The 72,089-nt window shown below is 41.2% G+C and overlaps 2 protein-coding genes across 2 annotated transcripts; one reads left to right on the top strand and one right to left on the bottom strand.

Moving 5' to 3' along the window:
- Positions 1 to 2,642: 2,642 nt before the first annotated feature.
- Positions 2,643 to 30,033, top strand: CSRP3 (cysteine and glycine rich protein 3). Its single transcript, XM_054026450.1, has 6 exons — positions 2,643 to 2,745; positions 13,171 to 13,302; positions 25,476 to 25,644; positions 27,078 to 27,210; positions 28,148 to 28,241; positions 29,293 to 30,033. Exons 2-6 carry the CDS (start codon positions 13,191 to 13,193, stop codon positions 29,364 to 29,366), a joined length of 582 nt encoding a protein of 193 aa, XP_053882425.1. The 5' UTR covers positions 2,643 to 2,745; positions 13,171 to 13,190; the 3' UTR covers positions 29,367 to 30,033.
- A 1,122-nt stretch (positions 30,034 to 31,155) lies between these two features.
- ZDHHC13 (zinc finger DHHC-type palmitoyltransferase 13) lies at positions 31,156 to 56,412 on the bottom strand. The gene is made up of 17 exons (XM_054026451.1): positions 56,321 to 56,412; positions 54,575 to 54,711; positions 54,000 to 54,122; positions 52,572 to 52,649; positions 50,786 to 50,930; positions 49,336 to 49,400; positions 47,293 to 47,455; positions 46,231 to 46,356; positions 43,738 to 43,871; positions 42,790 to 42,890; positions 39,652 to 39,776; positions 38,528 to 38,590; positions 38,045 to 38,138; positions 37,068 to 37,151; positions 33,852 to 34,009; positions 32,120 to 32,217; positions 31,156 to 31,356 (listed from the first exon to the last, which is right to left on the bottom strand). The coding sequence occupies exons 1-17, from the start codon at positions 56,348 to 56,350 to the stop codon at positions 31,218 to 31,220; spliced, it is 1,863 nt and encodes a 620-aa protein (XP_053882426.1). The 5' UTR covers positions 56,351 to 56,412; the 3' UTR covers positions 31,156 to 31,217.
- Positions 56,413 to 72,089: the final 15,677 nt, after the last annotated feature.

The following is a 72,089-nucleotide window of genomic DNA, read 5'->3' on the forward strand; positions in this document are numbered from 1 at the left end:
AAATCAATTGGAATATAATCTTGGGCTAACATTTCAGTGTATAGAGCAGTATAAGCAAGACATTGTATGAAATTTTAGTTTGTACTGACTTTGTCAGTGCTTTTTCTGTAGCCTGTTGTAAAACTAGGCAAATATCTAGATGAGCTGATGGACCCCCCCGCAAGACCTCTGAGTATCCCAGGGGTACATGTACCCCTGGTTGAGAACAACTGGTCTAGACAGCCAGTCTCTTTTTCTGGTCCCATGACTATATATACAAAGTGGTATAGCCTGTAACAGTTGTAAGGGGAAGGGTTTTTCTTGAAAAGAGTCACCAGAATTAGCCGCATAACTCCAGGAGAGGAAGGTTCATGGCTGTGAATCTCAGGTGGAGCTAGGCAGTGGGGGGGATAGCTCAATGGTTTGAGCCTTGGCCTGCTAAACCCAGCATTGTGAGCTCAATCCTTGAGGGGGCCACAGAGGGATCTGGGGCAAAATCAGTACTTGGTCCTGCTAGTGAAGGCAGAGGGCTGGACTCAATGACCTTTCAGGGTCCCTTCCAGTTCTATGAGATAGGTATATCTTCTTTAGCCTCAAGCCAAAATGCCTAATGCTCCTCAGCATGGCTAGCTTAGGCAGCTCCTAGCTCAGCATGCTGATTTTTGCAAACCCCATTCTGAGACACCTCCCCAGGCACTGTACATGGAGCCTGGTTGCCTAACTCATGCATTGTAGGATTTACAAAAGCACAGAAGGTGGTTCAGTACCTACCTCTCACTGAAAGCCAAGCAGGTTAGGTGCCTAACTCCCATTATGTCCCACTAGTGCTCTACCTACCTCTTTAGGCACCTAAATACCTAAAGATGGAAATCTGGCCCTCAGGCAAAGTATTCAAAAGTGGCCATTAACTATGTATACCTCCATTTTTGGGCACGCAGCCAGACAGGCCAAAGGGCTCATAACTTGGGTTGCCAACTTTCCAATAGCAGAAAACCAAACACCCTTCCCCCGCCCCATCCCCATGGCTCAGCTACTGCCACACCCCTTCTCCAAGGGCCGATACCCCATTCACTCCATTCCCCTTCCCTCCATCACTTGCTTTCCCCCACCCTGGCTCATCGGGCTGGGCAGGGGGTGGGGGTGCAGGCTCCAGCTGGGGGTGCGGGCTCCAGGGTGGGGCCAGAAATGTGGGGTTCAGAGTGCAGGAAGGGGCTCTGTGCTAGGGCACGGGGTGGGGGTGAGGGCTCTGGCTGCGAGTGTGGGCTCTGGGGTGGGGTCGGGGATGAGGGGTTTGGGGTGTAGGAGGAGGCTCCGGGCTGGAGCCGAGAGGTTTGGAGTGTGGGGGGCTGAGGGCTCCGGCTGCAGTTCCTGGTCAATGGGAGCTGTGGAGCTGGCGTTCAAGGCGGGGGCAGCGCGCACAGCCCCCATGATTGCTCCTAGGAGCTGGAGGGACATGTCACTGCTTCCTGGGAGCCACGCAGAGCTGGGTAGGGAACCTGCCAACCCCACTGCACCGCCAACCAGACTTTTAACAGCCCAGTCAGCGGTGCTGACCAGAGCCTCCAGGGTCCCTTTTCGACCAGGTGTTCTGACTGAAAACCGGACACTTGGCAACCCTACTCATAACTTTCCAGAGTGCTGAGGACATACAGTTCCCATTTATATAATGGTAAGTGGGTCAATCAAGGCAGAGCGAGATCTAGGGCAAAATTTTCAGACGTACTGAAGAAGACTAAATCTCATTTTAAAAAGTGACTTAGGCACTCAAGTCTGCAATTATCAAAGGAATTAGGCACCCAAACCCTACTGAATTTCAATGAGATTTAGACACCTAACTCACTTGGGCTGCTTTGAAAATTCCAGGTTAGAAGCTTAACTCCCAGAGACTTTCAATAAGACATTGGCTTCTAAGTGCCCAACTCCCTTTTGAAAATGGGACTTAGCTTTTAAATCACTTCCCCATGTTCAAAAGTTTTATCCTTAATCTCTTTGTGCTTCAGTTTACTCATTTGTAAAAAGGCTACAATAATACATATCACAGGGTTGTTGCAAGGCTTAGCAAATGTTTGTAAAAGCATTTGGGGATTCTTAGACTAAAAGGAGTGCACTAGAAAATAAAAATGAGTGAAAAGAACGGATCCCTGATCTTTTAAAAAATTTTATCAGGGACTAAAGGTTGTCTAGCTACTAGATTACTGAAATTCCATTTGGCTTAATGCTGTAACAGTAGAGTTTCAATCCACAGCTGTTCATTGTCCTCATGTTTAGTTCTAGTTATTTGGATAGATTCTTTTCACCAGTATGAATAGGTGTCTGACCATTCCTCCACCATTTCAGTGGCCTTTGCTTTATGACCTATATTTAAGGAGTTTGCTGATTTCAGTCTGATTTCAGTTTTATTTTTAAAGCCTGAATCATACTTCACTTTACTCCAGTTTCAGCTCAAGTGTCCCCTCAATGAATTTATTTGTGATCTATAAAACTGCATTTAGAAATGTTTTCTGGGTGTAATCTGAAGAGATGCATTGTTCTCCACCTTACTCACAACTGGTGTTAGGGGGAAAAAATCCAAGGCTTTTGTCAGAAGTTATTTTCAGCCTACTGATAGCAGTAGCATTGCTCCCTTCCCTTCCCCCTCTGTCCGTTTCCCTCCCCTCCCTTCTTATAGAGCCAACACTGGTGACCACTTAAGCATATTTAAAGAGTGCAGGAGCCCTCCAGTTCAGATTCTTCATCAAGCCAAAGAAGACAAGATAACCTAGTCCGGTAGGTATTGTCACAAAGGGTTCTGGTGGGTCTATTTGCTGATAGGGACCTACGGAATACATTTTTCTCTGCTGGGGATTATTTGTGGCCTACTGCTTTACTGAAAGGAATTTATAGGTATAGTGCAGAAGTGTGAGCTCTGTGGGGCTGACAGCTGTACTGGAGTCCATAGGAGTTTATTGACATAGTGGCGTTTAGTAGTTTAAGAGAACTGAAGATACAGGGTGTCACATTAAAAAGCAATGGAATCATATTTTCCACCAGGCACACTCAACATTTTAATATACAGGCTTAATAAGATAGCAGGACAAAAATGAATGGACTTTACTGGAAATTTCAAAAGACTCCAAACTCAGTTCAGCTGGTAATATTTACTGATTTTACACAATTTTTTAGATAAAAGGATTTTAAATAAAAAAAATCAGTCAGAACAAATATTTTTAATCTCTGGCAACAGCTGTTTATGTGTTGATTTGGAATCAAATTCAACACGTGCCCCCTTGATAGAACACTAAATAACACAGCATAGGTAGAAGATGAAGCAATTCACAGGATGCAGATGTGTCATTCTCTTCTGGAGTTGCTTTAAACATGCACATACAGGCTGTTTGATTAAACCAGCCTGTGGGGAACTCCAAACAGGAGGGGGGAAATAATTCTAGAAATGTGTGTGCATGTTTAAAAATTCAAGTGTAGAATTAAAATAATTTTAGTGAAGCCTGGCTCGTCCTGGAAAACAATAATTCTGTGTCCATATGTTGGTAAAACTCTACAATGAGAATTTTGCATAAGGCGTGAAGGACCAGGAACGGCTCCATTATTATGACAAAGATTTATAAGTAGACACTTGTGAACATAAAAGCAACAGCTGATATTGTGGCATTAGTGCTAGAGGAACATACTGCGTAAACCTGATTCATACAGATCACTTGTAATGTAGGGCACTGCTGCCAAGATGCAAGTGAATCAGATGGCTCTGATTTTCTAAAACCAGTTCCAAGTATTTGGTTCTAGTGTCAGTGGCAGGGGAGTTTGTTGGTGTTTTTAAAATATATGTAATGCAATAAAGGGGGTTTTGACAAAACTGTAATATTAGCATGCTAGAAAATGTCAGATCAGTAGGGAGGGGGTCTAATCAAGACTCCTGAGTAATTTTGCCAGCTTTAACTCTGGCTAACTCTTCAACAAGTCATTTGGGTGATTTTGAAAGAAAAGGCCCAAATGACTGAAAGCCAATGTAACTTGTGCGCTTGCATCTCTTAGGCCATTTTGAAAATCCTACCCTTAGGCGATATGCTTCAGTTTACCATTCTGGAAAATAAGAGATAATAATATTTGCCTATTGCAAAGATGTTGGGAGGCTAAATTAGTTACATTAATTAGTCAATCCTATGTAAGTGCAAAATATTATTCATATTCCATTTGAATGTGTGTGAATATAAAAGTCATTATGAAAGTGACACAATTCTGCCACACTCAGCTATGTGATTTCACTCTGCAAATATGAGTGTTTATTGTGTTGCAGTCTCATTTTGCCGACTAAATTTGGTTTCTGTGAAGGACTTGTTTTAGATTTTGATCAAAATACCTGCACACTTTTTGACATAAAACAGTGTCAATGTGGGACACTGCAGATCCTTAAATGTTCAACACAATTTACTCTAACAGTTGTGGCAGGAGAGAAATAAAATAAAGTGTTTTTTTTAACTTTCAGGTTTTAGTACAGTATTAATATGTTTAAAAATATTTTTATTAAATAAACAAATGTTGAGAGGCGCTAGGTGTTTATAACAAGAAATACCGTATTATAACTGATAGTTTAAAATATTAAATAAATTAGAAATTGCTACAGAACTAATATTTTGAAGAACAGTAGAGTTCCTAGTAATAATACCTAGCTCTTCTATAGCACACTTCATCTGAAGCTCTTGAAAGTTAGTCATAAAGGAACAAAAGTATCATTATTCCAATTTTACTGAGGAGAAACTGAGGCACAGGAAGGTTAAGGCCTGGATCCACAAAGGGATTTACGTACTGTGATGCTGAGCATCACACCACCTAACTTAGGCACCTGGGAGATCACAGGAACAACACTGTGATCTACAAAGCCTGAGTTAGGCAGCTAAACTCCCTATACAAAGAATGGTGAGAAATAGGAGTCTGAGGCCTGATCTACCTTGAAAATTTACGTTGGTATAACTACACTTCCCAGATGTGTGGGGAAAAAACCCACACCCTTGAGAGACATAGCTATGCTGATCCAACACACGGAGTAGATAGTGCTAGGTCAATGGAAGAACCCCTTCTGTCAGTGTATGTAGTGTCTACACTGAAGCACTACAGCAGCGCAGCTGTGCCGCTGTAGCATTTTAAGTGTAGACATACCGTTAGACTGTGATCCACAAAAGCCAGCACTCTAGGTGGCTCGATTTCACTAGATATGCCGATGAGAGGGGTGTGTCCTAAGTCCCACCCCACTCTCAGAGATAAGCGCCTAAGTGCACCCTCAGGGAGGTACCTATCTCCATGAACTGGAAGGGTGGGGAGGGGGAAGATAGACAGCCTCTGAGCAAACCTACCAGATTTGACCCCTCAGGTCAGATATGTGGCCTAACTTCACACAGAACAGCTGGGTGCAGGGGGCGGCCTGGTTTACTTATAACTTTTAGCCCACTGGCTTTGGTACTCACCTGGGATGTAGAAGACCCCAGGGTTCAAATTCCCCCTCCGCCTGAGGAGGAGAAGGGGTTTGAACAGGGAACTGCCACCTCTCAGGTCAGTGTATACAACGCTACAGAGTGATTCTCTCTAGCCCAATTAATATTTAATCAATGTGGAACAACTTCAAGCAGAGAGATGGAGGGAGCCCCACATCAGAATATCCCATAGCCTAGTGCAGAGGTTTCTAAAGTTTTTTTGCTGCGCCCCCCTTTGGAGATTCATGTCCCATGTGCACCCCCCTTTGTAAGGGGGCAGGAGATAGATACTCATCATGTGGCAGCAGAGGAAGACTTTGCTCCCCGCAGCAGTTGGGCAATCTCAGCTGCCGAGATCAGGCTTATTCCCGCCCTCCTCTCCCTCCCCGCATAGGGGAAGCAAACAGGGCCCATGCTGAAGGGCTGGGGTCAGGAGAGGAGTGGAAGGCTGCACCCTGTGAGTAGTGCCCCCCTTGGCTGACAGAGCCCCCTCCTGACTCTTCAGTGTGGCCTTATCTGCTTCCCCTGCACAGGCTCTGTCTGGCAGGGGAAACTGATGGGCCTCTGCGCCCTGGGGCTGCGCTGAAGGGCTGGAGTCAGGAGGGGGTACCTGCATGGTAAAGGGGTGAGTTACTACTGGTTTGCTGCCTTCCACTCCCTGCTCACAGCCTCAGCAGAGGAGGGTAACTGCTGCTTGATGGTGACTGCAGCTGTAGCAGTTGGGAAGCAAGAGAGGCAGAGAGCCTGGTCCTCGCCCAAACAGAGCCATATCCGCTTCCCCTGCCCGACAAAGTCCACTCCTGAACCCCACCGCTCAGTGCGGTCCTGTCAGGACTTCGCAAGCCCCTAATAATCTTGTCATGCATTCCTCACAGTTTGGAACTTCCAGCCTAGTGGTTCATGGCTCACACTGGGGAGTAAGCAGGAGATAGGCATCTGGATTCCTAGTGGGAGGCAGCAGTGTGCATGCCCACAGGCAGAACCTAGGGAACTTTTACTGCAAAAACAGGCACCTATAGAGTTAGGCAGCAGCTGAGCGGGAGTATTGTGGATTGTAGTGGCACCCATAAATGGGACTTAAGTGCCTAAATCTGGGGAACGGTGAACTGCGGCCACTGGGAGCTGCGCGGGGCCGTGCCTGCCAACGGTCAATATGAACAAAATGTCTTGCGGCCTGCCTTTGGATTACCCCGATGGGCTGTGTATCAAAGGTTGCCGACCCCGATCTAGACATTTCTACTGTGCCTATCACTGTACTATCCAGTCACCATAATACCTTACATTTCCTGCTCTGCTTATTCACTTTAAAGCTAATGTTCAACAACCCTGGTATTCTGATAGTAGACTTCCATAGTTGGACATCTTATGAGTTAGACCCGATAGTAAAGTGGTATTTGCACTTCAGACAGATATGATCAGGTCTGGACCATCAAATTCATATAGTGGTTACCCTAACCCATTGTGAATCCTGGTCTTAGAGGTGAAATGCTAAAGCCTTAAGTTTCTGGTAGCCCTGTCCAGTGCAGAGATGATATTCTTAGGGCCATATCATGTCATCAATTTTTAATACTGCTCCTTTATGAAATTGCATTGAGCAAGAAGGGAATCCTGACTATGGGTCAGATCCCATGCCCATGGAATTCAACAGAATGACTCCTGATTTCAATAGGTTTTGGATCCTGCCCTAAATCCTCGGGTCCGGCTGCCCTGACATTCTGAGAAGCCCTAAATAAAATGAATCATGTGTTTATGGCTGCATGCCTGACACGTGAAAGTTGTACTTCATATGATAGCAGAGCTCTGATATGGAACAAGGTGGGACACTGAGTGCTAGTTGGCATGTCCAGAACAAGAATGCTACTCCAGCTCAGTGATACTGTACAGAAATGCTCAGGTCTAATGCTGTTGCTGTCCAATGGCAGTTCAGTGGCTCATGTGAAACAAGTATGGTGGTCGCATTACATTCCCTATGGTCACAGAAATCTCTACAAACCACAGAAATCACCACCATGATTGGCAGTCACAGTTGGCTGACCACAGATTTAGTGGACCATAGAGACTAAGTCTGGGCTTTTCAATGGAGTTTAAAAGACTTAGTCATTTAAATATCACCGGAATTTGGGTGCTGGGCTCTAAATCCCTTGGGATCCTTGGAAAATCCCAGCCTAAGAGTTCAATTTTCAAAATCAATTTAGGAGACAAAATTGCCTTATTTTCAAATGTGCCTAAAACACTTGGGAACTCCTAACGCTTTTGAAAATGGGATGTAGGCTCCTAAGGCACTGAGTCATTTTTGAAAATTGTATCCCAAATTACTAATGCACATTACATGTTTTGATTTCAACTCAGGTTTGAGGCCCATTGGTTGTACAGTAGCACTGAGCTGGAATAGCATTGCCCTGTCATGGCCCATGTCATGGACCTGTTCTGTGAATACACAGACCATGTAAGGGGGAAACATAGCCAGGGTTTAACCTCCTTGAATAAGCAGAACTGAAGGTTTGGAGGCACGCAGGAGTGCACTATTTGCCAACAAGAGTTGTCTAAGGCTTATGTGGTTTCAGCTTCCATATCTGCACTGGATACCATGTTTAGGAATGGACTCAAACCTGAGGATGTACAAATCAAGATACAAAATTCACCCAGATAACTGTGGTGAACATTCTTAAAGAGCATTCTGGGAGCCTTAGCAAGAGAGATTCCGCCTTTTGAAGATATCATGGTTTGAAATGTGTGGACTCCCTGCATCTCCTGGTTTGAATCCTAGAAAAATCAACTCTGTCTTCATGGGAATAATACTACTTTGCATCTGTATAGTGTCTTTAATACAATGACCTCAGTGTGCTTTACAGACACTGACATAGAGGGTTCACTTCCCCCACTGGTGAAACACGTCTTCTTCTGGGGTGTAATGCAGCAGCTGTTTATTGCCTTAGAGCAACGTGACACAATGGTGTAGGACAAGAATATTGCAGTAAAATTTACTGTGTGATATCCATTTGGATTAAACCTGTAAACTGAGTCCTTCTCTGATCTGCCTGGACATGAAAGAGCTTGAGCTAACTTCTGCTACATGGTGCAACTCAACTTCCATGACTTGACTTCAGCAGGGAGAAAGAGCATTGCATTGCATTGCATTGCATTGCATTCATGTAACTGAGAGCAGAATTTGCTTCTCACACCTATGGCACTCTTGCCAGGATTCAAGATTAAGATAAAATATTTGTTTTAAGATTAAGTTAAAATATTTAAGATTCAGATAATAGCCATCCTACAAAACTAAAGGGTCAGATTTCCCATGGCCCTTCCATTGCACAGAGGTACATGTAGGAAGGGGATACCACAAGGCATAGTTAATGTACTTGGAGACAGGAAGGGGCTAGGGACCTGCCTCCTTACCCCACTTCTGCACCTGCCTGCAGAGCTGGCCAGGCCAGAGATCAGAGCATGTGGCACCATCACAAGATTCAGTGTTCTTTCGGAGATATTTTCTACCTTGACTCTTTTCCCCTCCATCAGGTGATGATGAAAAGCATGGAAAATGTGTAAGCTCATGCAGTAATGTACTAATGTTGCTATAATTAACATCAGTGTCAAGGGTTCCCTTCAGAGCTGTAACCACTGCCTGTAACAGTGAGAGGTTCATTATTGAATTTTATCAGACCTTCTCTGGGATGTTTGCTCCTTCACTCAGCTGATGACGTAATTTCAATCTGTTCCAACCAACTGCCCTCTTGACAGTTTGTCAGGGCCTGGGACCTGATCCTGCAAGGTGCTTTGTGCTTTCAATTACCATTGGGCTTCCACTGAATTCCTTAACTTCAACTGGTGCAGACTTGAGCCCCTTGATTCCAAAGGGAATTGAAGAATATCAGGAGTCACTCAGCACATTGCAGGATCAAGCACTGATAGCATTGTCATTGGATATTGCTCTGAATTCCGACTTTTTGATTTCCACACTTGAAAAGAGTGGAGATAATTGGACTGGTGTAAGAGGGTGTGAGATTCCATTCAGTTCAATGGAGTTGCAACCCCATTATGTGTTAAATGCCCCATTCTATTTCCATCGATACTAATTAGAAATGTATCACTAATGGTAATGGGAGCATGATAGAAGCATAGATCATTTATTAATTTCTCAATTGTGTCATAATACTGTTAATTTCTCTTTGTTTTCCATTATCTTAAAACCCAGGTTTGAAATATTATTTATTTTTTATTCCTGTTATAAGAACAATCTATCATATTTTCATTGTGCAGGGCTGAGTCATCTGATATATAAGTGACAGGGGAACAGAATATTACAAATTAAATTAGAATATCAGGGTTGGAAGGGACCTCAGGAGGTCATCTAGTCCAACCCCCTGCTCAAAGCAGGACCAGTCCCTAGACAGATTTTTGCCCCAGATCCCTAAATGCCCCCCTCAAGGATTGAATTCACAACCCTGGGTTTAGCAGGCCAGTGCGCAAATCACTGAGCTATCCTTCCCCCCCTTGATTTCTGTTCACGCAAAGACAAAACAACAAATCTAAATGAATGAGTTTGATACAAAGTACTTTTAAAAAAAAAATCAAAGAAAGTGTTGCGGACAGGAAAAAGTTTTCAAGTAGCGAATATGATGATTTTTGTTAAGTAAAAGAGTTACCAAACAAGGAAAATAATGGATTTTAAAGTCCAGTTCTACTCTGTAAAATATGGCCCTTTTTCCTCAATAGATCTGTTCTTACAATGTACTCATTAAAACAATAAGGAGTACGGTGGCACCTTAAAGACTAACAGATTTATTTGGGCATAAGCTTTCGTGGGTAAAAAACTTCACTTCTTCAGATGCATAGAGTGAAAGTTACAGATACAGGCATTATATAATGACACATGAAGAGAAGGAAATTACCTCACAGGTGGAGAACCAGTGTTGACAGGGCCAATTCAATCAGGGTGGATGTAGTCCACTCCCAATAATAGATGAGGAGGTGTCAATTCCAAGAGAGGCAAAGCTGCTTCTGTAATGGGCCAGCCACTCCGAGTCCCTATTCAAGCCCAAATGAATGCTGTTAAATTTGCAAATGAATTTTAGTTCTGCTGTTTCTCTTTGAAGTCTGTTTCTGAATTTTGTTTGTTCAAGAATAGTGACTTTTAAATCTGGTATAGAATCTTCAGGGAGATTGAAGTGTCCATCTACTGGCTTTTGTATGTTACCGTTCCTGATGTCTGATTTGTGTCCATTTATTCTTTTAAGTAGGGACTGTCCGGTTTGGCCAATGTACATGGCAGAGGGGCATTGCTGCCACATGATGGTATATATAACATTAGTAGATGTGCAGGTGAATGAGCCCTTGATGGTGTGGCTGATGTGATTGGGTCCTCTGATGGTGTCGCTAGAGTAGATATGGGGGTCAGAGTAGGCCACAAGGTTTGCTACAGGGTTGGTGTTTCTGTGGTGTGGTGTGGATAGGTGGTAGATCGTTGATAATGCGCTGGAGAGGTTTTAGCTGGGGGCTGTTCGTGGTGGTCAGTGGTGTTCTTTATTTTCCTTGTTGGGCCTGTCCTGCAGTAGGTGATTTCTAGGTAGCCATCTGGCTCTGTCAATCTGTTTCCTCACTTCCTCAGGTGGGTATTGTAATTTTAATTTTGTGGATATAGACTAACACGGCTACCCCCTGATACAATGTACTCATTATCACTTCTGCTTACTTCACCAACTAAATCATGTTTTTACTACTTTTTAATCCTGTTAACACCACAAAGCTAAAATAGGTATGGGAAATTGAGCAAAATTTTATTCCATCTCTTACATACATTCTTAACTATGTTTCAGTTGCAGAATCTTTAATATTAGTGATGTTCAAACCAGAAAGAGCCAGCTTGACTTTCAGGTTGAGTTTGCAGAGCTGGAAGTTATAGACAGCTTATTTTCACTCAGATACTTGAACTAGACATCACTGAGATTATAAACACGAAACTTCACAATGTCGTTTTTATAGTTGCTTTTCAAGGTGAAACTACACTTCAAAATGTGAACCAAACGACTATCAGCTGTTTGTGCTACACTGTTCTGAGAAATTCTCCTCTATCTCTTGTTCGACAGCTGAAGAGGAATTTTGGCATAGTAGATTTGATGAATCATTCAATGTTCAACTTCTTTTCCTTAGCTAAGTACCCGGTATATATCTCAGCTGTGAATTTATCAGAGCCAAATTGGAACAAGCTGACCCAAAGCTGCCTTTGAAAGAACAGTTAACTATAATAAGAAAGTGACTGGCTTTCCAAGAAGGATAAGAAAGGCCTGAGCCAGGAGCTCCAAACAGTCTGATAATGTGACGTGCAAATGACAAGATGACATTCCAGTCTTCCTAAAAACTATGACTCAGAAACATCAAGAAAGCCCCAGGGAAAACCAGATTTGCTCTAGTTGTTTTAGAATCTGATGTACAACATGGTCAGCAGAGAGGACACTGGGGTTGGAGTCAGGTGACCTGGGTTCTATTTCTGGCTCCGACACTGACCTCATGTGACCTGGGCAAGTCACTTCACTTCTCTGTATCCCCATCTGTACAAAGGGAATAAGAAGTTCACATTCCTTTGCAACCCCTGAGATCCCTGAGTGAAGTACCTCAGAAAAACTAAATATTATTATTCATTGTTGACTGGTTAGTAGGGCTGTTGCATCTGTTGTGTTTGCATAATTCAGAAGGATGAACAACCTGTATCCATGAAAAAGCCACCAAAAATAACGTAAAATGTAAGACTAAATTCTGTAGGTATTAATTCCTTAATCTAACTTCACAATCGATCATATCGTAAGTTTAAAGAAATATGGGTACAGGCGATTTCCTTTATACGTCTGTCAGTGAACACATGGTAGCCTTGAATAAAACAACAGTTGCTTTGGAGAGAAGTAATAAAACAGTAAAATATGGTATCCCTTGACAGATAAGCTTGGAATATTGATCCCTAGAAAATTTATAAGGCCAAATTCTGTCCTCGGATTCACTTGTAAAACTCCACTAAAGCTTTGAATTCTGTATAGGATCCAGATCCTCCATACTCTTTGCCACACAAAAGTTATATGAAAGTTAGTGACCAAGGAAAAGGCCAACGCTGCAGAAAAGCAGCAATGAAAGGAAAAGGTAATCTTTGGAAAATGCAGCCCTCAGATATCCTGGATATTTATATATGGCCCCCTACTACCATAGAATCTGAGCATACACAATCTTCAGAGTATCCCTGTGAGATAGGCATAGTACTGTAGTATTTTCCTGTTTTACAAATGGAGTGACTTGCCCAGGATCACACAGGAAGTCTGTGGCAGAAAAGGGAATTGAATGCAGGTGTCTAAGGCCCCAGCTAGAGCCTAACCACTGGAATATCCTTCCTCTTGATCATGGTCTATTGGACCATCACTCATCAGCTATTGACTAAAGGTTGACCACCAAGGGTCCCCAAGGGCCATGATAGTAGCCAAAGTTCTCAGGGGCATATGGAATGGCAATGCCTCTTCCCCCACCTCCCTCAGTGATGCCCATATGCCAGCCTCAGGGAGACAGAGTGGTATAGGAGTTAGTTCGCTGGTTCTTTGCCACCAGAGAATCTGCAAATATTGGGGTGGTATTCATGTGGGCAGCTATGCTGGCTTTGGGACCAAGAGAACAAAAAGAGGGAATCCAAGTTGCTCTAATTAAGTCTGGGCAATTTCTGCTGACAGTTCTTTTATTTGTTTGCTTTTTTTAGGTAACGCTTCAAACCTAAGGATGCCGAACTGGGGAGGTGGCGCCAAATGTGGTGCTTGTGACAAGTCAGTGTATCATGCTGAGGAAATCCAGTGCAATGGCAGGAGTTTTCACAAGACATGCTTCCACTGCAGTAAGCTGAGCTACATTGTTGTAACTTTGCAATATCTCCATGGCTCAGTATAACTCCCATTTTAACAATAACTTAGTGCTGCAGCAACAAGCTCCTTGAGTGTCAAATCTGCTCAGAACCAGAGAAGAGACTTGCTCTAATTTACTTTATTCATTTAGAATTTTTGTTAGTGGGTGTGAAACATAGCCCTAGACAGAGGCCCTTAACACCACTGAGGACTTAAATGGTATGGAGTAGACTAGAGGGCTGTAGCGATCCCCTGGCAGCAGGATACATTTCACCCTGAGCCAGCTTAATCAGAAATACACATCTCATTTTGGGGAGAACCTCAAGGGGGCAGCAGGCACAAGTTACCTGGTCACTCTACTTCCCTATACACTGCTCCAGCACTGTACAGAGGGCCTACCTGAGCCACAAGAAGCCTGGGGAGAACCTAGGGTGACCAGATGTCCCAATTTTATAGGAACAGTCCCCATTTTGGGGTCTTTTTCTTATATAGGGTCCTATTACCCATTACGCCCGTCCTGATTTTTCACACTTGCTATCTGGTCACCCTAGGAGAACCCCCACCGTCACTGCAGGAGCAGCATAAGGTAGGGTGACCAGATGTCCCATTTTTAAAGGGACAGTCCCATTATTTGGGACTTTTTCTTATATGGGCGTCTATTACCCCCCACTCCCTGCCATGTTTTTTCACAGTTGGTATCTGGTCACCCTACATAAAGCTCTAGACTGTCCCACATACTACTTCCAGTATAGGGAGCATCCCACATATGGGACTGAAGGGGGAATCCCCATTGCACTGAACGCTACAGAGGTTTTGGCTTTCTCCAGACTGCAGAACAAGACACAGGTAGCTCAGGTAAAGCTGCTGTAAATCAGAGCTGTTTGGTCAGTCTGAGGGTGAGTGGGAAGGGCCCTCCTTTGGAGAAGCAGTCAGTCTATTCTCAGAGCCAACACCCAGTAAGGTCTTTTCAGCAGGGTGCTCATGTGGGTGCTTACTCTAAAGACAAGGCTCCTACCAGAAAACAAATCACAACCAAACTTCTTACAGTTAGAAAGCCTTTGCATCAGGGAATGAAGGGCTGTGTCAGTTTACCTCTTAATAGCAGCTCCTAATAATTGGGTCCAGCTGCTCCAGCTTCCTACCTCTTCAGCCAGTGCTTAATTAGTAATGAGAGAGCTGCTGGGCTCAAGCAATTGTTTTACTTTCATAACTGACATGCCAACCCAGAGGTGTCAGGGCTATGAACTGTCAAGCCTAGAGGTGCTGGGGCTCAGCCTTGGCAAGCTAATTAAGTAATTAAGTACCACAAATTAAGTACTGCCTTCAGCCCAGGAGGGCAATACCCCGTAGGCTGTAGAGTCCCCCTTTCCACACAGGCATTGCATGTTTTTATAGGAAAACTGGGATGTGGGAGAACCATGACCCTGGGTGTCCCCAAGGGTCTTTAACACTCATCACAGACTACAATATAACTACAATATACAAAGGAGTAAGTTTCAAATGGAAAAATCAGGTCTATAACAACTGCAAACACCAATTCTTTTAAACTCACCCAGTCACACAAGAAGGCATTGCTTAATGGGAGATTGCAGAGGATGGCTGCCGTGAGAGTCCAGCGATTCCAACAGGAATTGGACCCCTTCTGTATAGACATCTTCAAAGTGCCACCTCCATTGCCATGTCCTCCTTCCTCCTGCTCCTTTCCCTATGCAATGCTCATCCCTATGCAATGCCTTTTCACTCCCTACAGCCAACTCTGTGAAATTGACTCTTCCTCTCCATGGACCTACCAATCTAAGAGCTGCAGGGGGAAAGTGGAGGAGCTGAGAATGCAGGGAGAGAAAACATCAGCTCAGCAGTAGCTGCCCCTACAGGAGGAAGGCAGTAGTGCCATAGCATTTACCTTGCAGTCAGGTTTTTTTCTTGACATGGGAGTGAAGAATAGGTTGGCCAAAAAATATCTGGCCTGATCTCCACCCACCAACTGTGTCAGCAGACAATTTTAGATTGGTAGTGGTTTGCACAAGTGTAAATGACAACACAAAGTGCATAGTAGTGGAGGATCAGGCACAAAGTGTATATTTGTGAGTCACATTTTTTTAATGCATAGACTTGGAATTTGGCCCACACTGAGGTAGCTAATTTAAATATTAATAAGTTAGATACCGCAGTAAACATCTGAGACAGAAGCAAAAAATCTGAATAAAAAAAAAGTATCAAAATCAGAGTCAGTCCTTATAACAATTGGCAGCTGAGAGGTATGCTAACTGCTGATTCTTTTTCCATGACAGTTAGTTCCAGGTAATACTGATCAGTCCTGGAGTAGGTGAGTCAGTATCATGTTTGTGCGCTATCATGCAATATTCTATGGCTGTACTGGGTGCTAGGACACACCTCATCGCTCAGGACAGGCATGGCAGGCTTTCCAAATAAAATAAGAGATTGCCCAGCCATGAAGAAAAGCAGTCTAGGTGCCTGAGCAGGAGATTTGGAGTCATGCACACCTGAGTTCTAATCCTGCCTCCAACAATGATTCCTTCTGAAGCTTTGGCCAAATCACTTAAGCCTAATTTTTCAAAAATGGCTGTTTGTGTGTGCCTCAGTTTTTGGGTGTCCAGCTTGAAACATCTCAAGGTTGATATTCAGAGGTCCTGAGCACTTGTAATTCTGATTGACTGCATCTGGAATTGTGGCTGCTGAGCAGACTCAAATTGGACAACCAAAATTATAAGGTACTTTTGAAAAAACTGACCTTAACTTCCCTGCTTGTATTTCTCCACATCCAATTCCAATGCTTACTTCCAGGCTAGGGTGAATAGTTTGTTTATAAAGTCCTTTGAAGATGATAAGCACCAAGTATAGAAAATGTAACCCAATCATGTAAAAGCTGGTACATTGTATTCTTCATACATGGTTAGTTGAAAAGAATAGAAGATATCCCTTATAGCAAATCTTTTCCCCTTTAAAACTTAAATCTCATTACTAAACCAATTTAAATGCTAGAAAAGGAAGCAGACGTTGTGTACACATCATTATTATAAACAAGTCATTATAGCAGGCAGTAGTAGCAACCAGTATAATTAAGGCTGCAAAGTAGTTTCCATTATTGCCCTGTTTTTAGAGGCCCATCACAATCTCCTTTGGAGTTGAAATTCTCCTGGCTTTGTCTCTTCACAACAGTAAATTTTTGGTTTTGCATTAGTCATAATAGTTACCTCATCACACCAATAGTGGTCTTTCTTAGGTTTGATGTAGCACCCAGATTGTAGTACATAAACATTGACAGGAACACTGATAACATGGCATTTTTTTCTTGACTGGAGATGTACAAGTATAGGGAAATAATTCAACCAATATATTACATCGTACATCCAAACAAAACCAATTATGTTAAACGAACACTACGGTTGCAAAATCAAGCATTCAAGAATTCGGCAATGCCAGAATTAAGGTGTCCTGTGGAACCTTCATTTAGCCTCCTTTTGAATATGTGTTATGATACAGTCTTTAATTACATGATCACATCCTGTTTTTTCCACAGAACCAGACCCAGTGGAAGCACTGAGAGCACAGGAGAAACTGCCTCTCTGCTCTCAGTTCTGATGCCCAGTGCCATAGCAGTCCTTCAGTAGCTGGAAGGAGCAACTTCAGGGAAAATCCTGCTCCATCCCTGCAGCCCTGGGCTGAAGCACACTCAGTTATTCTCTAGTGATGGTGCATGTTCAGTCCACAGGGAATCGTCAGAGAATTTAGCTGTCAAACTAACAAATCTCTACTGAGCATGCGCAAATGGAGTTTTCTCAGAGGCTTATAACTTGGCCAGGTTTGGGCACATTTTCACCAGGATGGCAAAAGGCACTCCCTTCCCCCACACCCATGTCAAATTTCAAGTCCCTGCTTCAAAACAGGGAGGCACAAGACCATCTCAATAAAACAACTGTAAAAAAAAAATTGAATATGGGAAAGACACTATTTCTCCCTAATTCATTATTGGAAACAGATGAACCGTTTTTGCTAAAACTGTAAACAATAAATAAATAAATCTGACGCAGAAACCCAGCATGGAAAATTTTAGCCCAAACTGTTAAAGTTTGGCAGCAACTGAAAATAAGGTCTTATAATGGGAAGTGTCCTGCAATCTTAATTATAGGTGGCACTTACCTGCACTGAGTATAATTTGTCCTATGAAGAATGTGAAATAACACTCCCTTGTGCAGACTGCTGTTTACCTACTTTGTTTCCCTCTTGGATTTTACTTAAAACACAGCTGTGGTGGATATTTGGCAGGATCTCGCTTTATAAACCTGAAACTACTTAGTGATGGTTTATGAACGGTCTCTGAGCAGATGACAGGTCTCAGAGCTATTTCAACAATAGCACTTCAAGGGCTTTTGCTCCATCTGTTGTGGTACATAGATACTCTATCCGTATGGTGCCAAAAATAGAACCATTTTATCTGTTGCTGGAGTTTCCATCATCCCTCAACTCCCACAGTAAACATAATTATCATTGCAGAACAGATGAGAATGCAGCAAAGAGTGATCAGGTTCACAAATTAACAGAAGCTTCTAGTTTTACTGGCATTAATTAAAAAAAATAATTGCAAATATGTTTCTTTTTCCTGGATAGCTTTGTCTATTTTTATCACTGTACTGCCTATTAGCAACTAGTGCCTGATCCAAAAGCCACTGAAGTTACAGGAAAGACTCCCACGGACTTCAATGAGTTTTAGATCAGGTCCCTAGTGACACAGTTTGATCCATAACTTTTTCTTTTCATGAAAAAAAAGTGTTTGAAAATAACCAACTAACCTTTCTGGAGTTTGAACTCCCAGCCCTTCTTTACTCACTACGCACTTTATTTTTGTGTGCTAGTCATGTGAGCTAATCTGCCTTTTTCTTCAAGTTGCATAGTCAGTGTGTAAATTAGATGCTAGTCTTGACAAACCTGCAGGCATATTAAGGTGGGGGGAGGAGGTGAAGTCCAAAGGGTATCTGAGAAAGGGCTTTGCACATAATGGCAGAGATTTTTCAAAAGTGGATGCCTCAATTTGCACATGCCACATTTGAGACATGAGGCGGGTTCTCAGTACTTTCTGAAAATCATGCCTTTCCAAGTATCAACTTGGGTTCCACTTCCCACTCACCCCCCAAGAAAAAAGTCTGATGCACCTAAAATTACAAGTCCCGTCTGAAAAAACATGACCACTATTTGCTAAACTGTATTGCTTCTTGTTTTTTATAGTATTAATGCTATTGAAAGGTTCTGGATTGACAGTGGAATTCAGTTTCCAGAACTATTTATCCATAGAACAGGGACAGCATAAGCAATTGCAGTGTAGCATTGCTCAAACTGTCTCACCAAAGCGCCTCACCTGGGGAGGTAACTTCTAGGATGAGAGAATAGTCTACTCTCAATGCCCATTCACTTTTTGGCTACTCTGCTGATACTGAATGGTGCTAATTAGTGGTAGTTGTGCTGTGGGCTTTTTATAACATAGACGCCTATTCACTGGGAACTGAACTGAGACCACTAACAGCTGTCAGCTCTTATTAACTTTTAGTCTCTTTCAGTCTGGGCTAGATTTAAACTGGTGACCTAGAGGATAAAACTTTGTATCCTATTACCAATGTCTGACATTTCTATGACACTTTCCATTCAAAGATCTCCAAGAGATTTAGCAGCGAGTTAAACCTTATAATATCCTTGCATAGAGAACAGAGCTGGTACCTAGCTCTCTTTGGTGCTTGGTTGTAGAACCTTATCTAAACCAACCCGAAGAAACTCTAGAATAGTTGAGATCACCAGATATTTGAGATTCTTGTTGTTTCTCTCACACCAGAGGTGAAATATGGCAAGATAAAGGAACAAAATTCCTGGTTGAGTTCTATCTGGGTGCTTTAAGCATATCAATGACTCTAGTGTTGCTCAAGTTATTGTGATGGGGAGACTGCATAATTTCCATCCTAGAATACTGAAAGAATTGGCATATGAAATTACAAGTCCAGTAACAAGGATTTTTAATAAATCTATTAAAATTGGCAGTTGTACCATACGCCTGGAGAATAGCAAACATGGTACCTATATTTAAGAAAGGGAGAAAAAGTGATCTGGACAACTATGGACCCATTATTTCAGGGGTGGGCAAACTTTCTGGCCCAAGAACCACATCTGGGTGGGGAAATTGCATGCAGGGCCATGAATGTACGGCTGGGGTAGGAGGGGGTGCGGTGTGCAGGAAGGGGCTTAGAGCAAGGGGTTGGGGCAGAGGAGGGGGGCAGGGTGTACAAGGGGGCTCAGGGAAGGGGGTTGGGGTGCAGGAGGGGGAGCACAATGTGGGAGGGGGCTCAGGGCAGTGGTGCAGGGAGGGGTGTGTCAGGGGGCTCAGGGCAAGAGGGTTGGGGTGTAGGAGGGGTGCGGCAGTGGGCTCAGGGCAGGGTTTTGGGGTGCAGGAGGGGTGCGAGGTGCAGCAGGGGGCTCAGGGCAGGGGGTTGGAGTGAGGGATGCAGTAGGGGTTTGGGGTGCAGCTTACCTGGAGCCGCTCCGGGACCACAGGGACGTGGTGCTGGCCACTTCCTGGAGTGGCACAGGGCCCGCGGCACCATGGGGGTGGCAATCCTGGGGGCTGTAGTTTCTCCACCCCTGCATTAGTTAGACCTCAATAGAATACAAGACTGTAGAACAAATTTTGAGGAAAGAATAATTAAAGATGTGGAGGTAAATGGAAAATGGGATAAAATGCAACATGGGTTTATCAAATGTAGATCATACCTAACTAACCTCATATCTTTCTTTGTCAAGATAACTGATGTTTTAGACAAGGGACATGCAGTAGATCTGGTTTTCAATAATACATTTGACATGGTATCACCTGCAAAATTATTAGTTAACCTGAAGAAGATGGGGATTTGTACAAGAACTGTAAGCTAGATAAGGAACTGGCTAGAGGGGAGATGACAACAAATTGTGTTGAAAGGAGAACTGTTGGGCTAGGCGGCTTGGTCTGGGGACCAATCTTTAGTTAATATTTTCATTAAGAACCAGGCACAAAAGTAGGAGTGTGCTAATGAAATTTACTGATGACACAACGTTGGAAGGCACTGTCAATACAGAGGGGGACAGGGATATTATACAGGAAAAACTGGATAACCTTGAGGACTGGAGAAACAGAAATGGGAATAAATTTAATACAAGAAAGTCATATATGTAGGGACCAATGAGAATCTCTACTGCATGCTGGGGGCTCATAAGTTGGAAATTATTGAGGAAGAGAAAGACCAAAGTGTAGTAGTTGATCACAGTGTATTAATCAATGTGATGCAGCTGTGAAATAGGCAAATGTGATCCTTGGCTATATCAGGCAATGCATTTCCAGTAAAGGTAGGCAAGTATTAAGGTAAGTACCTGAGGTAAAGCCTCATCTGGAATACTGTGTACAGTTCTGGTTGGCCATGTTCAAAAAAGATACATTCCAACTGGAACAGGGGCACAAAAGAGCTTCTAGGATGAACAGGGGAATGGAGAGCCTATCTTACGAGAGGAGACTAAAATAGCTTGTCTTGCTTAGCCTAGCAAAAAGAAAGCTGAGAGGAGATATGTTTGCTCTCTATAAATACATCAGGGGAGTAAACTCCAGAAGGGATCAGAGCTATTTAAGATAAAGGACAATGGTGTCACAAGAACAAATTGACCATGAACAAATTTAGGCTGGAAATTAGAAGAAGGTTTCTAATCATCAGAGGAGTGAGGTTCTGGAATAGCCTTCCAAATAGGCATAGAGGGGTCAAACTACCTAACTAGTTTTAAAATGGAACTTGATAAATTTATGAATGGGATTATACAATGGGTTGCCTGCATGCAGGGGATTGGACTTGATGACCCAGAAGCAGTGCTTAATTTGTAATGAAAGAGGTGTCTGGGCTCAAGCAATTAGCCAGTGCAATTTTTTAAATTTTCATAACTGACGTGGCAAGCCCAGAGGTGCTGGGGCTATGAACTGCCAAGCCCTGGCACAAATGAAGTACTGCTCAGGAGCTCCCCTCCAGTCCTTATATCCCTGCTGAACTACACTTCATGAGAAAGGACCCCTTATTCATGAGGTCTGGTGTTCTCTAATGGTGCATTAGAGGTTCAATGGCTAGCTCTATTAAGCCCCAGAACCAAGCCTCCTGGGCTGGTGGGAATCAGGAGGATGACCTCAGGTCTTATTTTCTGTTTCGGTGTACCCCTTATGTGACTTGCCTTGAAAGGCACCAGATTCTTCTCTGCCTAGAATATTACTTACACTGCTTCTGAGAGGAGCTTTCAATTTCTGGTTACTCTTTTCTTTCTATTCAGAAATGCCACTAGTGATGCAGTCAAAGTAAATCAGAAGGTGACAGCTGAGGAAATTTTAGAAAACTAAACAGCACAAGCTGTACACTCAAGAAGTTTCTTTTTTCTCAGCGTGGCCCATGGCCATCTTGTCTTCCAGATACAATGAAAATAAGTCTACGGGGTGGGAAGTGAGAGTATGTAAGGGTCATTCAGAGATGATTCATGTCTGATACTTTGCACTGAATCTGATGAGTGGTTCCTGGTCATCAGAAGGATTTTCCGGAGATACCTTGTGTGGAATCCCACCCAACACATGATACCAATGCATAGCACCAGCAATTCTAACTATCGCCAGGAAACCACAAATGTAATGAAGTTTTAGATCTTTGCAAATATTTTCTGTGGCGATACAATTTTGGCCAAAGCCATGCCTATTTCAACCACCAGGCAAGCAGTCTTCTGGGTTGGGCCCAGAAGCTCTTCTTGAAAGTTAATACCAACAAATGGGTTTGAAACATTTGGCAAAATCAGAGTGGGACTATTTCTCTGGACAGCACTTTGATTGGAATATGATTCATGGGTGGTTATAAATATGTAGCTTGCCAGCTGAGCCTCACTGTGATCAGCTCCCTTTTTGCATTACACAAGGGATCACCCAAATGTTTAGAGCCAGGGAGTAGATAGTTTAGAGGGGGTAATTTCTCTATCTTACTGCTCTATTTATCTATAGGACAGGTACACCAAATGTAGTGCATACTGCTCCAGCAGTAATGACATAAGAATGGCCATACTGGGTCAGACCAGAGCTCCATCTAGCTCAGTATCCTGTCTTCTGACAGTGGGTGGTGCCCGATGCTTCAGAGGGTGTGAACAGAACAGGGCAATTTATCAGCCAGTTCCAGCTTCTTGCAATCAGAGATTTAGGAACACTCAGAGCACAGAGTTGCATCCCTGACCATCTTGGCTAATAGCCATTGATGGACCTATCATCCATGAACTTATCTAATTCTTTTTAAAACCCAGTTACACTTCACCATGAGTTCCACAGGTTGACTACGCATTGTATGAAGAAGCACTTCCTTATGTTTGTTTTAAACCTGCTGCCTATTAATTTAATTGGGTGATCCCACGTTTGTGCATTATGCGAGGAGTAAATACTTCCTTCTTCACTTTCTCCTCACCATTCATTTTATAGACCTCGATCATATCAGTCATCTCTTTTCCAAGCTGAACAGTCCCAGTCTTTTTAATCTCTCCTCATATGGAAGCTGCTGAATACCCCTAATCATTTTTGTTGCCCTTCTCTGTACTTTTTCCAATTCTAAGGGCTTGTCTACACTTACCAGAGGATCGACACTGCGACGATCAATGAATTGGCAATCGATTTAGCGGGTCTAATGAAGACCCCGCCAACTCCTGTACTCCACCTGATCGCGAAGAGTAAGGGGAGTCAATGGGAGAGTGTCTTGTCAACGTCACGTAGTGTGGACCCCGCGGTAAATAGATCTAAGCTATGTCTATTTGAGTTACATTATTCACATAACTCAAATTGCATAGATTAGATCGACTTTTCCCTTTAGTGTAGACAAAGCCTAGGATATATTTTTTGAGATGGGGCAACCAGAACTTCATATAGTATTCAAGCTGTGGGCATAGCATGGATTTATTTAAAGGCATAATATTTTCTGTCTTATTATCTACTTCTTTCCTAATGGGTCCTAACATTCTGTTGGGTTTTTTGACTGCTGCTGCACCTTGATCTTGGCATTGGATAACTATCCATAACGATGCCAAGATCACTTTCTTGAATGGTAATAGCTAAATTACACCCCAACATTGAGCATTTATCAACTTTGACTGGTCAAGAAAATAGCAGATGAAAGTCACCCAGTTTTGTGAGATCTCTTTGTAACTCTCTGCAGTCAGCTTTGCACTTAACTCTCTTGAGTAATTTTGTATCATCTGCAAACTTTGCCACCTCACTACCCCTTTTTCCAGATAATTTATGAATATGATGGATGGTACTAGTCTCAGACAGATCCTTGGGGGACCCTGCTATTCAACTCTCTTCACTGTGAAAACTGACCATTTCTTTCTAACCCATTTAACCAGTTATTGATACATGAGAGAACCTTCCCTCTTATCCCATGACCCTTACTTTGCTTAAGAGCCTTTGGTGAGGGACCTTGCCAAAGGCTTTCTGAAAGTCCAAGAACACTATAGCTATTGGATTACCCTTGTCCACACATTTGTTGACATCTTCAAAGAATTCCAATGGATTGATGATGCATGATTTCTCTTTACAAAAGCCGTGTTGACTCTTCTCCAACATATGTTCATCTATGTGTCCGATAATTCTGTTCTTTACTATAGTTTCCACCAATTTGCCTGGTACTGAAGTGAGGCTTACTGGCCTGTAATTGCCAGGATCACTTCTGGAGCCTTTTATAAAAACCAGCATCACATTAGCTATCCATCAATCATCTGGTACAGGAGTTATTTAAGCAATAGGTTACATGCCACAGTTAGTATTTCTGCAATTTCATATCTGAGTTCCTTCAGAACTCTTGGGTGAATACCACTTGGTCATGGTGACCTATTACTGTTTAATGTATCAACTTGTTCAAAACCTCCTCTATCGACACCTCAATCTGGGACAGTTCCTCAGGATTTATCATCTAAAAAGAATGGCTCTGCGAGAATCTCCCTCTCACCCTCTGCAGTGAAGGCCAATGCAAAGAATTCATTTAACCTTCTCTGTGCTGGCCTTGATTTCCTGGAGGGACCTCTTCCAGTGTTAAGAGGGAGATCCATTCAATCTTTGGCCTCCATGCTCAGGCCTGGCAGGCCGGCTACTACTACAGTTGCTACTATACCAGTAACAAGGCTTAGGTCAACTCCTTTTTATAGGGCAATCAACAGACACTTCTGGTTAGTACCAAACTGGATTAGATTTACAGTGGTGACTAAGCTGGCTCTTTACTCCCTTTCATGACGCATTCTGTTCATCTTGGATATTTCAACAATAAATTAGATATACTTGGGAAATGATTTTTACTTATCAGGGACTCAAACATGACTTGAGTGGTATTTTTGCATCACAAACAAGAGCAGAGTCTCAGAATATTGGTAAATGCTGAATTTAAAATATATTAATATTTGTGCTTATAACAATGACAGCTGATTAACTTTTCTACAGTTTTAAAGGATGAGAAACTGGGGTGGGGGGAAGGAGGGGGCATGTACATTAGTAACCCATATCTTCGTCCCATCTAACAAAGGGAAATCAGGTTGCTCCAAAACTGAGATTTCACTTGAGTGGAATTCCCATATTTCAGTTCAATCATGAGCAATTAAGAGCTTCCAAGCAGATGTATGTGTTATAGGCTATCTGCCTTTTATGCGGGGAACTCCCATTAATGCTAAAGAGGTTTATGCACAAAGATCAAGGGTTAAATATAGCCCTTAATCTTCTGCTTCATGTCTTTCCAGGATGCAATGGCAAGCATATTAAGAGGGTTATAACCTTCCTTATTTATTTTTTTGCAGATACATGCTAATTACTTCAGTGAGAGACCACAGGGTAACTTTATCCTAGATCCAAATTTGTAAACATTTATTTACCCTACACTAGCTATACATCAGAACTCCTTTCTTCCTATTTCTGCTATATTCTTTTTTCAACAGGTTTATCAGAAATAAACTCAATATTCCAGATGAGGGCATAATATTGAGTTATATCAACCATTTTCAAGAACAAAATAACTGGTATTACAATAATTCTGAGGTATGTTAATACTCAGATTTGTAAATACAAATTTTTATATGCACTTTTGTTCTCTATTTTTAGTGGCTTGCAGAAAAGCTCTGGACAGTACTACAGTAGCAGCTCATGAATCTGAAATCTATTGCAAAACCTGTTATGGAAGAAAATATGGTCCCAAAGGTATTGGGTTTGGACAAGGGGCAGGGTGTCTCAGCACTGATACTGGCGAACATCTAGGCTTGGATCTGCAACAGTGAGTTAAATCCCATTGATTATACCTTTTTTTAAAAAATGTATATTCTCCATTTATTGGACACTTCATTAGGTTTCCATAACAACATCTAGCATAAGGGGCACAATAAATGCAATCATAGGTTTTTCTTCCATGAGTCTTGTCATTTCTGCCAATTTTTAATAACGTTCAGTCTCTTGAAAGCCTTTTAAAATATTTTCCCTATTCCAATAGGTAATTACGGTACAGGAAACCTTGCTTTACATATCACCACAGACCTAGATAGTCACTGCAGCTGAAATTTGCTAGTAGTTGCACAATCCCACAATCATGTTCACCATAGAACAATAGAATCAAATATCTTTCCCTCTGAGTGGCTGCACTGTACTTATATTTTACTAATATAGTAATAGTTACAGTACCCCATGCTGTTAACTTTTTTCTCTCTACAGGAAAATATCCATTATAAAACCTCTCTTATGGGTCACATACCATTTTGAGGATATAGGACTCAACAGAGGGATAGAATCCTGGCTGCAGATAACTGCCTATGTCACTATGCTTTTATAATAGTTTGTGATTTTCAAAGCTGCACATTTCTAAATGACTCCAACATTTTCCTCTGTAATGAAGCTAATATATCCATACTGAAGGTACAAGCTTAGAGAGCGTATTTATCAGTAATCCTTTGTCACAGGCACATTCATTATTGTGTGTGTCATACCAGGAATTTTAAACTTTCTGTAGGCTTAATGACATGTTGCAGTCTGACAATCCAGGAATTCAAAGGTCACTCCATGAATGACTAAGAGCTGACACTGGGTTGGGCTGATAGTTCAGAAATATAGGTTGAAACCATTTTTCTGCATCTGACCTTGACATAGTATAGGCCTTTTGAAGGCAACAAACAAAAACTACCTGCTGATACTTTACAATGAACGAAGAGGACAGCATTTCAGATTCCTGTCTCTTTTTATTAACCTCTCACTAACAAGTCCCAGCAGCTAGTTGATTAGAGAGAGAACACTTAAGTATTGCTGCTTTGTATTTTTCAGGGTATCTTTAATACAGATATTTTTTCTTAGACTCCCCACTTGCCTCTCCCTTTCTGTTAAATACAGTCTTTTTTGTGCATATGGCCATGGCCATGTGCACAGCCAATGTTATGGCTGGCTGTAACGTTAAGACCAGCAGCTATTCACTAAAACCAAGGCAAAGTCATCTGCTACCTTAGTCATAGCAATAGCTCCTTAGCACTATAAAATGCACTTACTTCTGTAGAATTTTTTTTATTTTCCTGTATTATAAATCAAGCTTCACGTCCTGTGAACCAATACTGTAATGTTGACTAACCCTTCCGAAAAAATACATTGAATTGGAAAGAAGATTTCGAGAATGGAAACATGATTTTTCAAGCGATGTTTAAATATACTGAAAATCTCTGTTTCCATCAGCTCACCAAAGCCTGCTCGCCCTTCTACGCCTACCAACCCTTCAAAGTTCACCAAAAAGTTTGGAGATGTGGATAAGTGTCCCCGCTGTGGCAAATCGGTGTATGCTGCAGAGAAAATAATGGGAGGAGGAAAAGTAAGGGATTGTTACATGATTTTTATTCTAGTATTTTAAAAGATCTTTTAAAACTGGTTTTAAATTTTGCTGAATTATACCAAATTGAGAGAGCTTCTCCCCCCCGACATTCGCCGAGGTGGTTTTATTATGCTGACGGGAGAGCTCTCTCTCATTGGCATAGAGCGTCTTCACCAGACACGCTGCAGCAATGCAGCTGCATCGGTACAGCTGTGCCGACTGCAGCGCTGTACATGTAGACATGCCCTAAGACACCATTCCCACCTCCGCCACAGCTGCTCCCCTTGAAGAAAGGGACTCTGAAGAAATCTGTTCACAAGCCTCAGGTTGCAAACTCATTCTTTGGGATAAGTGTTCTCAAACTTTTTCACTGTATGAACCATATCTTAATTGGGTTTGGTGGCCCCTCGTTACTGTTCACTATTGCAGGGGCCACCTCCTCTCCCTAACATCCCTGTGCCAGCCAGAGTAAATGCTTGTTTATCTTGTAAGCTTTTAATGATTGTGTAGCTGGAAAAAAAGAGAAGCCAGTGTCATGTAACCTGCTACCACTTTGCTGTTCTAGGATCATTCACTGAAAATTCTCTGCAATCTAAAAGTTTGAAGCAATGGCTAACATGCAATTGCTGTATAGCCGACGGGATCTGATTCAAGTTCTGACCACCATTTGAGACATCTCAGCTAGTAAGAAGGTCATTAGGAGTCATATATTAGGATAGGGTGCAATCACAAAAAAAATCAGCACAGTGACCTATAGTGACTAAAATGGAACATATTACTGAGATGAAATGAAAATTAATGAAACAATTTCAGTCTTTTCATCCGAAGAAAATATAAAACTATAACCCTTTATATGTTGCTTGTCAAAGTTTCATACTAGCTACTTGATATAATCTTTTTGTAATGTATAATGTGATGTCTCTGCCTTCTCTCTCAGCCTTGGCATAAGACTTGCTTCCGTTGTGCTATTTGTGGAAAGAGCCTAGAATCTACAAATGTTACAGACAAGGATGGAGAAATCTACTGTAAAGGTAAGTGCAATCTATTTATGAGATATTTCTGCTATATGGCTGAAGATATTCTTCTAAGTCTGCTCTACTCGGACAAAGTGTAGGCATCGCCACCTATCTTTGTTAGATACCTGAACTTGGGAAAGTATATTTAGTTCACCCCCTTTCTTTGCTTTAAAGAAAGATCTATAATTTGTACAATCCCATAGCAACACCACAGTCTCACCACTTATTGGGAGTGAATTTAAAAAGCAAATTAATCTATATCTTCTATCATCAATATTAAGTCTTCTCAAGTTTGGGATCTCTCTCCACTAAGAATCACATTGATCCTGCAAAATGATTTGTGTGGGGAAACCCCTGCATCTGAACTGGTCTTCACTCACTTCAGTAGGTTTCCACAAGGACACAGGTGTCTGCCCACAAGCTTCTCATTATAAGACCATGGTCTTAGTTGAGATTCTTTCCAAGGAATGTTACACTGGGAATCAAAGAGCTTCACAAATATGCTAACAGCATTGAAGATAAAGGATTTACTTTGGATTTCTCTCTCTCAGAGACAGAGTCAATTCACCTTTAAATAGTCTGAAAAGGGTATGAAGAATTGTATGTCAATGTTCTAGGCTGGGATTGTCAAAGACGCCTAAGGGAGAATTCAATAGGAATTCCCTTTGGCCCTTTTTAAAAATCCCAGCCCATATATTTATTCCACATGCTCTGCAAACGAAAAGCATTCACATGAGTTAGAATTGCCTCTAATACCTATAACCTAGATTTTTTCTGAGTATTTTACAGTACTGAAAGTTGTTCTTAGAGGAGCTTGACTTGACTTCAGACAAAGCTAACAAGTTTGTCTATCTCAAAAGCAACAAGAGTGAACAAGGTTGCATTGTTGGAATAGTAGATGTGCCTGAGAAAGAGAATCCATGTTTATTTTATTCTTACAGCCTTCCTAGCCATTGTATTTTATTTACTGTGATTTCCAATTATAAATGAGTTTTTTTAGTATTACTTACTACATAAAAATACTCAAAATATTAATTACTAACTTCTTTCTCCCTTTCTTTTGCAGTTTGCTATGCAAAGAATTTTGGTCCTAAAGGAATTGGGTTTGGTGGCCTCACTCAAGTGGAAAAGAAAGAGTGAAACTTTCTATATCAGACACATTTCACACTTCTGTTGATGCCACAGATTGATTGTTTGCTAAGTAAAACAATGATTCATTGAAAAGAACCTAGGGCATTTAAAAAAAACTTCTGCTTCTCCAACCTCACTGGAGAGATTTGTAAGCTTATTTCTTAAGAAATTATTGCAGTAGCTAGAAAATACATTTTGACAAATGGATTTAAGTTTATTCTACACTGAAAAAGAGCCTAATATTTTGCTAAATTCTAACTTGTTTGTGAACAATCGTATTTCTTACACTACTACTTATCTTGTTAAAAAATGAGGTTATAATAGCTTTGCCCCGAAGAGGTTATTATCCTAGGTAAGGGGGCATAGGAAGGTGTTTTGGATTTATTCCACTCCAACAGAGCAGAATCTTGCCCATTCCTTAGTGAAATACGTTCTGATGTTACGGTGGTGCTATGGTATAGGAGGAAAGTTTTTTTTTTGAAAGGCACATTCTAATCTGTCATAATAGCTAACAATTTCAGCTCCATCCTCTTGAGTAAAAGAGAAAGGGAGTAAAAAGACTTCTTGAACTGGAAGTCAAATTTTCATAAAACATGGTAAAATCAAAGTGGATGTTAAATCTAGTTTTGTCATTGTAGATTTCTCTAGATACAATAAACTGTAGATACTGCTTTTATGCTATGACTGGTTACGTTATTTTGCTCCTGTTTTGTACTCTAACACTCAATGCGCTCACCTAGTTCACCGGGCTAAACAAACTATACCTATATTGAAACTGATAATTCTCTGGTTTTATTTCATTCTATTTTACTACTAATCTACTAGTAATAGATCATATTTTGAATTTCCTCAGTTTATTGCTCTCAATCTGGGCTTTTTTCCCCGTCTCCATAAATGTCACTTTTGTTCTTCTCTACTGCAACATAAACCTCCCAGGAGGACACAGTGGGCTCATGCTGTGTGAAGAACATTTGACATTTCTGAAAAGTGACTCACATTAGACTATATATTCTCCAAATATACTATTAATCCCTTTAAATTTATCAAGGGCACAAGTATATTACTTGGGTCTATGGCAGCCCTATGCTTGTAGTCTGAAATAATGTGAAACAATCTTATGCCTGTACCATTAGGTTTTGGTCACATCCCTACTAGTGGTTGAGCTATCCATTTCCAAGTGACACTGGTATAAATGAGTGCAAGATTTAGTCTTCCGATCAATTCTTGTTAGATGTTTAAAGTAGCAAGATAAGTCTTTGCTGCTGTTACTTTTAATGGATTTGTAAATATGTAAGTTTCATACTTTCCCTTGAATATTTAAAAAAAAAATCAGTAAATATAAGCATGAAAGCTAATTTATTTAATGTGAAGGCAAGCAGTAAGTCTAAACAGTGATTCTGTACAGATTTACACAGTATAAAGACAAATAAGTTATCAAAAATACAAACTAGTGTTAAAAACTTTTTGAAATAGCCAATTCAAAGATGTTAAAAATATTTTATTTCCCTTAACAAATGTGTTCTTTGTAGACACATGAATCTGAAAAATTAATCAAAAGGTATTAAATAAAAATTCTGGAGTGCTGTATAAAAATCTCTCATAAAAATATATGTTGAGTGACACCTCATAGTTATATGAAATTTCAAGTTGTTTCAGTTGAAAGTACATACAAACCACCACAGCAATTCTTCCACATCTGTTTTGCTGTAATTTATGATCACTTAACTTTACTATTTAAACAATAGTAACAATATAAAAAATTAAGGCAAGAGAGTTTCAAAATAACTTGCAAACAATATAAACAATATCCAGTTTTATTTAGCTTTCAGATCAGCTCTAAGAATTCGATGTTGATTTTCTTCATACACAGTGAACGTTTTTACCTTTTGCTGGATGAAATGTTAGAGTATATTGTTTAGTCCAGTCGACTATGTTGGGCTTGAACATACCAAAGCAACTGCACTGAAAAAAGTCTGCAAGGTTCTGGAAACATCCGTGACTGGAAGTCAGAGAAATATCTATTAATAAACTTAACAAAAGAAGAGGGCCGACACAGCAAATATGGTATACTAAAGAGCATTTCAAGCACAAAACTGACAAGGAGAGCTCTTGCAGAAGAAATAGAAAAACAAACACATTTTCTTCCTAAATAGCCTTATCTATTATATTTTCATAGAGCCTTTCCAGTCCATATTACACTTAAATGTAACAAAAAAACAAAAACAAAAAAAAACCAGGAGAATTCAGTACGTGCTATCACAGCGACCAGCACAAAGATAGTGAGAAAGTAAAGATTTCTACTTCAACAGAAATCCTTGAGGGCCAGATTCTCTGTTATGCCAAGTTTTACAGTAGATGGTTATGTCACCCTGATTCTCTGCTTGGCCATGGGGTAAGTTAGAGCCCCCATGGGATTTCTCTAACCTATAAACAGTAGGCAACAATCCCCAAAGAGTGTCTGTCAACTGAGGAGAATCAGATACTTTGGCTATATCTCCTCCCTGCAGCCCTGTACAGAAGGGTTCCACAGTAGCTGATTATCCTGGCTCTTTACCCACTGGAATCACTCATCTCCCTTGCTGGAGAGTCCCCTGGTGTGGATCAGATTCCATCCTCTTTGCATAACTCAGAAGAAGAGGCATATTCAGCAAACACCTAGTAAACTAACTTTTCTTTGGCACATACCAAGTAGTTAAACATATTATTATTAAAATGATAAATTCCATTTCCTTACGAATAATTCTCTTACCAAAAATACTTACTTATATGGAGTTTTCCTGAGAGAAGCAGCATGCTTAGAACACTTGCTCTGTATCATGAGGTTTAGTCTCTCATGTGAGGTCAAGCCCAGAAATGCAATCTTCAAGGTGGGTGTGGTGGAGGGAAGGAGACAGTTGAAATGTGGATACGTTAAAGCAGTTAAAATAATGGAGACACCAAAGAATTTAATTAATTTTTTCTGCATATTTAACACAAAGAAACTACGGTATAAGTTATTTACAAACATGCCACTAATGCAGTGATAGAAACCAAGAAGTTGGGAGTGTCAATGCCAAAACCGAGAACTCATCCTTAATTGGTTCATTGTGCCTAGATATTTGCAGAGGTGAAAATGCATGACGTTACCACTCAGAATACAGAGATGGGAAAAGACCTATTACATCACTGAAGCCATCTCCTTGCAAGAACAATGTGCAGTAATACTTTGGCACAAGAGAGCAAGAAGAGGACAGAGTTTGAGCCTTAGTTTTCAAATTTCCTCAACTGCATTTTTACATTTAAGTATTTTTGCCTATGATTTCCCATTGCCTTTTCTGTTGTGTAACATTATATGTTAGGTCACAGAGATATTTTCGAATTATTGTCTGGCTGCTGGGCAACCTCAACGAATAGCTTGTTAGAAGTCATTAAGTAATATAGGTTGACAAGCTACTGTGTATACAGCAGAGAAGTTGACTGTAAATATTCTGGCTGTTTCCAAATATTTTTCCACAGTGTCAAAAATGTTTAATATCGTTTAAAAATAGATTAGACTATATTAAACACACACAGATCAGTGGTTTCTGAAGAAACCTAGGAAGCTGATTAAAAAATAATTTTAGCTCAATAAATTTCTTTAACATATGCAGATGTATATACAGCAGACCCTAGTTTTCTGAACACTGGTAAAGAAATCAGTTTTTTGGATAAAACTACCAGCCTGGAACAATTCTGTATAGGAAGCCAAGTTATGAATCTTTGAAAAGCAAAGTTTTTTTTTTAAATTGCTTGATACTGCTAATCAGGGTAGAGCCAGGGTCATATATTTTTATCTTAATTGGACTTTAAATGGATTAATGAAGCATTGCTGAGCTAAAACACACATTTCTCAGTTCAGCACTAATTACACTACTAGGCAAAATGATCAACCATATAATATTTTTAGAAATTGACACCAGTTCTATAGGTCACCTAGATTCTTTTCCTCTAAAAACTAATTTCTTAATTTCCCTAAATATTTTTGATTTGCATAAAAAAAAAAAGAGAGAGAGAGACAGACACTATGAACAGCAGACTTCTGTTACAAGGTTTGATTTTGAGAATCTCTTCAGACTGAATATCTGAAATGATCTCTGCACAAATAGCCATGGAACCAAAGCTCAGCACTGGGGGTTTAAGATGTGGGTCATCCTTGCACATCAGTGAAGCTTGATACTGATGGGCCAAGGAAGGCTGACTATGCACTCTCTCCTGCCATCTGGCAGCACTTTGTGTAAGAAATAAGGACATAAGAATGGCCGTACTGGGTCAGACCAAAGGTCCATCCAGCCCAGTATCCCGTCTGCTGACAGTGGCCAATGCCAGGTGCCCCAGAGGGAGTGAACCTAACAGGTAATAATCAAGCAATCTCTCTCCTGGTGCAACATAAGACCTTTGATAAGACAAGTCTGCCAAGGAAATTTTTAAAATGTCAAAGTCCTCAAGAAAAGCATATAAATGAAGCAAAAAAAGTACCTGATAAAGCTGAATAATTAGCATCAACGAAGACCACGAAGTATGAAAAGACACTAGTGTAAAGATGTACAAAACCCATGGAGAACAAGACACTATCTGTGTGAAGTAAGTCCACGCTCCATCTTGCCGGTAAGTTGTTGCACAATGTTCTGACCAATCTGAGAATGAGTAAAGTTAACCTTTACTAAAAAAATTAATAAACTACCTAAGAACAGATTAAGACATTCTAGCATGGAACCTGACATTACAAACTCTAGAAACAAGATTTCTAGTGTTACCACTTACAAAAACAATACAGATGCAGTTACTGAATGCATACTGCATGCAGCATACACATTTAACAAATTACAGTTGGTATCAGAAATCACAGCAAGTTAATTTATTACACACTATGCAATATACTACAGTAGTATGGTTCACTTATTCAGGATACCTCCCAGTGAGCCAATTTAAAATAAAGGTAAATGTGAATTGAAGCTCCTGTCCTACAAAGTCATCATAACGACCTGTGAAGATTAGTCTGCCAAGATGGGATAAACAGACCTTTATTGTATTATTATTAATGTGCATTTTTATTTCATGGAATGGGTACCCAGTGCACTGGATGGACTTAAGAGAGTTTTTATAAAATTAAATGAGGATACTTAGGGTTACCATTCGTCCAGATTCCCCCAGACATGTCCGGCTTTTTGAGCTGAAAATAGCGTCCGGGGGAATTTGTAAATGTCCGGACTCTCCCCGCCCCATGCAGAGCGCGCGCTGCTGACAGGGCAGCCGGCCGGCCGGATGGTGCCACTTACATGGGGCTCCGACAGCCAGAGAGAGCCCCTCCTCCGCTTCCCCTGCAGCAGAGATCACTCCCTCCCTCCCTGCATTCGCAGATCGCCTCCGGGAGTCTGGAGCTCCTCCCCCGCTTCCCCTCCACTGCTGCCCAGCGTGCCAGGACGAGCGGCTCAGGCAGTTGCTGAGCAAGCTCACAGAGACATTAGGCGAAGGCCAACAACAAGGGGGCCAGGGGGTCGGAGAAGGGGCAGGAAGGTTTTGGAGGGGGATGGATAAGGTTTTGGACAGTCAGGGTACAGGTAGGGTCCGGGGGGGGGGGGCAGTTAGGGTGGGAGGGGTCTTAGGAGGGGGCAAGGAACAGGGAGGCTTAGGTAGGGGGTGGGGTTCTGGAGGGCAGTTAGGAGCAGGGGTCCCAGGAGGACAAGGAGCGGGGGGGTGGGGGTTGGGAGTTCGGGGGGGGGGGGCTGTCAGGGTGCACGGGTGGGGAGAGGGATCGGAGCACTCAGGGGACAGGGAGCAGAGGGGTTTAGATGGGTCGGGAGTTCTGGGGGGGGCTGTCAGGGGGTGGGGAGTGGTTGGATGGGGCGTGGGAGTCCCAGGGGTCCGTCTGGGGGTGGGGGTGTGGATAAGGGTTGGAGCAGTCAGGGTACAGGTAGGGGGTAGGGTCCTAGGGGGCCAATTAGGATGGGGGGAGGGTCTCAGGAGGGGGCAGTCAGGGGACAAGAGGCAGGGAGGCTTAGGTAGGGGGTGGAGTCCTGGGGGGCAGTTAGGGGCCGGGGTCCCAAGAGGGGGCAGTCAGGGGACAAGGAGCGGGGGGCAGGAAGTGGGAGGGGCAGGGGCGGGGCTAGGGCAGGACGGGGCTCCTCCCGTCCTCTTGTTTGCTTGCTGAAATATGGTAACCCTCATGATACTGCAAGGCAATGATTATTACTTCACTGGGTTTAAATAATAATTAAAAGCATCTACAGTTTGTGACAGTCACCTTTTTGTTTGCATTTATAAATCCAAGGAAATAAAAATGAAGTTAATGGAAAAATTACTCAATCAATGCCAAGGGGCTAAGCAGTGCTTCACCCAAAGTTAGAGAGATATGAAGTGGATTTTTTTTTTATTTTTTTTTTAAGTCTTTGAGACATCTACAGCCTGGGTTACATGCTATTACGTATAAAAAGCTAACAAACTAGGCAAATTCGTTTTTTAGGCTCCAATTCAGCAAAACAATTACGTACTTAACTTTAAGAACATGCTTAAATCTCACTGAAATCTTAGATTTAAGTTAGTTTTAGGATTTAGACAGCTAAGAGCCTTCCCAGGTTTTGGATCAAATGCAATGTTTACTTTAGGAGAACCCTACATTCTTGCACACTCAAGGCTCTCATTGAGGTGCACGATAAGAATTCAAGATCAGGCCTCATTTCTTACACTGTCATATACCCACTTTACTTCCCTATGTTAGTACTCCTCTCATTTTCATATAACATTACACAGAACACAAAGGCCAACTCCTTGTTTGGATTTTTCTTTGATGTTAAATATCACAATTCACACTCAGGAGGTCACACCATAAGGGCTTTTAGTTCATTAAAAAATTTCTGAATCCTCCAATCAGAGAAGAACTTGCGAGCTCCAAGGAGATGAAACATGTTTCATAATTTTCCAGCTTTATTTTTTTAACCAAAGATGCAAATACACCTCTACCCCGCAATATAACGCTGTCCTCAGGAGCCAAAAAAATCTTATCGCGTTATATCGAACTTGCTTTGATCCGCCGGAGTGCGCAGCCCCGTCCCCCCGGAGCACTGCTTTACCGCATTATATCCGAATTTGTGTTATATCAGGTCGCATTTTATCGGGGTAGAGGTGTACTATAAATTGAACCCACAAATCACATCTCTCAGGAAAGTGGCTGTGTATGAAATGGATGCAGGATGCTTCCTGGGAGCAACAGCTGTGGGAAAATAATTTGCTCTTTCTTTGAAACTATCACTACATTTTTAAAGATACTCTTGGCACTAGTCTTTACTACAGACTTGTCCCCAATAACCACAAGATCAATAAGTGTCTGTGATAATATATTCAGGACCACATTTTCTACTGCAGGCAGAAGAGTACAAGACCACTAGCGTACACACACACTTTTATTCCTTACGGCTCTTGAATTTTGTTTCTAGTAGAACCTCCACTTCTCTTCTGATGTCACATTTCCTAAAATTGTGGAACTCTATAGCAATACCTTTTAAAAATATATAATTTTTGAACTGTTATTAATATTAGACAAAAATTTAACCAAAAGCTTGATCATGAGTTCAGATATGCTGATTGTTCCTGTTCAACCAAGATCAGGATTGAGCCAAAAAATGACAATATATGAAATGCTAGAAAATTAAGAAAGTATGCAATAGCTCCTTGAAAATGAAATGTATGAATACGTACAGAGAAGAGTTCCATATACCATCCAGACTCCAACCATAGTTAGGAAGAGCAGAAACAAGATGAAATAATAATGGTTGCCAACTCCTGTATTTGGGACAATGAAGAAAATACTTTTTATTGTGTATTTTAACACCATTAGTATTTTCCCAAAGTTCACAGAAGTAGAAAGATATTCAACATCATTCAAAGAAAGTTCTGACTATCCCTTTCACCATGCTCAGTAAATTACACCACAGTTTGACCTAATTCCTTCCCAACTTTCTCATGCTAGTAATTCCAGTTACATCAATGGAACTAATGAGAAAGGTGACAAGTATTTAGTCTGTATTTGGAGCTAGCCTTAACTAGCAACCCCAGCTCTGTTCTAGCTCAAGATAATCACCTCATTATAAAACAGTAAAACTGTACTACTGCTATTTAATTTAGCTATCTGAGCTCTGTATTCTTCAGCATTACGAACTCACATGTAAAGACAAAATAGACTGTCTTGGGTATCGTATTACACAAACTATAATCTCTCTTTAAATCTTGATTATAAATATGTTCAAAGCTTTACATCAGAATTACTTCAGTCTAACAAATAACTTTGTATACCTCACACAGCGCAGTGGAAATTCTAAATATTTACCTTTCCAATTTACAAGTAAAGTTACAATAACCTAAACATATGCTTTAAAAAGACAGTCCTGCAGCTTTAAGGTCCATAACAATCCAAGCCTATCTATCTTTTTCTCCATTTCCTCTCTAATGATAGTACTCAGAGCCCCAAGGAACCATTTTAGCTCCCTCACCTTAATGGCTTCATTTCAGAAACCACACAACAAAGGAGAAGGGCTGGATACAGATCTCACTGGCTGTCAATGTCAATACCCATTCATTTATCAATCACAAAAGTTAACTAGATTGTGATATTAGGTGCTGTCCTTCAGGAGATTAGCACAAGGTACCTCCAAGTATGCTAAAATAAACAAACTCACCTATGCATTGTCCAGTCCACAAACAATGTTGGTCATATCTAGCAGTACATGAGTTGCAAGCAATGCAATGCATGGATCTCAAAGGCTTTTTTACCTAGTTGAAAGTGGAAGGGGAAAACGCAGTAATTCATTACATAAATCATGCATAAATCATGTAAGCCACTTATTTTTGCTCTACATTAAAAAAAAAAAGCAGTTCCCATTATAGACCAAACTTTTCAACATAATTTAAAATGACACAATTATGCATTTTTCCCTTTATAGGCCAACTAAAACTATCTATAGTTGTTTAAAGGATTATTTGAAATTAAGGTTAAAGGCACAGAGCCTGCAGTCCTCACTCATGTGAGGAGTAATACTGAAGTCAGACCCAAAGAATAAGAACAAAAATATAGTCCTCTTATTCAGAGAACTATGCTCATAACACCCAGTGCATCAAAAAGGAGTAATATACATGAAACATGCAATAAAAATCTCACTTACAAGACATGATGTGCAAAATGTTCTGAAATCCAAGTGGCCAGCTTCTGCAAGAGTAACAATACTCTGAAAGACACAAGTTATTTTACAATTCTATTTATCTAATTTTTCCAGGGATGTCAGGAAGATCAGGGGATTCTTAAATACTATCAAGATGACGAGTCCTCTTCAAGTGTCAAGTATTATTATTAAAGATATGCAATCAAAATATTTACACTGAGATGAAGCTAAATGATTTCCTGGAGTAGACAAAGAAAGGTGCACAGATTCAAGGAAATGCAAGATGGAAGAGACCTATCTGGTTTAGTCCTCTAGTACCCCAACCATGCAAGACGTTGTTTTTGATTTTCTTTTTTTTTTTTTGTGAAGTAGTGCTTGTCCAGAATAGTTAAAACAATTCATATAATATATATATTAGAACCAGTCTCAATTTTTAAAAAGTACCTCTCATGCAGTTGGTAGTACTTCTGACAGACAACAAGGGCAGAGGCTGCCACATGTGGTGTCCCCCCCACAATCCCAAGTGACCATGAAGCGGAGCATAGTAAGCTACCTTTAATTGCATGGCAACTTCTTGCCCCTGCATCCTAAATGCAATTGGGTAACAGTTGCCCAGGTTACTTTTCCCAGGTTTCCATAATGTTTAACAAGAAGATCATGAAAATGCTCTTAACAAAACTTATAGCACCCCTAGCGCTGAGCATCAATACAATTTAGAAACACAAACATGCATAACGCATTATAAACATATGGAAACCACATGAGACAGTCACAGTTTGTGGGCCAAGTTTTCTATTAATTTTAATTACAGACAACACCAATGGCATTTTATTGGGTAAAACCAGTGTAGAATTCAGCTGCATCTCAAACTTCAACAGACAAAGACATCTATGTGAGATGATGTAGAGAGGAAGTTATTTTTTTAAGAAAGCAGTGATAAGAGAAATAATTTACAATATATAAAAATAGGTCAGTATTAGCTGCCACTTACGGTACTAAGTATTAAAATAAATCTATTTGAAGACTAAAGGAAATATTACTGTTTAAATATAAAATCACAGAAAAAACAAATGAACAAACATATTATACTGTGGTATATTTTAAGTTGTTTTGTTGAGATAAAATACCTTTCTTCTTTCTTCTTCAGAGACCTTAATGTACCCAGGATCCGTTCTCCATGTTTTGTAGAAATAGTAGAGAAGACCCATCACGCTGAGGATGAAGGGGATCTGGAAAATTGTGTCTGCTAAATGTAGCATTCAGGTTAAGGAATATTGTTTTATATAAATTTATCAATATTTTGCCCTTACAATGATTATACTTTAAAATTAACTTGCACTGCATCATTGTAATTTTACAACTATTTCACTAATAATGAAAAAGGATGGACTTCACTTTTGTACCATCTTTGTACTCCATAGGCTCTCACACAGCAAGGGCTTTACTGTTTTGTTAAATGTAGTTCTAGAGATTTACTATCACAGTTTATAACTTACAAGCAAAATTCAAGACCAAAGATCTCTTTTTCCCTCTCCTTCAGAGTTCAGATTCCTGCCTTTGACTACACCCTGGAACACACATCCCTTTTCCACCAGTAAGGAATACTGTATATAAGGAATGACAGTAAGAAGGAACATACGCTAAGACGACATCCACTAGTGGAGGATCTCACAGGCCAACTGACAATAATTCTACTACCAATCACCCTCAAAAGGAAAGACATTTATAGGATGGAAAAAGAAAATCCTATCAGCATTCTGTTACAACTCAAGATCCTGGACTAGATGAACTCCTGATTTGATCTGGTATTTGATCTTTTTCTATTTCTACCCCAGGACTGACCAATTTAATAATATTTATATGTAAATATATACTGTACAAAATATACAGATAGGTACACACATTTTAGGCATAGTATTGTTATGTATATAGATATTTGCTGCACTACTGTTACACTAAGTGTAAAGCTTTTATATAAATGAAGATACATGTGTATTATAAACAGAATTTTTACACCCCTCTATTATAAGTATTTATACACAGGTTCTGGGTGGGGGTGCTGAGAAGGGCACTTAAACAAATCACACCAAGTTAAGACTGGTATCTTTCTAGGTACAGCACTGTGCACTTTAACTCAAAGTTGTTCTCTCTTGCATATTACAAATACAATGAGGTAACTCAGTGGCTAAAACCAAAAATGTTACTCTAACAAATATTGATATTTTGTGTTTTGAGATGTAATCTCTTCCATAGCTCGTATCATGTTTAGTCATGACGCAATTGTAGGACATTATCTTGTGAGCCCATATGGTGCTGTATTTCCTTGTGGATATTGTTAATACTCTGCATCTGTTTCTGTTTTGTAGATCTGGGGGAGCAAATCCAGAACATACTAGCTGGGAGTTTAGCAAAGCATATGGGAAAGGTTCAAAAAACATGTATAAGTATGTCCAAAGAGTTTGGCTCTACCAATCAAAACATTTACACCACACTCATGAATCTGTGGGTACTCCCAGAAAAGAAATATGTACACACGTAGGAGGATGGGGGAAAACGAAAGGAATGGGACCTACTTGCCCACCACTTCTCAAGTACTGGTCAGGGCTTTCTGTGTTCATTTTGTTCACTATTTCTAATGCATGATCAGTAAAAGGTTTTAATTTTTAAGTCCAGAAACAAAGGATTGAACCGACATAAATCATTTAAACTTACAGCCAGAAACTCAAATTCCACATTTACACACAGCAGTAACAACAAATAACTTACTTACAAGTGAGACAAATATATACATGGTTCCCAGCTGGAATATACCCACCACAGAAATTAATCCTAATAATCATATTAAGGAGATCTCATTAGAAATAGTACAAAAGAAAATGCCACTTAAGGGATGAAGTAATTAAAAATGTAATGCTACTTAATGTAGGAATATATTACTGCTGGTTTAATACAGAAATTATTTTCAGTTACAAATATCTCCCTAAAGGCCTTCTGATCTAATGGAAATGTTTTACAAAACTAAAAGATAAAGCCCTCCGTGCAACAACAAAGCAGAATACAGGATAGTGAGTGCAACAACACTTGTACATCGCTTTACACATACTATCAATCCATAGCCTGTTATAAGAACTGAAGTGTGTTAAAGAAAAGCCATATACCATACACAGAGAATGCAGCTCAACCCCTGAATGTATCTGAAGGCAGTACACTTTTCAAGTTCTATTTAAAAAAAAATAAATGATAAAGCAGCAGCAAAAGGAGTTCTGAATCACTGTCCTTTTAGAATGTGGAGATGTCATTTACTTTTTACTTATCTGGGCCCCAGTCCAGAAGGCATTTAAGCATGTGTCTGAACACTGTGCTTGATCAGAGCCTTGATGAGCGAGGTAGGTGGCCACATGAGGAACTAACCTGGAGGGAAAATTGGGTTTAAAAATGGCACACACTAATTTGTATTCAACAAAACATTTAAAAAAAAAAAATCTACTGTTGTGCCTTCACATTTAAACCAACTTGTTATCTGATGGCACTGCTTAAGTTTAATCACAGGAAAGCAGAATTCCATCTCCTGGTGCCCCATGTAACATCCAAAGGGTAAGAAGGCAAATCTTATAAACAAATACACCTCTACCCCAATGTAACGTTGTCCTCGGGAGCCAAAAAATCTTACCGCGTTATAGGTGAAACTGTGTTATATTGAACTTGCTTTGATCAGCCGGAGCGCTGCTTTACCGCATAATATCTGAATTAGTTATATATGAGGTCGCATTATATTGGGGTAGAGGTGTATATGTTCTTTGTTATTGGATCCCCTCTAACAACCTCAAAAATAAATGCATAAGTGAAATTGAAGCTTACTAAAGATAAATGTTCTTCAAAAGACATTTTACCATGAAGGCAAAATGTAATTTTAAAGTAATAATGAACAAAAGCTTTTCATACATTTTTACTCAACTAATAACTCTATTTAAAGGAATATTTGAATATAATGGATAAAGCTTGAAAAGCCCAATCTCAATACTATCAACTATTGCCCCAAAAGTAAAACTGTATTATACTTAGCAATTATTCTCTAATCATGTAAACCTCAATTTCTGTCCACTGATAGCCTTCAGATAAAGTAGTTCAAAATTACATCATCCCTTCCTAATGGAAGGGAAACACCAACCCTATGTACACTTACAAGTTAGTAGCAAAAGCATACATATTTGCAGAACTGGGGCCCAAATTTATTTGGCATTTCACTCCTTGAGTATAAAGGATATCAGGCAGGAACCAGACAAACCAGGTCATAGACAGCCAAAAAATGGAACTTAGCATGAAAATTGCTGGTAAATATTTTAGGTTCTTGAGCTCCACAAATTGCCTGAAAGACATTATTAAAAACCATCTATTTCCAAGCCATATCAATTCGCAGTCAAATATTTAAAAATGTATTATAAAGACTTTACTCATGTTCATTTTAAGTCATCATTTAAACTGAATTATAAACTACTGCTCAAAAAGCTTTTGTGGCCGCCTATGGCATGCCACCTACAGTGCTGCTCTGTAAAGGAAATGTCCTGAAGAAAACTGTGTTCCAATATAATACAATGGCAACAGAATCAGCTTCTTTATTGATGAATACTCTAACATGCGAAGTGTACAGTCTATGTTAACTCCTACACAAGGGCAGTACCAGTATCATTTCAACAGACGCTAGTTGCAAGGTGTTGCAGTAGATTAGAGGTTGGGGGTGATGCTAGGGGGGAGGAAGATTTCTCAAACACAATCCAGGATCTTATCCCCAAGGGGAAAAAAGGTTTCGCTAACATACATTTTTGTAATTACTGTTAGAGGGTAAACTCAGCATGTAGCAAGATCAGACCCTCAATAATATTTATGTTTAATTTATTTTTGTGTGCGTCATTCATTTAAAATGGAACAGTATGTCTGAACAATTCTTATCTACCACTTAGGTTTACTGTTACTGGGAGATTAAACAGTTTTTGCATTTGTAACTTTGTTACCTTCTGTAATTGTTTTGATAAACATTTAAGCATAGGAGTCTTTAAAAACAAAACAAAAACTTAGTGGGAAATAATAATTTTAACCAGTTAATTTACTTACAGCTAAAGTGAACTTATAAGACCCTCTGAAGGGAATACTGTACGAGAGACATACAAAAATAATTCTTATATAAATACATGCACAGAAAATCTAAGTGCACAAACCTTGTAAGCAGACTTATCCCGAAAAATATGAAGAGAAGCAGGCTTCCTTTCAAAAGCCAAGAATCGGAATTTAAGTCCATTATGTATCCTATAGCCCACATCAGTGTCAAGGAAGACAGCAACAGCAGGAAAAACTATCAAAATGATTAATGTTACAACACTATATCTAAAATATTACACTAAGTACAAAACAGCACATGACACGGCAAATGCAAGATGCAAAAGTTAATGGGAGTTCAAAGGCAAAGAAAGAATTCCCCGAGGACAAACAAAACAAGCAGGAAAGCAATATCACTACATTTTGCATTAAAGTTTTTCTCTACAACCCATCTCTTCTTCAATCTGTTTTCTAACTTTGTTCCAAAAGACTATTTTAACTTCTTAAACCAAATGCTTCAACTGCTGTAGAATATTACTAGTTTCAGAAGTTTCTCTTAAAAAAAATTGTGCCATAGGAACTGTAAGTGTACTATTTTTCTAATAAATAGCAAACTACAAATTAAATTAAAACCATTCTTCAATTATAAAAACCTCCAGCTCTTTATTAACCACATTAGTTGAGAAAAGATCTAACATCAGACCCAATGAAAAGTATTAGAATTTAAACAAATATTAATTTCCTATTGTACATATTAAAAAATTCTCATGCTACATTTTGAAACCAGGTGTTTTTTTCTTATAGAAATTAAATCATTGCTGAACCTGAAAAAAACTGTCAGAGGGTTTTGCATCGTCTTGAAAGTGTACTGAAGCAATTCCATTAGTTTTACCACAATCAGCTTACTAGAATATGAGTCTAAGATTCCATCAAGTCTACCATGGATTTTGCTACGCATGTCTAATTTACTTTAAAAGCATTTACATACTATGACTAAACAAAACCCCCAAATAGATACAGAAGAGCGCTGGACCATTATACAATATTCATACAAGAGTAAGGACATAGGCCTAGGGTTACCATATTTTAATTTAAAAAAAGGAGGACACTTCAGCCCCGCTCCAGCTCCGCCCCTTCCCCAAAGTCCCCGCCCCAACTCTGCCCCCTCCCCTGAAAGCTCCGCCCCCCTGCTTCCCGCGAATCAAATGTTCGCGGGAAGCCTGAAACAGGGAGGCAGCAGGTAAGCTGGGACTGGGGCGGGGCGCGGCCCAGTCTGGCTCCCCCGGCTGAGCGGCTCCCTCTGGCGGCCGGCCGGCCCAGGTCAAGAGGCTCTTGCTCTGGTGTCTGGTGCCGGCCCTGGTTCCGGCCCTGCCGGCTCCCGCAGCCGAGCGGCGCCGGCCCGGACCCAAGCCACACGACCCCTCCCTCCCTATTTTCCCGGACATGTCCGGCTTTTTGGGATTTCCTCCCGGACGGGGATTTGAGGCCCAAAAAGTTGGACATGTCCGGGAAAATCCGGACGTATGGTAACCCTACATAGGCCTAAATTTTCAAAAGCTGATAGTGATTTGGCGTTTTTCAGTTTCTAGATGCCCAACTTTAGACCACTTAAAATCCTGACTCCTTCTAGATGTCTTAAATTGGGCTCCTTGAAATTGAGGGGCCACCCCCCTCAAAAGTCACTTGAAAATTTAGGCCTAATTGACTAACAAACCCAATACTCTTCTCAATGGCTTAAACCAGGGGTGGGCAAACTTTTTGGGCCAAGGGCCACATCTGGATGGGGAAATTGTATGCAGGGCAGGGGGTTGGGGTGCGGGATGGAGGGAGTACAGGGTGTGGGAGGGGGTACAGTGTGCAGGAAGAGGCTCAGGACAAGGGATTGGGGCAGAGGAGGGGTGTGGAGTGTATGAGGGGGCTCAGGGAAGGGGGTCGGGGTGCAGGAGGGGTGTGGAGTGCAGGAGAGGTCTCAGGGCAGGGGTTGGAGTGCAGGAGGGGTGCGGCAGGGGGCGCAGGGTGCAGCAGGGAGCTCAGGGCGGGGGTTGGGGTGCAGGCAGTGGGCTTAGGGCAGGGAGTTGGGGGGCGGGGTGCAGGAAGGTTTCGAGCTCTGGCCCGGCGCCACTTACCTAAAGTGGCTCCGGGGTGGCAGCAGCACACACCGGGGCCAGGGCAGGCTCCCTCCTTGATTGCCCTGTCCCCGGCCCCACGCCGCTCCAGGAAGCGCTGCGGCCCCTGGGGGAGGGAGGACAGGAGGGCTCTGTGTGCGTTGCCCTTGCCGCGCCTCCAGGTACCTCCCCCGAAGTTCCCATTGGCCGCGGTTCCCCATTCCCGGCCAATGGGAGCTGCAGGGGGCAATGCCTGGAGGCAAGGGCAATGCACACGGAGCCCTCTGCCCCCCCACCCAGGGGCCGCTTCTGAGAGCGGCACCGGGTCCACAGGGGACAATCCCGCGGGCCGGATCCATAGCCCTGAGGGGCCAGATACGGCCTGCGGACCGTAGTTTGCCCACTCCAGGCTTAAACGGAGGCAAGACTACATAAATCATATACATTAATATATATGTAAAAATGTCTACTGCTGTAGTCCATGAATTGTTTCTATATGAAAGAAAATACCTCATATTTTGCTAACATCCTGAGTAACCTGGAGTTTTTTCTGATTCTCATTTTTTCTTCTTGAGTTAGCATATGAATAAGCAAGCGATTTTGAATTTGGCGAGCAAGGTCAAGCGGTGTGTCTCCCTTTAAAAATAGAAATTAAAGTTTACTTTTCTAAATGTATGTTACTTTTCAGTAGTTATTTAAATGTAACAGAAAAATGAAATTATTTGGTGGATGTTTATTTTTCAAACTAATTTAAGTTACCAATAGCAGGTTTACTGCAGAGATACAATAAAATTAAGTTAACCAAGTAGACTGTTCTGGTTGCAAATGTTTTCAGTGCTAACAAATCTGAATTATCAGCTGTACGGTCTATATGAGGTGAGGCAATAATCTGAAGTTCTAGCAAAGTCAAGGTAAAGAAATTTTGCATTCCCAACCACAAGGGGAAGGCAAGAAAAGTATAAATAAGGATGGTATTCTAGGATTCTCACATGAAAATGAAAGAAGATATCATATGCTTCCCAGTGTGGGTAGGCAGACATGCATTAGTTCTGCTCAAGCTAGCATGTGAAAAAGAGCAGTGAAGCCATCTTAAAAGGTTTGTGTTTTCAGAGGGAAGATGTCCAGCACTTATGAAAGTCAGGTCCCTTTAAGGGTCTCAGAGCAGACACCCAAAAATCACTAGCCACCTTTGAAAAATCTCTGCCTTAGTACCTATTCCTCACAATTGCCCTCTGAGGTAGGAATTATTATCCACATTTTATAGCTCGGGAAAATGAGGCAGAAATGTCAAGTGGCTTGCCTAAGATAAAAGAATATGGGTGTTTGTTGAAGTAACATAGCCATGAATGTGTGTATTCAACCTCTGCACCACACAAAAACAAATCCCCATCTACATTTTAGAAAAAATGAATAAGAATGCCAACCGGTATGGTCATATTCAGATGTCCATTATAATGGACATCAAGGTCCCAATTACCTGAAACAGGATTAGACAGAGCCTTCAGATTGTTTTCTGAAGTAATTTCACATTGTTGTACTACACAGAATGAAATGAAATTTAAAAAATTGTACCTTGACATTTTTTATGTCCAAATTAGATCCAGCATCCAGCAGTAGCTCTACAGCATTAACATTTCCTGCTGTAACTGCCCAATGCAATGCAGTATTCTTTTGAATTTTGTCTACAGCACTGAGAGAAGGATTAAACTTTAAAAGAAATCCAGTGGGTTCTGGTCTAGATGAAAATAAACAGGATATAAAGACCAGTTAGCAAACAGAAGACAACTTAGATTAGAGATAAACACATTTTTAAAACACTTTATAAACTAAATTAATCTTCACACCATCATGTGTCTATCCTCATTTTAGGATGGCAGGGCTGGCTCCAGGCACCAGCTTAACAAGCAAGTGCTTGGGGTGGCCAAGGGAGAGGGGCGGCACCTGCGGCAATTCTCGGGAGGCAGGTCCCTCACTCCCTCTAGGAGGGAAGGACCTGCCACTGAACTGCCGCCGCCGATCGCAGCTTTTTTTTTTTTTTTTGCTTGGGGCGGCAGAAATGCCGGCAGAAGAGCCGGCCCTGTAGGGTGGGAACAAAGACGGACACAGCTGTCAGTGATTTGCCCAGGATTACGCAGCTAGTCAGTATCAGAGTCAGGATTAGAATTCATGACTTCCTAGTAGTTATTTCTCTAAAATACACTTCCCCATACTTCTCTCGTATGCAAACGTCAAAGCTTCATGTCCAGATTCCACAACCAGAGGATAGCCTCTGTATCGGGGAGGCTAGAAATTGTAAACCACTCTTGAGATGTCAGGTTGAGTCTTCTTCCACCACGAGTTGTTGTCTGCAATGCTGCCCCACAATCACAGCATGGGGATGAAATCAAGTTAAGCCAGTGAACAGGTACAGCAAGTCTGGACAAGCCAGAGCGTAGTCTTATTGAGTCTGGTCCCGAATCTGCGGTCAAGTGGACAAGGAGGCAGATGCAGCAATGGACTCCCAAATTTATTTAGTGTTTAAGTAAATTTCCCACCAATGCTTCCACTCTGTGAGAACATAGTTTTCAGCTCCTTGGTGGCATCGTCTGTGTATGGAAAAAGGCCAGTCATGCTCTTGTCCAGAAGCAGGCGAGATGCTGTAGCAAAGGGGTGTTGAGTGTGACACCATGGATGATCTTTCCAGTCCACAGGAGTGGAATTTCTGCCCTGAATATGAGCAGGCCTTTGAATTGGCATTGTGTGTCGTTTCCTAACTGAGAATAGGGCAATCAATCAGCTGGAGACATATTAAGTTGGTTTCATCTGTCACAGCTCTCCAGGCACAGCTAACAGTAATGGCATCTTGTCGAAGGTTGGGTGGAGCTATGTGCACTAGCACATGCAGTCTGGAGGTCGGTGTGTAGTTCAAACAGCTAACAGCAGGAGTATCAACAAGTTGAGTGTGGTGACTGCATGTTTAGTCGAGTATTCAGCTGGAGCAAACACCAGATAAAGATATACAAAGGACTGAAGGATCTGCTCCCTACGAATTTTTCCGATAGCTTTCGTATCAAGGAGGTAGGGGAAGAGATCTTCATTTTTAGGTGTTGCAGGTGAGGCTGATATATCAGATCACTGTCAAGTTTTACTCCCAAGTATGTGACAAATGTCTCGAATGCCTCACTGTTTGAATACTAGTAAGTATGAGGTATATGTGTAGCTTTTCCAGAGTATCAAATTGACTTTGTACTAGCCTAGGGCTCTGCCTTTTTCCTACTGTGATCCTACTTCCACTTACTTTTCTGGATTGTGGGAGATGGTTTATAGGTGCTGGCATTTGAAGACCACCAGTACTAGTGCAGAAAGTAGGAGTCTTCATAAATAAAATATGAATACAGATTCATAGAGGTGCTCACAAGCTGTATTTACAGACACACTACTTCCATGATACCTCCCTCCCCCCCCCCCTTTTTTTTTTTTTAAGGATCTATCAATCAGCTGAAATAATTTGTTCTGGGGTGAAATTTTTGGCATTTGTAACCTCTGATTAAAAGTGATGTATTTCATTATTCTAAAAAGCTTATGAGTTATCTGGGTGCAAGAGGATTGGTAACTTTTTAGTTGTCCATTACTTACCCAATTACTTTCTGTGCTGACAGCATAAGAGGCGTTTGTCCGCTGAAATCTGTTGTGTCTACACTCTAAGTATGAAAAGATATTGAGATTATTAGATATAAATTATTCATAGATTTCAGAAAATAAAAGTTACTCTGCCAGATACTCAGCTGGTGCAAGCTGACATAATTCTACTAAAGTTAGTGAAGCTAGGCCAATTTACACCAGGTGAGAACCTGGAACTCATTTTAGAAGGAATTCCTTTCCTCTTCCTTTCTCTCAATTCTTGTATGTAGTTTCTATTAGTACAGGTAGGTAGATTCCAACAAGAATAATTCAAGAGAAAATTCTTCACTAGTTTTCTGCCTATGTCCATCTAATTCTATAAGTTAAAATAGCTTTACCACATCAGTATATTTTGGAGGGGAAAAAGAGAGATTCTTTTTTCTCCTTGTGTAAGGAGAGGTTGAGGGTGGGGGAGAAGGTGAACTAGTAATCAGTATGCAGTATAGAAAAGGAAGTCAGCTATAGCAAATAAGGAAATAACCAATTTTCTACCACTTGTTAACTGATCTCTTTCCCTCTGTTATTTTCTCCCTTCTTGAATTACACATTCACATTTTGAAAGCAAGAATTAAGGTTCATGTACAAAAATGAAGTATAATATAGATTGAATTAAAGGGATTTTTTTTAAATTTCTAGAAGATTCTCACAGCAACTGAGGTAGAAGAAGAGTCTTCTTAAGCATGTTTGTGGCATATACCATCTATACCTAGACTCCACAGGTTACAATTATTTTACTACAATGGGCCCTAGGATAGAGAGAAAATGTGTTTATCAGATTGTATAATCTTATTGCAAAATATTATCTGAGCAAAGGGTCCAATACTGCAAGCACTTACACACGTGCCTAATTTTACTCACAAGATTAAATGTATTAACTTCAGTGTGACTACTCACACGAGCTAAGTTGCACACATTTAAGGGCTTGCAGGATTGGGACCAAAGTTTTCTAGGCAGTCCTGCGTGACACTGCTGGTCTGATCACAATGTTAACCAGCAAAAAAAAAATTCTCTCTGACACATACATCACACGGTCTCATTTCTACCTTTAAATTTAGCTTGCCACAGGTGCATAGTGGTGAAGTTTTAAAAAGAGTTGAGAGATGACGAGAAAATATTGAAAAATACAGTGTCAGGTTGATCATGTGTTTTGTGAGCTTCAAATAACAGGCTGTTACAGAGTTCCAGTTATTAACTGAATAATGAAATACTGTCTTCTAGGATGTGTTTCAAGGATATATTGTCAGATATTGGACTTAAATGCCAGTTATATTGCACTATAGGTTTGCATAATGCTGGACAGGATTGCTTATGTATTTTAGATAAAATATAGATAAAATGTATTAGCAAGAGAGACAACTAGGTAGGAAACAACATTTGGGATATCTGCTGCATAACTAAAACATACCTGGCCTTTTGATATGAGATAAGCTATTATAGGCATATGCTGAAAGACCACTGCTAAGTGAATACTGCTGTATCCTTCACCGTCAATAAGGGTAGGATCTGCTCCACATTTTAACAACAATATTACCATAGATAAATGCCCTTGCCTGAAAATAAATATGAAATCTTTTTCAGAAATCTTTAACATGTAGATACAACAAGTTATGAAAGAGCACTCTTCAAATTCATACTAAAAGAATCTTTCAGACTGACTGACTATCCAATAATGTGGAAAACCACAGGGAAAACTTTAAAGAAACTTGTTAAGTTTAATTTAGACTATGTTCTAAAAGTATATTTAACCAATGATTAAAATTAACCTTTGGAACAGTGCTGAATATTTACTAAGAATTTACTTTGCTGTCTGTGTGAAAAATCCTAGCATTTAAATTAATATTGTTAATAAACGTGAATTAAAACATCCCTTGTATATGAATACAATGTATCAGTCACTCCAAGAAGTCTATATCTTTTGCTTACAGGATCATTAATACTTTATTCTCATTTGTACTTAATGCATCTAGGAACATTTCAATTTGGTTATTTAAACCAGAATCATATCTCTGGATATGGGAAATCTAACTTTTGACCACAAGTTTGAGCTACTAAAAATTGTACGAAGGGCTAGTCTAACACTTGAAAGTTACTTCAGGGTAAGGTAGGATATGAATTTAAAGTGAAACAGTTATTCAGGAATAGTTCCCGGTGTGCACACATTTATTTCAAAATGGATTAAGCTAAACCCAGCAAAAGATACTCATTCTGGAATAAGAGTATCCACACAGAGAGCTATTTCAGTTAATTTTCCTGTGTAGACAAGCACTCCATTTCCTTTCCTGACCAGCTTACTGAAGTCCTATCTTGATGGGCAAAAAGGGTATGTTCCTAAATTATGTTAAACCCAACTGATTTAGCTAACATGCTAACTCACACATTTTTAGAAGTCTAGTATAGACAGCACAGTGCCTTTAATACATGCTAAATTGGTCAAGTTGAAGCCTGGGCTCCTCCCTTAAATCCAGCTAACACATTTGAAACAGTGTTAGTTGGCCATGTTGCATCCTGAGTGGTCTTGGCTATAACGTGGCCAGCTAACTTGTCTTCAGAAGCATTGGCCTGTATCTTAACAGGCATTAAGAGGAATTTTCAATCATATTACTATGGTAATACAAATTAAAAAATCCTTTTTGCCCGTTAGACCTCAGACACAAGTTCTGAATATTAAGTATTGCTCCATCCACAGCATACGGGGCCAGCTCCAGCCATCAGCTCAGCAAGCAGGTGCTTGGGACGGCCAAGGGGAAGGGGCGGCACGTCGGACTCTTCAACAGCAATTCAGTGGCGGGTCACTTGGTCCCTCTGGGAGGGAAGGACCTGCCGCAGAATTGCCGCCGAAGAAGAAAGAGGCACGGTGGAGCTGCCGCCGATCGTGACTTTTTTTTTTTCCTCCCTGCCGCTTGGGGCGGCAAAAACCCGGGAGCCAGCCCTAATAGCATAGGCCCAAAACATGGATGTACGTGATTATAATACATAACTAAATAGTAACTTATTTTTCAAGCTCCACAACAGTATGCACCTGGGTATCTGAGGACAGGTTTGGGTGCTAATATACATATACAAGCTACTGTTCCTAAATAAAAGAAATGCAGAACTAACTAGGATGAAGATACTAACTAATAAACGAACAGCAGATGTATTGTATTATTTAATAATGACAGAACTATAACTGGCATCTATAAGTACCATACCTAATGGCCCAGTGAAGTGGAGTTGAATTTAAATCTCCACCTAGTTGATCCACTACTGCACCTTTGGAAATATAAAACCTGTATAACAGCAATAAAATAAAACGGTTGAGTAAATAACAGATAGATGAAAAACTAATACTCAGAGAACAGACTGCCCTACTAATGATTATTGTTGTAATAATGACACTTTCACTGTACAGGCAAACACACAGATACTTTTACTGTAACAACTGCTGTTTGAAAAAGATGCTGCATTTAAAGAAATACAGTAATTAGCAATGCACTTATGACATCAAGCACTACACTACTGAAATTTGTATGCTATGCAATTGATTAGTTCCACACTAACTAGACCTCCTTCCCCCAATTAAAATTTGCCCTGTGCGTTCTTGATAGTGAAATCAAGCAAATGCTTAAGTATTTGCTGGTTGGATCCTTAGGTTTCAGTCCTTCAAGCTGCTTCATGTGAGTGGACTCCCACATTTGTGCTGAGTCCAACTGAAGTCAACAGCTGTTTGTCTACACGGATCTCATATTTTAGGGCTTTTTGTTTACATGGTGTGGTAGTGCACACCAGAGATGTGTAAATTCTAACGTTCACCAGCGTGTCATGCATTAATTGGCTCAGGTTGACACTGCTAGTGTGCACTAAAAGTTCCCTAGTGTGCACTGATGTAGTCCTGATTCAAACAGTACTATGTTAACATGCGGAACGGAACTTTTAGGGCACACCAGCAGGGTTTACATTGGTGAGTTGGTGCGCAATATGCTGGTGTGCACTAGAATTTACACCCTAGCTGGTGCGTCCTAATGCACCGCGTAGCCAAGCCCTTAGAGATAGCAAAAGGACAGATATATACTATATTTAATGTATTTAAAATTTCATATCACAGGTTAAATCCTGCAAGGCACTGGGCACCCTCCATTTCTATGTACTTCAGCAGGATTGGACCCCAAGATGTGAAATCTGTGTTGAAAGTTGAGCGTTAATTCTCTATTTTACTATTTAGAAAGAATTGGTTTCAACTGCCCTCTCTTTCTCGGCTACTCCAGGGAATCACCTCGAAGTTCCAGAAAGTAAGAACTCCCATCTGAAATATCTATTAAGGTATTGACAGATAAAAATTTGGAGATGTTCATTTCAAATGAAGATTTTAAAATTTTATTTTGTACCTGAAACCTGGGTGTTCAGTAACATACTGGATTTCATGTATTGCACAAATTCACATTAAAAAAAGGGAATAGTAATACTATACCATTTCAGTGGCATAACCTATGCAGACTGGATATAGGTAAGTATATTAACACAGTATATACTATTGGTTTCACTTGGTTATGAAATAACAGAAGTGAACATGTAAGACAAGAAAAATATTCTGCCTAAATTATTTATTTACAACTATATGGTCATACGGACACAGATCTTACTTTACGAGATCCAGTCTGTTGTTTATTGCTGCCCAATGAAGAAGTGTCACATTTTCTTTGTCTGGTTGTCTGACATCATATCCTGCTTCCACCAATTCCTTGCACCGCTCCAATATGCCATATCTCAGGTAAGAAAAATATTCAGTTTTAGTTGTGATTCTTTAGTATTTTCTAATTTAGAGGTTTTCACATATTCAATAATAATAATAATAATAATCTCCCATTAAAGGCCTGATCCAGCAGTTCCTACTCAGGCAAAATTTCCTGTAGTGTTCAGTGGAAATCTTTCCTGAGCAAGGATAGGTGCGGGACTGAGCCCTAAATTAGTTGACACATACAACCTTATACCAACTGACACTAATCTGGTTTAGCCACAGCTATTTTTATATTGTTTATGATTAAAAAACATTGTAGAGCATGGTTTTACAGTTCTTTTTCTGATATTATTTAACGGAGGGTGAGGGGAATTGCATAGTCTGCTCTGTTAAGAAATAAATATTACAAATGGCTTTAAATGTAAACAACCTTCACAAATTCCCTTATTTAATACAAAATAGAATACACAATTGGCTTACTGTGTAGCTTTGACAATATCGCAGCTACTGTAGTCCTCCACAAGTGGAAATGCTGCTTGTATTTTTGATTGATCTTTATGGATGCTATGCCCGTTCCGTGCTTGAGGTTGATGGGGGCCATGGCTGTGATGTTTACACTGTGGGTTAACAATGAAAATATTTACCAACAAATATTATTTAAATTAGACACTCTTTTGGGCAGGATTTGTGTCTTCCCTATGTAGAAAGCACCCAACATACCTGGGGGTGAGGGGAACACTACAGCAATATAAACAAATAAATAAATTTAAAGACATCATTAATATTAATCAATTAAGACATTGATTCTGCATTTCTTAGGTGTCCAAAGCTCTCAATGAAGCCAATAACATTTTGGGGGCGAGTAGCACAAGACAAAGAATACAGTGTCAGGTACTCTGGGCTCAAATCTGTAGGGCACTCAGCACCTTGCAGGATTATGTCTAAGCAAAAAAAGGGATTTGTTTACAATAAAGCTACTCTATAACAATGGTTTCAAAGTTTATACAAACAGGGTGTAACTTTGTGGTGTCATGCACAAGAACCAACCAACAAACAAGCAAAAACACAATTATAAAAATATTATAATATATTGTACTCATTTGTATTCATTTATTCACTTTCCTTCCTAAAACCTTCTGTGAAAATCAGTTGCTGTTTTTTCTTCCAGAGAAGATTGCATTTTAATAATTGGAGAATATTCCTGCACAAACAGGCCAAGATTTTGAAACTTAGGTGCCTACACTTAGGCAGTTAAATACATATTTAGGCACCTAAATAACAGTGATCTGATTTCCACAGCTGCTGAGCAACTGCAGGACCCTCAAAATTGGATCACTTTAATTTAGGTGTAGAAACATTTAGTTGTTTGAAAATACGGTTAAATCTGCTTCGAGAAGGAAAAAATTATTAGTCACAGCAAGATCTGTTTGTCAGTCCTAAGTGAGTAAGGGGTTGCTAACCCACAATACTTTTCATTACAAGTATCCATCTTTGGGATTAGCTGGGATGATATTTTTCATTAGCTGTATAATATTTTGTTTCCAGGTGCATCCCTACTCTAATCCATCTTCACTCTGGTCCAAGATAACACACACATTCCAAACTTCTGTGAACTTCCCTGCAAGGACTGAGGCCGTGGGTTGGTTCTCTCATCCATTTACCTGAACTACTGAATGAAATTGGTGTGGTGAGGGGGAGAGAAGAGGCTGGGACGGAATACAAAAAAGCTACAGAAAGGTAAGGGGTGGGGAGCAACGTGGAACACCCCATTGCTACCTCCTCTCCAACGGACCACCAGCGCCGGAGGCGGACATCAACTATAGCGCTAGGGCAGGTACACAGTGAATGTATACGGAGGTGGGCACAAAGCGGTACCGGTGCATTTGCTTTCCCACGTGGAACAGGCAGACAGGTGCCTGTCTCTAATGAAACCTCATTCCAGCTGGGAAAGGGACAGCAGAGCAGCCTGACCCCTCACCCACTGCTGATATGAGCCCCCAGCACTGTCCATACCGAGGGGAACCAAAGCCTGGGGGGGGGGGGGAGAGCCAGGCCAGCATCTCCCCCCGTGGGGTGGGGCGGGGCCTCCCCTCCCCAGCTGCACCGCGCGCCCATCTCGCTGACCCCAGGCCCCTCCAAGGCCTCGCCTCCATCCCCGGCCACCCCTTCGCTCCACAGCCGAGCCAGTGAGGAGACCCCGCCCCCTCTTCCCTGCGCCCCCCTCACCGCAGGGCCGCCCCCGCCGCCCCCCTCCATGCCGGCTGCTCAGGACACGGCCCAGAACTCTCACTTCCTCCGGCCGACTCCAGCTTCCTGCCCCGCTTCCTGGTTACCGCCCCGTCCCGGGGCGCTGCCAATCACGGAAGGAGTTTCCCAGGGGTGGGCGGGGCCGGGAGCTGCCCCTGTGTGGGCGGGGCCTGAAGCGGGGTAACCCTCCCCCCTCGCACAAGGTGGAGTCGCTCAAGGCCTAGGACAGCCCCTCGGGCAGGGCCGGGGCCTCGGTTCCCTCCCCCCAATTCGTGGAAGCCAGATGTCACACCATTCACATGCCTGGCACCCACAAGTCAAAACCGACGGCAAGCTCAGGGCCCACCCAAACATAACCCCAGCCCCACATCTGGCATTCACATCGTGGGGTGCCCACATGTCACCTTCCCAGGACAACCATGGCACCCAGATGTATCTTCTCCAAGGTGTGGCTCCCACACATCGTCCCTGTCATGTGGTTCTCCGATGTCACCCACATAGCAGAATGTCTATCGGGCCAAATATGACCTGCTTCATGATGTCAGCACAACCTCATTAAAGTGTCATGTCTTGTTTACAACATCATCTCATCACCTAAATATTTCCCAGCCATTGTATTGGTACACCATCATGATGCTGCAGAGCATAATGAAAAGTTTTATCCAGGCATCACATTGCACTGGAATATTACACAGTTTCATCAAAAGATTGTTATGGTCCTGATCCATATAAAAAAATTAACAAACTGTCACAGAAACATCATCATGCCACAACATGCCACAGTGTTCTCAAGTTGCATGAAAATGGCATCATGCTGCAGAGGAAGACATCATGATGAAGCCACATCAACATATTGTCTGAGGTCAGTATACCCTTAAAATATGTAATTACACTGCATTGTCATAGTGAATCACCCATACAAGGGCTGTTGCATGATGAAGGTGCATCAAAATATGATCACGTCACATCTATACATCACAGCACAGCAGCTCAAAGTTGAAAGGTGGTGTCATTTGATGACTCCAGAATTATTCTGGGATTATGTTTGCAGCTCATAGGATTCCCCATATAAAATCAGGACAATCTCTCTAAAGCGAGGCTCAGTGAATGTGCATTATGTTTTAAATTAATTGCATTTACTGAATTTTATCATTATTATTAACATATTGTACTTTGATATCATCTTTTATCCAAAGATCTGAAATTGCATTATAAATAATTAATTGTGCTTCACAATTCTCCTGTTTATTATACTCTTTTCAAATGAGGAAACAGGCACAAGGCATTAAATAGCTTTCCCAAAGCCACGTAGTGAGTTAGTGACAGCGCTAGGACCAGAACCCAGGAGTCCTGGCTTTCCTTCTACTGAAGAAAACACCAGACCAAGTAGCATAAGAAATATAAGTGACAGGGTTCAACAAAACATATAGTATATTGGCAAATGTAGGGTCAAAATGACAACACAAGCTATTGATAATATTTCAACAGAGAAATGAAAAAAGATGTCAGAGTCTAAGTTAAACACTTACCAGAATATCACCACTATGAAATATCTTAGATGTACACGTGTCTGGTTCTACAACAGTTTATGTTATGCAGTGTGACATTTCTGTCTATGAATGACTAACAGAGTCTCTTTTTCTTAAAGTATGTCTTTGTGATCTTGAAGTACATTGGTATTATGGATAGCTAATATTTTACTGGTCAGTGTCATGACAATCAGCCTGTTGGTCAGTCATTCATAAGACACAAATGTAAAAGCCACTACTGTGGAGCCACCACTCACCAGTCACTGCTGCCAGAATGTTCTTCTATATGCTAATTATGTTAGTAAAGGGAATTAATTTGATTTATTTGTGAAATTCATAGAGGTGAAAAGCCACATAAAATTTTTGAATCTGACTTGCAGATGGAGCTAAATGGCACATTGTAATGCATCTAGCAAACAACATTGCAAACCACAGAAAAAGTAGTAAAAGTGAGAATAAATCCATTCCTGGGTTGGGATATTATTGTAATGTTTAGGACCAGAGAACGTGTTTAGAAGTAGGGTAGGAAATTTCCCTTGTTTTCCCACTTTAAATAAACCCCTGCCTCAGATCCCACTTAATTTGAGTGAGCTCTAGCTCACCAATTTTAATCTGCCCCCAGTTGTGATTGGAAGTCCATTTTTCTTTTCTTAGGCAGTAGTCTTATCTACCTAACATAATATCTGCTGTGTATATTAATATTACATAGGGCCCTATCCTGCTCTCATTGAAGTCAGTGTCAGGGAGCAAATTCAGACTGACTTCACTGCTACATTCATTGGTCTCAGAGAACTTTAAATGGCACGGGGTGGCTGACTGTGAACAAGTTCAGTTAATAATAATCCTAGGTACCAAAGTAGTACCACACCTTGGTTAAAACATTAAATCAGCATTAAAAAAATCTGGTCCTTCCACCTTTCTCTTTGCAGATGATAGGGCCAAAGGAAGAGACGGTGTGTGGAAGCAATGCTGTTTTCAAAAGCAGACAAGGCCTTTAATGTTCTCCAGCTGCACTCCACAGTTACAACCAAGCAGTAGTTTGTTTACTGCTGGACACTAATAGAAATTATTTCCTTCACAAGTCATTTGGAGTTAGTCCAGAACAAAGTGTTTTTGAACCTGGTTCAAACAACATTGACGGCAGATCACTGTACATGACTCAAGCTACTTACTATATTCCTAGGATTCTGCTACTTGTTTTGCCACGTTTCTATGGAGAGAAGCCAGTGTGGCTAGTGTTAGCCTACAAGAGGTAATAACTGTTTGGCCAGTGATCAAGATGTTACAGAATGAAAGCAAATACAAACTCCAGTTGACAAGTTAATACACATAGCGTAGCTTTTCTTCTGCATAACTTCTATATAATATCTTTGTGAGATATGAGGAGCAACTCTGCTCAATAAAAGGTTCAGAAGTTTGGTTTGGATGAACACCTCTGGAGTATCTGACTCTTGGGTACAAAAAATCATATTGGAAGCTCTCGAGAACAAGCTTTTGTGTGATAATTCCTGCTTCTGGTCATATCAGAAATACCACAGAAACAACCTTTTTTCCACAGTATTCTGGTATTTCAGTGTCAGAGGACACCCACAAATACAGTTGTACAGAAATAAAGGTGAAGGAGAAATTAGATTTTTATAATCTCAAAATAAGGTTTGGTTTGGGTTGTAGTGGATGTTGGGGTGAAAGTTAAATGGAAGTGGGGGTTTCTCTGTTATTTTATCTAAATCTATGCACAAATCCTTGATCTTGTGATGACCTTGCAAAACAGATAGAATCAGCAATGGATTATTATAGCAATGTTGGCTATTTTTACATTTTAAATCAACAAAATGTTTACATCCTACTTACCAATCAGTATCTCATAGTTTTTAGCATCTATGAGAAACCTCAAAGATATTATCAGACAAAAATGGCTTTTCCCAATTTCTACAGGCTAGCTTTTCATTTAAGGCCAAATTCTGATCCTGTTTAAGTCAATGCAGAGTTCTCTGAGGAAGAAATTAGCAAATTTTGTCTTCAGGCAGCTGCTGCATTTGGACATTTCCTCTTAAACCTAAGTTTTACATTGGTGATTTTTAGCCAGCACAGCACATACTGATTTCCCTAGGATTCTTTGATCAACAAGCATTACCTAACAGCATCACAGTGAGCCAAGTAACCTCAGACAGGACTTTAATAAAATCCTTAGGACAATAGCCAAGGCTGAATTGGGCAGTATTGTCATCTTTTTATTGCACAGTTAGAACTGAAAACAAGAAAGTAAAACATTTCTTGTCCCTGAATTTATCTATGTTATTTTTGTTTTCCTTTACATTGAAGATGACTGATTTGGCAAGACTTTTTGGCCTTGTCTTTAATTTGGGTAACAATGTCTTGGTTAATGAAGGCAATAAACTTTCATTTTTATAGATTCATAGATTCCAGGTCCAGAGGGGAACACTGTGATCATCTAGTCCCAAGGTTCTCAAACTGTGGTCCGTGGACCACCAGTGGTCCGCGAGCTCCATTCAGGTGGTCCGTGGACAGTTCCCTCTAAGGTGCATGCCTGGGTGGCAGACACAAGAGAATGAAGGGCCACCCACCTAATTAGTGGAGCCGCGCAGGCATGGACCAACTCATTAGGTGCCTGGACCCTGGAGAAGATGCACATGTAAGGTGAAGTGGTGGCCTTGGGGGGAATAGCGGGTAGATGGGAGGGGGCAGTGGGGTAAGAAGAGGGGTGGGACATGCAGGGCTGCGGCAGCCAGAAAAAGAGGTGACTTTCCCCAGCTCCAGGGCTGCAGTTGCTGGGGAGAGATGGCCCTCCTTCCCAGCCTCAGCTCTGTGGCTGCTGCGGTGGAGGAGAGAGGGCACATCCATCGCATTAGAAAGGTAAGATTACCGATATTAAAATATGAGTTGTGTGTTTTTATTTGTAGAACAAAAAAAGTTAATTATTAATAATTTTTTTATATAGCACTTTTATCCAAAGCACTTTACAATAATTAGCTAATGGTACAAACAACATTTGGAAAGATCATTAAGTGGTCCACCGAGACCCACAGCAATTTTCAAGTGGTCCACAAAAAAAAAAGTCTGAGAACCACTGGTCTAGTCTGACCTCCTATATAACACAAACACAGACCATAGAACAGTGGTCCCCAAACTGTAGGGTGTGCTTGGTTCGGGGTGTGTGCAGTGGGGCCAAGGCTAGCCCACACTGGGGTGCAGAGAGGGAGCGCCACCCAGCCCTACTCTGCCTCCAGCCCAGCTCCGGCCCCAGACGCAGCTCTGCTCCACCCTCAGCCCAGCCCTGCCCTCATTCCCTTTCTGCCCCCAGGTCAGCTCTGCCTCTAACCTCAGCTCCTCCCACATCCCCACTTCCGCCCCCAACTCTGCCTTCAGCCCAAGCTCCTCTGCTGAGCCATCTGTGCTGTAATGAAGGGGGGGAGGGAGAGATTCCATTACTGGTAAGGGAGAGCATGACAGGAAAAGTTTGGGCACCACTGCCATAGAACTTCTCCAAAATAATTCCTAGAGAAAAATATCCATTTTTGTCAGTGATGAGGAGTCCACCATGATCCTTTGTAAATTGTTCCAATTGTTAATTACCCTCACTGTCAAAAATTTACACCTTATTTCCAGTCTTTTGGATCAAGTTATACCTTTCTCTGCTTGATTGAAGAGCCCATTATCAAATGTATGTTCCACATGTAGATACTTATAGACTGTAACCAAGTCACCCCTTAAGCTTCTCTTTGTTAAGCTAATTAGTTTGAGGCTAGCACTATACAACATGTTTTCTTATTCTTTAATCATTCTTTGAACCCTTTCCAATTTGTCAACATCCTTTTTGAATTATGGGTCCCAGACAGGGGCGGCTCCAGGCACCAGCCCTCCAAGCACGTGCCTGGGCGTCAAGCTGCAAGGGGCGGCCTGCCGATCGCCATGAGGGCTGCAGTCAGGCTGCCTTTGGCGGCCTGCCCGCGGGAGGTCCGCCGGTCCTGTGGTTTTGGCGGCAATTCGGTGGTAGGTACGCCGAAGGCGCGAGACCATGGGACCTCCCGCAGGCATGTTGCCGAATCCGCGTTACCAGCGGACCTCCCACAGGCATGCCGTCGAAAGCCGCCTGACTGCCGTGCTTGGGGCGGCAAAATACATAGAGCCGCCCCTGGTCCCAGAACTGGACACAGTATTGCAGGAGTAGTTACACCAGTGCTAAATATAGAGGCAAAATAACCTCTCTTCTCCTACTTGAAATTCCCCTGTTTATTCATCCCAGGATTGTATTAATTCTTTTGGCTATAGTGTAATATTGGGAGCTCATGTTCAGCTGATTATCCACCGACCCCCAAGTCTTTTTCAAAGTCACTGCTTCCCAGGATAGAGCCCCCAGTCCTGTTTGCTTGCACCCAGTTTACCAAGCGATCCAGTTCACTCTGAATCAGTGACCTGTCCTCTTCATTATTTACCACGCCCCTAGTTTTTGTGTCATCTGGAAATTTTATCAGTGATTACCGGGTATGTTATATTTTCTTCCACGCCATTGATAAAAATGTTAAATAGAGTAGGGCCAAGATCTGATCCCTTCCCCACCCCACTGGAAACACATCCACTTAGTGCTGAATTTACAATTACATCTTGAGACCTATCATTTAATCCATTTAATGTATCCCATGTTAATTTTGTATCATTCTAGTTTTTTTAACCAAAATGTTGTGCGATACCATGTCAAATGCCTTAGAGAAGTCTAAGTAGGTTACATCAACATTATTACCATTATCACCAAACTTGCCATCTCATCAAAAAAAAGATAGCAAGTAATTACAGATCTAATTTAATTATAGTGTTCTCCTTTAATTCTTTATTAGTTGAGTCCAGTATGAGATGCTCCATTATCTTACCTGTAATCAGTGTCAGGCTGACAGGCTTGTAATTACGCAGGTCATCCCAATTCTTTTTTTAAAAATTATCACAATTTTAGCTTTCTTCCTGTCTTCTGGAACTTCTGTTCCAGGACATTGAAAATCACAATGTTTCAGGACACTGAAAATCAGCATTAATGGTACAGCAAGCTCCTCAGACAACGCTTTTAAAACTCTCGGATGCAAGTTATCTGGATCTGCTGATTTATAAAGTTTGCATGTGCAGAATTAAAAATATAATTTTCTTTTGTCATGAAGTTATTGTCAGTGTAATCTCAGAGCAAATTTTATCACTGAAGTCTAAATCACTGAAAATAATATTTTAGCATAGAAACACAATCTTAGCCTCTTAATGTGCACAAAGATACTCCATCTCTTGCCATCCCCTTTCTTTCATCCTCTGATAGCAAAGTACCTTAGATTTAATCATAAATGTCCAGTTATACCGTTGTACAGTTTCAGGTATATCTTACATTTGACACTAGATACTACAAATACAAAGCCCTGCTATCTTGTAATCACATTATGTTATTCAATACAGTTTGTCCAGAGCTCATTTAGATCACTAGCAACCTATTTCTATTTTAGGTTGTAAAGTAGTATAGTAATTCCTGCTGCATGTCACTATATCTTTTTAAAGGACACCCACCCCTAAAAAAAAAAACATAATCTCCCTGTCTACCATAGCCATATATATTATTGCATTTATTCTTATGCTTTTCTTAATCCTTCCTAAATCCCAATACGCAGCTGGGTGAAGGGATCATGTTTTAGTGTGAATTCAAAACACCCTTGAAGTATTTTGCAATATGCACGCCCTGAAACTATCTGTTGTGAAACAAGCTCTTGCCAAGTCATCTCACATCCAGGAGACAGTTTCACAAAAGGAACTCATTGACCTGGGTGAGGAAATGCAGTTCAGAAACTGTTTGCTACTGATCTGGTCCTGCAACTACTTAAGCATGTGATTTCAATAGGATGACATGTGTGAGTACATTTACTCAAAGTGCTTAAGTGTTTGCAAGAGTGAACTCAACTCTCAGAATGAGAAGCCCACAATCACAGTGAAATCCTCAAGAGAAATACCCTGAAGAGAATAGCATTTAAAAATTAAAAATCAACTTCCCCCTAATTTTTTTTGTACGTGTCAATGCCTGTGACTCTATTCATTTTGATTAGAAAAAGGTAAGGCACATATTCAGGTCTTAAGCAGCTTTGAAGTAGCATTTTGCATATACTTCACTGAGTAAATGAGAAGTAGAAAGTGTAGGAAAAAAACATTAAATCACATATGAAAATTATAATGTAAAAAGTAATAAAAAGTATTTTACTATAGTGACACACTGTATAATGTGCTTTCCATTTTCCTTTAATGGCTTTAATGTCTGCTTTATGGGGCATGATATGTAATAAAACTTTACACTTATAATGTGTCTTTCCCTGAAGAGCTCAAAATGTACTGCTAGAGCTCATTTTATTTGGATAAGCTTTTGTCCTTCCAGCTCCTTTGCCCAAAACCTCTTTGCAACTCTGAGTTTCTCAAGGAGCTTTCGTTAGTTGATGGAACATTGCCAGTGTCAAAACATATTAGTTTAAGGATTGATGATTTTTTCCCCGTGAAAATAAAATGTGGATTTCATGAATGTTCATGAAAGCAAATAAAAAGGGTTGTACATGCACTCTCAAAGTGACTCGTGACCAAAGAATGTTTAAATACTTTCTTTACATTCTTTGCCCATCTCTGCTTACATCTTTGTGATAGGTAATGTGCAGCTGGGGGAAACTGAGGTATGGATACATTAGATGACTATCTCCAGATCATAAGTGGGAGTCAGTGGGAAAAATTCAAATAATATAAACCAGGAATCTGAACTCTGTCTCCCATTATAACCACTGTACTACCAGTCACTTAAGAGAACTACCCAGTACAGATTGACTGTACCTATGACCTACAGCCAGATTTTCCAACTGTCTTAAAGAAGACTACAACAAACAAACAAACCCTGAGAAAAATGTGTAATTTAAAGATGTTAATTCATCCCAGGTAAGTCTACTGATACATGAAATACTATGCAAATGCAGTCTCAGAATGTTTGCTCTCCCCAGTTTCCTTTTCCTTATATTAGGACAGCATGAAAAACAAATTATTTCTCATGATCTTGTCTGGTGGTTAGTAGATAGAGCTTGCTGCTGAAACAACTCATAGTACAAAAACAGGTGTGTGTTCATGGACCCTAGACAAGCAAGGCAGCGCACAGTTATTAAATAGCTCAGCTAATGTGCTGTGGAAAGGAAGGCACATTGCCAACTGGCTTGTCCAGGGGAGTTGGCCAGAATCTCCTGAATGAAGCAGTGCACCTGTTGTCTCAGTGCAGAATGATGATGTTGTCTACCAGAGGAAAGGATGAAACTATTAAAGAATGGCAAAGAAATTAGGGATTTACTTCACTGTAGCTGAGTTACTCAGGCTGTAAAACTTGGAAATGTGTTATTCTAACAAAAGGATAAGATACAGGAATGAGGCACTGGGGTAAAGAAACATTGAGTGAATATAGAATTAAATAATGAAATTTTAAATAATAACACCACATATCTCAGAAGAACTGACATGTTTGTGGTGAGGAAAGTGTTCCTAAGCCTGTGGACATTTTTTTTGCTGCAATGCAAGTGAACTCACTGGGGAAAAGAGCCATGTTTCCAAGGCAGTTAGCATTAATGGCAACAGCCTTACCCAGGCAGTCCTGGAGAATCTCAGAACCAACAGACCCGTGTTCACACTCAAAGGTAAATTGCATAGATTTGGAACAAAGCAGCAATAAACTCCTCATTTTAAAATTAGTTTTTAGATGTTGAACATTATGGATTGCATAACAACTTTATTCTGAAGGTATTTTATTTTGCTCAACACAAAAATGCTGACAGAGGGCATTACTGGGAGGGGGGGATAGCTCAGTGGTTTGAGCATTGGCCTGCTAACGCCAGGGTTTGTGAGTTTCCTCCTTAAGGGGTCCACTTAGGGATTTAGGGCAAAATCAGTACTTGGTTCTCCTAGTGAAGGCAGGGGGCTGGACTCAATGACCTTCAAGGTCCCTTCCAGTTCTAGGAGATAGGATATCCCCATTAATTTATTTTATTTATATTTACAGGAATTTCACAATGTAAATATTCTTTTGGCAGGAACATACTCCCATGCAGCCAAACATTTTGGTTCATACAAAGCAAAAGACATCTTTAATGAGGATGTATACAATCAGTATGTCTTTGATAGCCATTGCTTATATTAGAGACAGTGGGCCCTTTATGAGGTACAACTCCATTGATGTTATTGGTTACACAGACATAACATTAGACACAGACATAATCTGGCCCAATAGGTAAACTTCAGCTCTGGTATAACTCCACTGAGGTTACAAAAAGGATAAATTAGAAAAGAATTTGGCCTGTTGTGTGTTTTTAATATCTGGGCAACCTTGTTAAGTTCAAAGGAACTGAACAAAGTAATTGAAGGAGGAAGTTGGCTCAGTGTATTAGAGGAAATGTATCTTTTTTTGGATCAAGATATGCATGCAAAAAGCCTACCCTCCAATTTAGGCTCCTGGGACGTTGTTAGGAATATTGAGGAAAGAGACTGAACAATTCAGAAAGAGTGCTGAAATCAAGCAACTCAAACTCCAGTAGAACATGTCAAATATAAACTATTTTTACTGCACTAAACAGCAAAAGCGACATCCTGTCCTCATATCCATACATGTTACCCTACTGTGGTGTGAAAGGCAGAATTTGGACCTGGAAGTACAGAATGTTGATGCTCTGCTACCTTTGGATTCTACAAATTGGAATGTGATCCTGCAATCCCTCAGCATATTAAACTCCCAGTGATTTCAACAGGTATTCCGTCTATAAAGTGTATATTGGCCATAGCCATTAATTTGTTTGTACCTTTATTGTATGCAGTGTGGTTGTAGCTGTATCACTCCCAATATATTAGAGAGACAAGTAGGTGAAGTACTACCTTTTTGTCTGTCACCAACAGAAGTTAGTCCAAGAAAAAATATTACTTCACCCATCTTGTCTCTCTGTACCTTTACTGGCATTTAATTAACCCAAGCTTGGATTTTTGCATCCTTTAAAAAGAATGCCAATTTCTAGCTGTTCTATTATTAAGCTCCAGACACTTGTTTTAATTAATTAATTTATTTTTGGCTTTGATTTACTGTATACTGCTATTTTATACATTGGGTTAAACACATTTACTGTAACCATGTGCATGCAGGCAAAGTTGATGCTAGATCTATTCACCATGGCCATTTCAGCTGCTTTGATCATTTGATCACCATAATATAATAAATGGAGATATACCTATCTCATAGAACTGGAAGGGACCCTGTCATAACTATAAAGGGAAGGGTAATAGCTGTCCTGTGTACAGTACTATAAATCCCTCCTGGCCAGAGACTCCAAAATCCTTTTCCCTGTAAAGGGTTAAGAAGCTCAGGTAACCTGGCTGGCATCTGACCTAAAGGACCAATAAGGGGACAAGATACTTTCAAATCTTGGGGGGGGAAGGCTTTTGTTTGTGTTCTTTGTTTGGGAGTGTGTTCGTTCTCGGGGACTGAGAGGGACCAGACATCAATCCAGGTTCTCCACATCTTTCTAAACAAGCCTCTCCTATTTCAAACTTGTAAGTAAATAGCCAGGCAAGGCGTGTTAGTTTTCCTTTGTTTTTCTCAACTTGTAAATGTACCTTTTACTAGAGTGTTTATCTTTGTTTGCTGTACTTTGAACCTGAGACTAGAGGGGAGTCCTCTGAGCTCTTTAAGTTTGATTACCCTGTAAGGTTGATTTCCATACTGATTTTACAGAGATGATTTTTACCTTTTTCTTTAATTAAAAACCTTCTTTTTAAGAACCTGATTGATTTTTTCCTTGTTTTAGATCCAAAGGGGTTTTGGATCTTGATTCACCAGGAGTTGGTGGGAGGAAGGAGGGGAATGGTTAATTTCCCCTTGTTTTAAATCCAAGGGGTTGGATTTGTTTTCACCAGGGATTTGGTGAAGGTTTTTCAAGGTTTCCCAGGGAGGGAATCCATTGAAAATGGTGGCAGCCGAACCAGAGCTAAGCTGGTAATTAAGCTTAGAAGTTTTTATGCAGGCCCCTACATTTGTACCCTAAAGTTCAAAGTGGGGATCTCAGTCCTGACATGGTGAATAGCGGTGGGATTATTTTAAACCCAAAAGCCAGTGAGATTTTTTTTTTCTCCTTCTAGCTGCTTGGAAAGCCGAGCTGGAAGTAGATAGATGCATATCTTATCTCTCCTTGCCTGAAGGCAGAGGTGTTAAGTTTTTTTAACAGGTCCTTTGTTAAGAGAAGTGTTCAAATGAGCAAACAAAGCTAAAGGGAATTTACAAGCTGAATTGTTTTTTTTTCTTTTTACATCCTCCGAGTAGCTACTTAGAAAGTTTCTGTTAACTCAGCAGCAGCCAGAGCTGAGAGCTTCCCAGTTTCAGTCAACTGAAAAGGGGGTGACCCAGCACAAGAAAACAGGAAAATGACTATCAAAGAAGTAGCTAAAAAAATAGAACTGGCCAAACTAGAAGCAGAAGAAAATGAAAGAAAACATCAAAGACTGCTTCAATTAACAAAACTCGAGACAGAGCAGAGAGCAAGAGAAGAAAAAGCCAAAAAGGAGGCCCATGAAAGAGAGATGGAGCTGGAAAAAGCCAAAGAGAGGGCCCACAAGAGAGAAATGGAGCTGAAAGAAAAAGAGATGGAGGAGAGAGAAAAAGAAAGGAAACATGAACTGGAACTAGCAAAGGCTAAGCAAGTTTTCACCCCCATCCCTGTTCCTGAGCCGTCCACCAGGGCCCCGTCTGTGTTACCAGAGACCCAGACAAAGGTGGTGGAACTGGATCCTCTGCCAACGACTGCAACAGCCGTAGTGGATCCAATCCCAGAGACCCAGCCAAAGCCAGTCCCAGAACCGGAACTGGCAACGCAACCAGCACCAGAACCATTGCCAGCCCTGAGTCCAGCCCTTGCAAACCCGTCTACAACTCCAACGCCAGAGGGCACCAGCGAGCCTGAACTGGCAGAAGCAGCAGATAACCCTACCCAAGAGGCTCAGCCAGAGCCTGAGATACCACATAGTGCACCAGCGGACAGCGGTTCACAGTCAATGGAAACAGCCCCAGCACCTGCATCGCTTCCAGAGGGACCAAGCCCCAGTCCACAGTCCAAGGAGGAACTGATGTCTCCAGCATCAAGGGAACAGTTCCAGGCCGAGCAGGAAGCAGATGACAGCCTTCAGAAAGCTTGGGCGGCGGCGCGGAGCACCCCACCGCCTCTCAGCTCTTCTAACCGATCCCGGTTTGTTGTAGAACAAGGACTTTTATACAAGGAGACTCTTTCTGGTGGGCACCAGGAAGACTGGCATCCTCAAAGGCAGTTGGTAGTTCCCACTAAGTATCGGGTAAAGCTCTTGAGCTTAGCCCATGATCATCCCAGTGGCCATTCTGGGGTGAACAGAACCAAAGACCGGTTGGGGAAGTCCTTCCACTGGGAGGGAATGGGCAAGGACGTTGCTAATTATGTCCGGTCTTGTGAGGTGTGCCAACGAGTGGGAAAACCCCAAGACCAGGTTAAAGCCCCTCTCCAGCCACTACCCATAATTGAGGTCCCATTTCAGCGCGTAGCTGTGGATATTCTGGGTCCTTTCCCAAAGAAGACACCCAGAGGAAAGCAGTACGTACTGACTTTCATGGATTTTGCTACCCGATGGCCGGAAGCAGTACCCTTAAGCAACACCAGGGCTAAAGGTGTGTGCCAGGCATTAACAGACATTTTTGCCAGGGTAGGTTGGCCCTCCGACATCCTTACAGATTCGGGAACTAACTTCCTGGCAGGAACCATGGAAAACCTGTGGGAAGCTCATGGGGTGAATCACTTGGTTGCCACCCCTTACCACCATGAAACCAATGGCCTGGTGGAGAGGTTTAATGGAACTTTGGGGGCCATGATACGTAAATTTGTAAATGAACACTCCAATGATTGGGACCTAGTGTTGCAGCAGTTGCTTTTTGCCTACAGGGCTGTACCACATCCCAGTTTAGGGTTTTCACCATTTGAACTTGTGTATGGCCGTGAGGTTAAGGGGCCATTACAGTTGGTGAAGCAACAATGGGAGGGGTTTACGCCTTCTCCAGGAACAAACATTCTAGACTTTGTAAGCAACCTACAAAACACCCTCCGACATTCTTTGGCCCTTGCTAAAGAAAACCTAAAGGATGCTCAGGAAGAGCAAAAGGCCTGGTATGATAAACATTCCAGAGAACGGTCCTTCAAAGTAGGAGACCAAGTCATGGTCTTAAAGGCAATCCAGGCCCATAAAATGGAAGCGTCGTGGGAAGGACCATTCACGGTCCAGAAGCGCCTAGGAGCTGTTAACTATCTCATAGCCTCCCCCGCCTCCAACATAAAGCCTAAAGTATACCATGTTAATTCTCTTAAGCCCTTTTATTCCAGAGAATTAAACGTTTGCCAGTTTACAGCCCAGGAAACAGATGACGCGGAGTGGCCTGAAGGTGTCTACTACGAAGGAAAAAAGGATGGTGGCGTGGAAGAGGTGAACCTCTCCATGACCCTTGGACGTCTGCAGCGACAGCAGATCAAGGAGCTGTGCACAAGCTTTGCACCAATTTTCTCAGCCACTCCAGGATGGACCGAACGGGCATACCACTCCATTGACACAGGTAATGCTCACCCTATTAGAACCCCACCCTACCGGGAGTCACCTCATGCCAAAACTGCTATACAAAGGGAGATCCAGGACATGCTACAGATGGGTATAATCCGCCCCTCTAAGAGTGCATGGGCATCTCCAGTGGTTCTAGTTCCCAAACCAGATGGGGAAATACGCTTTTGCGTGGACTACCGTAAGCTAAATGCTGTAACTCGTCCTGACAACTATCCAATGCCACGCACAGATGAGCTATTGGAGAAATTGGGACATGCCCAATTCATCTCTACTTTAGACTTAACCAAGGGGTACTGGCAAGTACCACTAGATGAACCCGCTAAGGAAAGGTCAGCCTTCGTCACCCAGGCAGGGGTGTATGAATTCAATGTACTCCCTTTCGGGTTGCGAAATGCACCCGCCACCTTCCAAAGACTTGTAGATGGTCTCCTAGCGGGATTGGGAGAATCTGCAGTTGCCTACCTCGATGATGTGGCCATTTTTTCTGATTCATGGGCAGAGCACATGGAGCACCTGGAAAAAGTTTTCGAGCGCATCCAGCAGGCAGGACTAACTGTTAAGGCTAAAAAGTGTCAAATAGGCCAAAACAGAGTGACTTACCTGGGGCACCAGGTGGGTCAAGGAACTATAAATCCCATACAGGCCAAAGTGGATGCTATCCAAAAGTGGCCGGTTCCAAAGTCTAAGAAACAGGTCCAATCCTTCTTAGGCTTGGCTGGATATTATAGGCGATTTGTACCCCACTACAGCCAAATCGCCGCCCCGCTGACAGACCTAACCAGAAAGAAACAGCCAAATGCAGTTCAGTGGACTAATGAGTGTCAAAAGGCCTTTAACCAGCTTAAGGCAACACTCATGTCTGACCCTGTGCTAAGGGCCCCAGACTTTGACAAACCGTTCCAAGTAACCACAGATGCGTCCGAGCGAGGCGTGGGAGCAGTTTTAATGCAGGAAGGACCGGATCAAGAATTCCATCCTGTCGTATTTCTCAGTAAGAAACTGTCTGAGAGGGAAAGCTATTGGTCAATCAGCGAAAAGGAATGCTATGCCATTGTGTATGCGCTGGAAAAGCTACGCCCATATGTTTGGGGACGGCGTTTCCAACTACAAACAGACCATGCTGCGCTACAGTGGCTTCATACCGCCAAGGGAAATAACAAAAAACTTCTTCGGTGGAGTTTAGCTCTCCAAGATTTTGATTTTGAAATACAACACATTTCGGGAGCTTCTAACAAAGTGGCTGATGCACTCTCCCGGGAAAGTTTCCCAGAGTTAACTGGTTAACAATTGTTTTTGGAATGAAACATATTGTTAGTTTTTATATAATCAGTAGTATGTCTAAAGGTACATGTGTCTTATTAACTCTGTTTTCTCCTAGAACTCCAGGAAGAAATCACAGCCAGTGTGGAACCGAACATCCAACACTATCTGTGATTTGGGGGGCGTGTCATAACTATAAAGGGAAGGGTAATAGCTGTCCTGTGTACAGTACTATAAATCCCTCCTGGCCAGAGACTCCAAAATCCTTTTCCCTGTAAAGGGTTAAGAAGCTCAGGTAA

Source organism: Malaclemys terrapin, chromosome 4, assembly GCF_027887155.1.
Source record: "Malaclemys terrapin pileata isolate rMalTer1 chromosome 4, rMalTer1.hap1, whole genome shotgun sequence".
Lineage (NCBI taxonomy): Eukaryota > Metazoa > Chordata > Testudines > Emydidae > Malaclemys > Malaclemys terrapin.

Coding starts and splice junctions, on each gene's coding strand:
- ZDHHC13 (XM_054026451.1), bottom strand. CDS start 56,350: ATGGAGGGGGGCGGCGGGGGCGGCCCTGCG. Junction 43,872..46,230: donor GGATGTTAGCAAAATATGAG/GTATTTTCTTTC, acceptor TCATTTTGATAG/TTTTTCCTGCTGTTGCTGTC. Junction 38,591..39,651: donor CTGAAGAAGAAAGAAGAAAG/GTATTTTATCTC, acceptor TGTGTCTTTCAG/AGTATTGTTACTCTTGCAGA.
- CSRP3 (XM_054026450.1), top strand. CDS start 13,191: ATGCCGAACTGGGGAGGTGGCGCCAAATGTGGTGCTTGTGACAAGTCA. Junction 25,645..27,077: donor CTAGGCTTGGATCTGCAACA/GTGAGTTAAATC, acceptor TGTTTCCATCAG/CTCACCAAAGCCTGCTCGCC. Junction 27,211..28,147: donor AAATAATGGGAGGAGGAAAA/GTAAGGGATTGT, acceptor CTTCTCTCTCAG/CCTTGGCATAAGACTTGCTT.